The sequence below is a fragment of the Chrysochloris asiatica genome, unplaced genomic scaffold (assembly GCF_000296735.1).
Source record: "Chrysochloris asiatica unplaced genomic scaffold, ChrAsi1.0 scaffold00007, whole genome shotgun sequence".
NCBI lineage: Eukaryota > Metazoa > Chordata > Mammalia > Afrosoricida > Chrysochloridae > Chrysochloris > Chrysochloris asiatica.
In genome coordinates, this window is record NW_006408525.1 from 23257832 (window position 1) to 23328407 (window position 70576).

The window sequence follows — 70576 nt, forward strand, 5'->3', positions numbered from 1 at the left end:
GTCTCTCCCCCACCCCAAAAGCTGACAGGATCACAACAGCATCAAAGAGACTAGGGGGAGATGGGCTAAGGGAGTATATGAGATGAGGGGCCGGACTATGGCCCCCACACAGTAGACATTGCCATGCCCTCCATTTTCCTGCAGGTAGGGGTGTGGCACCATAGGTTAAGCGCTCGACCTCAAAATTAGTTTGAACCGCAAGGTAGGTGGTTCAAACTCACCAAGCCCTCCTCGGAAACCCTACCCAGGGGTCGCTATGAGTCGGAACTGACTCCATGGCACACAACAACTAGGTATCAGAGTTATGTTGTCTTCTCAGATCGGGAACCCAGGTTCTCCTCTGCCCCTCAGTCCAACTTCTCAAGGTGTCTACTAATTCTGGATGGAACCAAGGGACCCCTGCCCTAAACCAAGACTACTTCTCCCACCAGCTCTCCCCCACCTCCCTTTTGAGTTCTCTGGCTTCTTGGAAGGCTGCCCTGGAGACAAATAACCCTCCCCCGTCTCCACACTCCCAGCCTCCGCCCCCAGCGTTCCCTGTCCTTACCACAAAGCCCACCCAACCTCAGAGAACTTTAAGTCAGAACTGCGAGGGAGGCCGAGGCACGCACTCGCAATGTCTAGACAGACAAAAAACGGAGAAAAAGTCCTTGTTCCGGGCGCCCCAGACTCCCCCGCCGCCCCGCCTGCCACGGCCCTCGGGGCGCGCCCACTCACCGGCCCTGCTTGGTGATGATCATCTCCGTCTGGTGCTGGTTGAACTTGGACCACAACAGGTGGTTGTTGAGCGCCACTCGCAGCTTTCCGGATACCTCGAGGCCAGCGGGCACCGCGTAGTCGGCTCGCGGCCCGGGGTAGAGGCCGGCTCGCGGGTCCGGGGCTGCGTAACCGTCCCCGGGCTGGTAGCCTTCGGCCCCCGTGGGCGGCAGAAAGGGCTCGGCGGCGCCGGGGAAGCCGGCGGCCTGGGGCCTGGCCGGGTAGGCATAGGTCCCCAAGAAGCGTCCGGGCGGTGCGGGCACTAGAGCGCTCCCGGCATAGGGAGCCCCCAGACTGCTGCCCCCGCGCCGGTCGGCAGCGTCCTGCGCCGCCGGCTCCGGGTAGAAGTAGCGGCTCTGCAGGTCGGCTCCGAGCGCCCGGCCCTCGTCGCTGGCCGGCATGGGCTCGGTGCCTGTCAGCATGGCTCCGCAGCCCGGCTCCACGATGCCCATCCGAGGCGGGCCGGGCACCTCCCCACCGCCGTCGAGGGCGCGGCCCGGCCCTCTCCACGAGCGCAAGGGAGGGCAAGGGGGTCACTGCAGCTGGGGCGCGGGGGCGGGGCAGGGGCCCCAAGTAGGGGGCCCCACGGAGCCTGACTCGGACGCCTGGGTCCTTAGCCCGCGTTTGGCCGGCGCGCAGCAGCTCCCGGCTCCCTCTCCGGCGGGCCGCTGTCACTAGCGTCGCGGCGCCTTTGCTGTGGCTTATGAAGCTCTCTGGGCCCCACCACCCGGCCACCTCGGTCCCGCCCCATTCTCCCCGCCCCCCTCGTGGCTAATACTAGGTAAGTTCTCCTCGGCCGGTGAGGACCCGCAGCCTTCCTCCCCGGCCCCCAAACCCCCACCCCCATCCCATGGTAGGGGCGAGAGAGCTCCCGCATGCTCCGTAGTAAATGCTTCAGTCCCTGCAGCGCCAGCCCGTTTCTCTCCCCTGGACCCTCGGGCAATTTCAGGCATCCAGGAAGCTCAGCTCAAAGGCCCACTCCTAGGGGAAACCTTCAGTGGTGGCCCAGATGGGGCTAGGACACTGACTGACTCAGAGCCTGCTGCGACTCTGAACGTTCAACAGATATTCTAAGTGGCTTTGCGTGATGTTTGCCCTCTTGTTGTTGTTATTGTTGTTAAGTGTCATCGAGTCGGTTCCGACCCATAGCGACCCTGTACAGGGTTTCCGAGGGTGTAAATCTTTACGGGAGTAGAAAGCCTCATCTTTCTCCCGCGGAGCAGCTGGTAGTTTCGAACCGCTGACCTTAAGGTTCGCAGCCCGATTCGTAAGTCCCCGCGAACTGTGTCTCCGGTCTCTAGACCCTCAAGCCCCAGGGTCAACCTGGAACCTGGAACGTGTGTGCAGCATGTCTTGGATGACCTTGAGACCCTAGGTAGCAGGAAGCGATTCTTAAAGGAGATTGCACTAGCTATAACCTTTGCTTTGCAGGACCCTGGGCTGAGTCAGGCGCACAACAGCTACACCACCTGTCATGGCACGTGGCATGGGCACTGACTGGCAAGAGCATGGGGCTGCGAGGACTCAGACTTCAGTCCCAGGACTAGCTCTGTGTGCCACTCAGGTACATGTGAGCTGGTCAAGTCACTTCCCTTGTCTGAAAGTCAGTTTCATGTGACCCATCAATATACTACTTTTCAGGAATAAGGATCTGTTTTTCAGAAGGGCTACTAACTCACAGGAGACCCCGTCTACTATTTCCAGTTTATTATTATATCTGGATGGAAAAGATGCTTGAAGACTTGGAGCCAGCGACAGGAAGGAAACCCACCACAGGCTCTGAAGGGCCGCATGGGTGATGGGGCTTTGGGCACTTAACTTTTCTCTATTTTCCTTTTCTGTTAATTAACATAGTTATACTACTTTTATGATGAAAGAGACCTCTTTTTCTTCCCCCAAATGAAAAGAGTCTTTGGGAGTTTTCCTGTGTATAAAGACAAAGCATATTCATATAGAAAATATAAGCAGTACAGAAGACTAAGATAATAATAAAACTTTCTGTTTCTGTTTTTTACACACACACAACTGTAATTTAACACATGTGCTCTTTTGTAATGTGTGTGTGTTCATTTTACAAGGTGTCATGGAATTTTCTGCATGTCAATATATAGATAACAATTTACATGTTTAAGTGTGCTTGATACAGTTTTCATCAAGTTCAATGTTTCTCTCTCAGCTACCCATCCCAGTCCTCCTCTGGGGACTGGCCCCATCTCTATATCTCTGTCCCAGCCCAATGGGGCTTCACCCTTAGGGCCCCAGGGGGACTCTCTGCTCCCAACTAGAGCTGAACCGAGAGGCAGGTTGGCAGGTGAAGGCAAGGCTGGGGACCCCAGGAGGCGGGCATGACCCAGGGAGGGGAGTGGAGAGAGAATCAGAAGATCCCTTGAGGATGGAGACCAGATACATGAAAACATCAGAAAACGGGACTGGCCTCCTCCCCAACCCTTCACCCTCCATTTCCCAATGCCTTAAGGAAGAGGAAAACCTCTGCCTGCCGTTCTCAGAGGGACCGCAGCACTGTTTGAAAGACATGGTGATGCTGGGACCCCTGGCTACTTTTTGGGAAGCATGAGAGATTTCACTAAGACTCCCCTGAAAGAATGATCTGCCCGAAGACATGAGACTGTTAAAGCTAACACCTCTTTGGGGAAGACATTTTTACTAAATGCTTGGTTGGGCATGGCCAGCTGGGGGTCTTCTTCCTCTCTGCCTCTCCCCCTCTTAACTTCCACCCTAGTCTTCACATGAAGCATCCCATCCTCCTGCCATTGAGGAGGGTGGCCAGGTTCTGTCTCCAGGACAGAAAGAGTTATAAAGATCAGAGTCAGGTGGACGTGGGACATGTGTCTGGAGGAACGGCTGAGAGGGCATTCTCTCTATAATCCAGTGGAATGATGGGTTGTTAGAGGGTCTTACAGCCTGGCTTATCAACCCCAGATCCTTCACCCCCCCTTCCTCCAATTGCTTCCACCCAAAAAAGAAAGTGCTTGTGAAAAGCGGGGGCTGAGTGGCCCTGGTGTCAGTCCCGCCCCTCTGCCAGCTTGGGTGAGAAGAAGAACCCTAGCAGTCACACCTCCTCCTGTCGCCTCCCTCCCTCCCAGGGCCCCAGGGCTGGAGAGGTGGGAAAGGGGGCTGGAGGAGAAGGCCCCCTGGGATCCCCTCATTTCCCTAACACTATCCGCCCCGCCCCTGCCTGGCTCCCCTCTCATCCCATGAACACACTGAACTTCCAGAAGTCTGGCCTAGAAAACAAGCTAAAGAAACACAGACAGGGTGTCGGGATTGGGAGGGACATGGGCTCCAACAAATATCAAATATAAGAGACTGGCTGGATGGGAATCTGAATGAGGTACCAAATTCACATACCACATTCGGGGCAAAACCAGGGCTGGGATTCAGGAGTCTTGCCTCCTAGCCCACAAGAAGGAGTTGTTGACGAAACAATTTTAGGATTTGAGAGGGAACAATAATACTAAATGAGAAGTCACATTAGGAAAGCTTGGAAACCAGAAAATTGCCCATAATCCACCAGCCTCCTCACCGGCTTTCTTCCCTGTGTTCGTGCATGTATTCAAGGCTTCTTTTTATACCCTTTCCCATCAGGACTGAACGTAAGTGAGAGACTCCTCCCAGGTCACACAGTACGTATGTATGTATCAGGGAGTATTGAATTGTAGATTCCTGGAGCCCACCTCTAGAGAAACTGAGGCCTGGCAGGCCTGGGAAACTCTACTTTTAAGAACAATTACAGGGAAGGCACGGATAATGCACTCAACAATAAGGTCGGTTTGAACCAAAAGGTTGGCGGTTCAAACCCATCAGTCACTCCTTGGAAACCCTAGACAGGGTTGCTGTGAGTCAGAACGACTTCATAGCACTTAATAACAACAGGGAATCCATGCAGTCCCCTCTTAGGTCCCTCCCACTTTGCTCTCCCACCTCCAAGTCCCTTGAGTTTGCTTGGTGGAGTCTCCTAGGTTGTAAAAAGAGATTTTAATACCCAAGGAGGGTGGCTATGGGCACTGAAAAGATTTCAGGACTGGACACTCCACACCCCAGAAGCAAACAGTCACCTGGATCCTCTCCTTCAATTGTTTAATGGAGTCCTGGTGTGGCTCTGTTTGATAAGCACTGGACTGCTAGTGGCAAGGTTGGCAGTTCAAACCCACCAGTCCCTCTTTGGAAACCCTACACAGGGCCACTCTGAGTTAAGATAGACTGGATACAACAACAAACAACATAGGGACCCGGGAGGCTCCTGAACAGGCTCCAATTCCTTGGGGAAGGATTGCTGGGGTAGGGGTGGGGGCGCAGAACTGGTGAAGGGTATGCAGAGGGGCACCAGCACTCAAGAGTTTTGCCCTTCCTTCTCTCCCCTCCTCTGGGCACAGCCTTGGAGGTTTAAGAGGGGAGATAAGCAAAAGAGAGGGGGCGGTGTGTTGGGGGTGAGACCTGAAATGAAAGAGAGCCAAGTAAGGGGCCTGGGTTTCTGGAATTTAGAGATGGAGAAGGCCAGGGGCCACAAAGTTAGAGACCCAGAATATGACTCAGTTAAAAAGTCTTGCAGGGAAGAGGGGGTGTAAGAAAGGGAGAGAGAGATGGGCCAGAGAGAGACAGGAGAAAGGCCTGTGGGGTACTGGAGCCTGGAGCAGGTGGGTTTCCTTGGGGGTTGGGTTGAAACCCCACTTCACTCCTCACTGGCTGTGTGACCCAAGTATCTGAAGCACTCTCGGTTTCCTTCTTTGTAAATGAAGCTAATAGGCCTTCTGCCAGGACTAACTGAGTCTCAAGTGAGATGTAAGGGAGCTAAACCCTGAAGGGTCAGTCCTAGGCAGAAGCAAAGAAAAGTTGCAAGCTGAGCCAAAGTGCCCCTCTTTCCTCCAGTTCAAACTAGCTGCCATCTCCCCTATTTTCCTCTCTTAGTGGCTTATCCCTTGGTCCCCACAAAGTACCCCTATTATCCAACCTCCAGTTTCCACTCAAGGCCTTGGGCCCATCTCAGAAAGGGACAGAAATTACAGGCTTTCCCACATGATCCCCCTCATGATCCCAAAACCCTGAGGACTCCAAGCTCATGCCCCTAGCTTGGTGACACTGGGTGCCTGAGTTCTCAATAGAGCTCCTCAGCCCTCAGGTGTGGACTCACAAAGTACACAAACACATACCTAGGGAAATCCCCAGGGTCTAGTCCCTGTAGTCCCACCTCCTTCTCTTTCTTGTCTCTTGTCCAGGCTCCCTGAGCTCCTCAGGCACCTGACTCTGCCCACCCCCTCTGCACCTGCCCAACTCCAACTCCAGGCCCAGACTGCCAGTCCTTCAGAGAGCATGGCCGGAACCATCAGATTAGCAGCCAGGGATGGGGAAGGGGGGGGCAAGCACCTGTAGAGCCCCCTCCCTCCATGACAGCTGCAGGAGTTCTGGAGTTCTGAGTTCCCAGTGCCCAGTGCCACCACTGTGATCACAGTGTGGAGGGCTCATCCCAAGGTCAAGGGCTCTAGACTGGGTCACCCTTCCCCAGCCGTGAGGAGGCTAGGCAGCCCTAACCCTCTGGCTCCAGGCCATACCTGGGTCACTCTGCATTTCAGTATTTCTCTGGAATCATCTATTCTCTCTTGGTCTCTAACCACTCCCACCAGCCCCAGGTCTTCACACAAGACCCACACAATCCATACTCACACACACACACACACACACACACACACACGTGGCATCTCCCATCACTGTGTTCCCAGACTAGGGACATTAAGACAATGAGTACCCCAGTAACTCTGTAATAGTGGGAGCATGCCAGGGTGTGGATGGGTAAGCCTGAGCTCCAGGGAGGCCCTGAGGAGAGGTGCCCCCCCCTTCCTGGGGAATCTCAGCAGACAGGCCCTTAATCTCTGGCAGGAAGCTGGATCTGGTTACTGTGAAGGGGAGGGGAGGGGGGGAAATACCCAGGGCTTTGGGTAGAGGGAGCTGGGGAAGGAGGGAAGAAAGAAAAGGGCAGTAGGAAGAGGATGGTGCTGGAGGATACAGTCCAAGGGTTAACCCCTTCCAAACCAGGCTTTTATCTGTTACCAGTCCTCTCTGAGATGGGCACAATTTATTGGCACAACCAAGCTCTGCGATGTGTTGTCATAAAATGATACAACAGCCTCTGCCTATCCCCTTTTCCCTCCAACACCCTCTCTGGCTTTCTGTGAGTTGAGCATATCCCTGTTTCCCAGTCTCTTGTGACAGGGGGCACACTGGAGGACAAGTCTGATGGGGCAGCAGAGCTGCACAGCAGGTATGGTGATAGTAGGGTGTTGTGGAGTCGGTTCCGACCCATAGCGTCCCTGTATTGGGTTTCTAAGGCTGTAAATCTTTACAGGACCAGAAAGCCTCATCTTTCTCCCACCGAACTGTTGACCTTGGGGCTAGCAGCCCCTACCACTACGCTACCAGAGCTCCTTGCACTGCAGGCATAGAATGGGGGAAAACCAGAGCAGGTAGAAAGACCAGAATGACACGGAGCTCTGGGTTCTGATCTCTGTCACCAAGCTCTGATGGCTTTGGGCCAGACCCTTTCCCTCTCTGTGTCTCAGTTTTCTGCTCTATAAAATGAAACATTTGGCAGAGACCAGGGTGCTGGAAGACATCGCCAAACCCAGGACAGGAGACTGGCTGTCCCTTCCTGTCCATTCAATGAATGTCCTGAAGTCTCTTCCAGCACCAAAGTCCTTGGCAATTCAGCACCACTAGGGGCAGGACAGAGGAAAGAATGGTTAGATAGCTGGGAGAACTTCCTGCCAAGCAACAGGAGGGTGAGAGGCACTAGTATCATATCAAAGCGGTTTTCCAGCCCTTGGTTGGGGCTGAGAGGAGAGGGATACGGAGTGGGGGCTCAGCATCTGGGTAGTTAGCTTTCATTCTCAGGCCCTGAAGGGAGGGATTGGCTGGACTGAGAGACCAACACAAAGTGACAGGGTCAGTTTTGACACATTGTGGAGCTATGGGCCCAGGGGTTTGGTCTTTGGTTTGGTGGGGAAAATTCCCATTAAATGATAACAAAATAGGTCAGAAGGAAAAAGCCCACAGCTGGTACTGGGTCTGTGGTAAGAACCCCCAGGGGGGTGGGCAGGGCTACAGGCCAAAATGGGGTGAGGGGAAAAGAGGAGTGTTTGCAGTGAATGGGTGGGCTGGGAGTAGGCACAGGATGGCAGGTCCCTCAGCCAGCCTTTGCCTCCTTCAGTTCCAAATCATGGGATTCTACCTACTATCTGTTTGTTGTCCCACGTTCCTTCTCTAAGGTAGGAAGCCACAGCGTTCTTCTGCCAACCTCAACCCACCCCTAACATATAAACAAATTTTATTCCAGAATCCCCAAGACTTTTGGGCTTCCTTCGTCCTTCTCAAGGAGTCCTGGTCGTGTATCAGATTGTATATTGGGCTGCTAACCACAAGGTCAGCAGTTTGAGTCCACCAGACGCTACGCAGGAGAAAGATGAGGCTTTCTGCTCCCATAAAGATTTACAGCCTCGGAAACCCAGGGTCGCTATGAGTTGGAACCGACAGATGACACATCACCACAACCACTCTCCTTCTTCAGCTCCTTTCATGAAGTCAATCCGTGGCCTGAAAAAGGCACAGCTTAGAGACTGGATGTGATATAGGAGACCCTGAATCCGAGACCTCCAAGCACTTACTCAAAAAGGCAACTAACTGCCATCAAGTCAACTCCCACTTACGGTAACATCAGTGCGTCAGAGCAGAAGAGTGCTATGTTAAGCTTTTCAGTGGCTGATTTTTTAGAAGTAGATCAGCAGACCTGTTTTCCAAGATGCTTCTGAACAAACTCGAACCGCCAATCTTTTGGTTAACTGATGAGCACATGAACCATTTGTATCACCCAGGGACTCCAAACAAAGAGCTTAAGACTGTGACTGGGCTGTATCGAACTCTGAGGTTCCCATTCATATTTCCCCCATTTAGGTTGTTTAGAGCCACCTCTCACCCCATTCACTTAAGGAAAGTTCTTTCAACTGTCTTCTCACACTCCCTCATACTTCAGTCCAACCCCATTTCCTTTTCTGAGATCCCTGAAGCCCCAGAGAGATCACCACATGAATTTGGGAGTGGATGAGAGGCCTACGACCCACACGCCATTTCTCCGTTCCTCATAAATCCCAGGCCCAGGCAGAAATCAAGCAGACAACTAGTGTCCGAAGCAGAGGGACCAAGTAGTCATCAGGCTGAATGGGCACCTGGGTCCCAGCCACTGCAATGGGAGGGCACCCAAGGCCGTGTTGGTGAGAAAATGGACTGGCTAGGTCTGACCTTGAGTTTAACCCCACTTACCACTCCAGACACAGATCCGCTCTGACATGTCAACCTGAGTTTTCCCGGAGGGCCTTCTATCTGCTGCTCACCTTCTTAAGTTACCCAGGAAGTGTCACATAGCATCTTGCCAACCTCCATCCACAGGGTGGTCCCTGAACCTATATCCTCAGCCATAGGAGGCATGAAGCTGGTGTGGGCTGTCCATTGTTGCTCCCTCCCCAAGTCCTCTGTCATTTCTTTCTAATCACTGGCACCCAAATCTGACATTCTGTGGTGGGAAGTGGAGGAAGGCAGCTGTGGTCAGGCAAGACCAGTAGCTAGGCATTCAGATATTGGCCCCATTGTCCTTGTATTTCACAAACACACACACACTGACCTGGGGTCATCACCTGAGGCTCAAGGCCTTGCACCTAGGTCCCTGCTGCTCAGGACATCTTACCCAGCTCAGCTTTGTTTCATCCATCAGCTTTCAGTGAACTTGCAAACTGGGAAAACTGGAGTTCTTCCTGCTGCTTGGGGGTGAAAAAAAAGAGTGTGACACAAGAGAACACCTCTAAGGCAATTCATACCCTGATCTCACGAGACTTCAAGATAGTGTGAAACATTAGGCAGGGCGCATTGCCCCCATTTTACAAATGATGCAACTCAGACATCCCTTGACTCTGTGCTTGCACTGTGCCCATCCTATCATTCCACCTTTCTCATTTATGTGAAGAGAATTCTGTGATTATTCCCATTTGACAGCTGGGGAAAATGATGCTTAGAGGCGTGATGTGATTTCCCCAGGCTCTCAGTTATTTTTCTCTCTTATCTATCTCTTCATAATGCATCCAACCTAACAAGGAAAGTTACTCCCTTGGCTCAGTCATTCCCTTTCCTCCTTCCACAGAAGGCAAGACCCTAAGGCATCTCCCAGTCACCTGGTGAACCTTCTCCATATGAGGGACCTTCAAAAAGTTCGTAAAAAAATTACACTATTTTTAAACTCTATTTATCCATGACTTTTTAAAGCCCCCTAGTACTTTGTGAAGTCATCCACGGGATCCCAACGTTATCCCTCGAAGCCCAGGCCTAGTATTCTCACCTCTCCTGGTATCCTTTTCCATCTGATGACCCTGCATATTGAATTTCATTACACAACAAATCCCAGGATGGGTAGGAATCAGGACTGAAGAACTGGAAGGGACAAGGACCAGCTCAGACACACAGCCAATGTGGGGCTAGACCTGGGGCAGTGGAGCTTCCTCCACTGGGCCCAGGTAGAAAGAAACCAAGAGTCCCGGTCTCTGGGTATGGAAGGGGAGTTGGTAGAGGCATTCCTCACGTCTCTGAGCTATCTGCCCCTGGTAAGTGGGTCTGCTGCCTGACATCCGAGCTGTTAGGTGTTTCTGTCTGAGTGGGAAGGAGGCCTGGGCAGTTCTTAGACACAGGAAGAGAGTGTCACTGGGTATGCTGCCTCCAAACAGCGCTCACCTCACTCTCCCTGCCCACTCTGAAACACATCACACCTTCAGCTCTGCTCTCCTGCTAATAGGACCTGCCTTTCTTGCTAGGGACATCTCTTCTCGCTTTCTTTTCACCTTGGGACTAATGAGTCAGTGGACAGCAGAACAAGGTGAGGCTGCCATCTGCCCCACTGCCAAGAGTCATGGTGACCCCATGCATACTGGGATCAGACTGTTGTGATCCATAAGCTTTTCATTGTCTGATTTTTGGAAGTAGATCACAAGGCCTATCTTCTTAGTCTGGACCACTTCACTGAAGCCTGTTCAGCATCAGCAGCATACAAGCCTCCCCTGCAGGCATGGTGGCTGTGCCGGAGATGCACTGGCTGAGGATCAAACCCACGTCTCCCGCATGAAGGCAAGAATTCTGCCACTGCCTCCTAATGCTAACCTGCTATAATTTTGGGCCTTGTGTGCCCCTTTTGCTCTGAGGACAGCATATGGGATTTAAGAGCTCCCGTTCTGGACTGGCAGTAGGGAGAGACTTTCCTTCACCATTAATTTATAGGGGAGGTCAAGGAGCACCATCCTCTGGCTCTAGACTTTTCTCAAGATCCAAAGTCTACCACCCTCTTTGGACAAACCCAGGCAAGACTTCCAAAGAGATCATGTGAGGCAGAGTTCTTTCCTGTCTCAGGGCTGTACCCGTTCTTCCTAGAGTCTAGTCTTGATCCCTCACAGAGGGGTTGGAAGGAGGTAGAGATGAATAGTAGTTTCTTATAAACCTGGTGGCTTCTTGTTCCCCGATGACAATACTGAGGACGGGCCTTGTGGTTCTGGGTCTGAGTCAGGGCCCCCATCGCCCGGGCGTCCCCAGTGCCATCTCCCTCTGCCCCACCCCGGACTGGAAAATCAGGCTCACGCCTCTGCCGGAGTCAGTGCTTCCCCCTGCTTCCCCTCACGATCTCGCTTTCCTCTAAAGGGAGGTGTTTCCTCGAAGCTGGGAAAAGTCTAGGGGGCTGAGACCTCGCCAACTACTGGGAGGCGGAACTCGGTGGGCACGGGGCTGGGGTGAGGGTGAGGGCGGGGCGACCCTGCCTTCCTGCCCGTCCCCCTTCAGCCTGCTCCCCCGCCCTGCTCCTCTAGCCCATCGAGTGTGCTTGTGTGCGCGCGCGCAAAGGCATGTGGTCGGTCTGACAGGGTGGAAGCCCCTCACCACTGAGGGTGAGGGTGGGGTGGAGAACGAGGTCCCCTGTCTCTGGTGTGTCACACACGTTCCGTGTCCATGGGCTCTGCATCCCTTCCTTCCCACGTCACTTTCTGGTCCCCTGTGAAAAAGGTGAATAGATGCATTAAGCAGATTTTCTCCCTCTTTTGAAGGGTGAAGAAGGCCTCGCTCTTGAAGAGACAATTAAAGAGATTCAGAGTCTACCAGAAGGTGACCCTTTGGGATCTCAGAAATTGATCCCTCTTACAGAGAGCCGCACAGATCAGTCAGTCCTGCAGACCCTCAACCTGGAGAACCAGAGAGAGCTGAAACAGAAAGAGAGATAGAAAGACAGAGAAACTGAGACAGTGAGAGTCAGAAAGAGAGTGCAGGGCAGAACTGGGGGCGGTGGGGGGCATTGGGGCAGGAGGAAACCACAGGAATGGGGGAGGGGCTGAGAGTGAGGGGCTAGGGCATGGCCCCTCTTGTCCTTTTCTCTTTCTTCCCTAGTATCACATAGCCACAGAAAATCAGCCTTAAAGGAATCCAAGTTTTACTTCTCAAGTAAGGAAAATTAAGGCTAAAAGAGAGGAAGAGGCACTGAGCAGGATGTGGACCACCTTCCTGCCTCCCATATGCCATGCATTGCTAAACTGAGGGGGAATCCGGAGGACCAGACCCGGGAAGTGGCATGTGGAAGGGGGCTGGGGGCTTGTCCCGAAGCTGTATTTGCATGGTAAGCACACTTCTTCTTTTGAGATGTTACAGATCAATAAAAATAGCAAAACTTTCTAAAGGATGCCTTTACCCTACTTTTGAGATTGAGATGATGGGGGAACTACCCTTCCTTTGGTGCCACCATTAATGCACAGGAAAAAGGGAAATGAGCCAAGAATGTTTAAAATCCCAGAAGACAAAAGATAGCACCTCTCTTGCCTACCCCACATCCCATCCTAAACTCAGGGTCATCAAACCCTCATTTCCTGACTTGGGGAAGGATGGAAAGATGCACCCAAAGAAGTCAAATAAACTGACCAGGGGCTGGGATGAAGGTATTCCCATTTGCAGCCTGGCTTCTCCCATCTACACCAGCCTGCCTGGAAAGCTACCAGCAGGACTTGGCCCAGAGAGGGGAGGTAACTATCTCCAGATCACACAGCCACCTGAGAACGAACGGATAGGGGAATTCCAACATCAAGTTTTGTGTCTCAGGCTCAAGCACCAGCTGGGCAGCTGTAGCCCTGCCCGCTGGTCAGCAGCAGCTCTGCTCCCAAAAGAACTGAGGCTGGAAGAGGTAACAAAAGAAAACTCTTTTGGGGACACAAGTGTCCTCCTCCCCAGGCCCTCCCTACTCCAGGTTGTGGGGTGAGGAAGCCCATGAATTTTATGCACCTTGTTGTTGTTGCGAAGTGCCGTTGAGTCAGTTCCAACCCATAGCGACGCTGTATAGGGTTTCTGAGGAGCAGCTGGTGAGCTTGAACTGCCGGCCTTGCAGTTCAAATGGCTTTGCAGTCTGGCGCATTAACCCACAGTGCCACACCAGAACTCCTTGGTGGTCCTCAAAGACATGTTGGGACACAGAACCTGCTGGCTCTGCCATATGGAATCACAGACCCTAGCAAAAGCCTCCAAAGGAAACCACTTTTCCATCCCTACCTCTGACTCCTCTGAAAATTCAGGGGGCTAACAGGAGGGGCTTCCAAACCCCTTAGTCATCCTAGGAAGCCAAGGTGACAAGTAATGACTGGTTTTCACCAACCACAAGCCAATTTTTGTGGTTTCAGAGAGCAGCAGAAAGAGGCCCTGAAGTACAGGAGTGGGCAGCTCCTGGCCCCTGCCGCTGGCCCTGGGGCACTGACAGGGCAGGCTGGGGAGGGTCTCTCCTCTGCTCTGACATGATTCAGTCCAAGGCTCAGGAAAACCCAGAATTGCCCCACCTCACAGATTCACATAGACAAGGTTTGTAGCTACTAGGAACACCTATCTCCCAGTCCCCTTGATGTTCCAGTGGCAGCTTTACTGGTTAGGCAGCTGCTTCCTGGATCCAGGATGAGCTATTTGGTTTTGCTTTATTTTCCCCTTCTATCTTTCCTTCCTTTCTTCCTTCTATCGTTTCTTCCCTGGGATATTATGTGTATGAGGGACAAATCCAGGAGCCACAGTGAAGAGAACAGAAGCTTCTAGAAGTCTCCCAAGTGCATACATCCTGCAGGGTCCAACCCAAACCCACAGACATCCAGGCCCAACCCCCTGCCCCTTGGGCTGTGACACCATGCCTTCCCAATCCCCAAACCATATGTGTTCACCCCCTTCCTAAGCTATAAGGTTAGCTCTAAGCGAAGCTTCTAAGTAGAGTTTGTGAGAATCTCAGCACTATAGAATGTTCAAGTGCCAGATCTGTGAAGGAAATTAAAACTGCCTAGTCCAGTCCCTTCATGCTTGCAAATTGAAGAGCCAAAGTTCTGAGAAGTGACCAACGTTCCCAGAAGATGGCTAGAATGAGGGTCTTCATAATCAGAACATGTTCTATTTACTCCCATACTGCCTCTCTCCAAAGTTTTCCAAAAGAATAGAGTAGCCAGAGCTGGCCTGCCCTCAAGGAAGCAAGTCAGCAGCAGTTCTGACACCAAGGGTTTTCACGTTTGCCAGGTTACATCTCCTAGTTCTCCTCTTCTCCTGGAACCTGTCTGAATCAGCTACTAGTGGACCTCCTGCCAAATCTGATGACTTTGGCTCTGACAGAGAAAGTAGGGGGCAGGATGAGAGAGACCAGCCAATGCACCAGTCACAGCTCACAGAGTCTTAGGGAGGCGGGAAGAAGGAGTAGAATCTAGAGGAGCAGGAAGTGGGGATAAGTGAAATGCTAGGAAAGCGGCGGCTTCCCCACAGGGGATGAAGCTGTCCAGTTGTGCTTGTAAGGTTTACTATGTGATTTCCACCAAGGATGCTGGAGCTGTCTTGCACCGCCCACTGGTGAGAGTGGATCAGGTTTGGTTCTTCCCAAGTCCATACTTAGAGCCCTCATAAAACCAAACTAAACCAGTAGCCTTCTAGCAGACTCTGACACCTCGACCCCGACCCCACATGTTGCAGAGTAGAACTAGAGTTTTCATGATTCAGAAGCAGATCTCCAGGCCTTTCATCTGAGGTACCTCTGGTAAGTTTCAATCACAACCAACCTTTCAGGTAGTAGTTGGGCGCTTAACCATTTGTACCACATAGGGTCTCATCAGTACCCTCACAGTGATGACTTTAATGGGAGTGCTTCTAGTTAATTTTTCACCAACACACCACTGGGTAATGGGGTCAGTTTCAGGACCTAGAGCATATGTTTGTGTGTGTACGTGGAACTTCACACATGTGTTGGTGTGAAGTTGGGGCCTGCATGAGATGGGATTGTGTGCATAGCAGTGTGTCCTGCATCCTTGTGGCATCTAGAAGAAGCCTGTTATCTCTGTGTTCCTGGTTCTGTGAGACTCTGTGTGTGCACCATGTGTGTTGGGAGCAGCGTGTCTCTGCAGATGGATGTCACTTGGAACCTGAGAGTTAGGGACACGGGGAAGACTGTGTGTGTAACGGGGCTTCTGTTGGGACTTCTGGGGCTAAGTGTGACAGGGTAAGTCTGGAGGACAGCTCTGGTGGCAGTGTATCTGCTTGCCTGTCTGTGATGAGGAGACCCACATGTGTCCACTGTGGGGCCTGAGACCAGAGACACACAAATCTTGAGTTCTAAGGAAGCCCAGTCAGGGTATGGCTGAGACCCCCTCTGCCAAGTCCTATCTCAGTCCCTCCTCTGTCCTGAGGCATAATCATATATCAGTGAGGGTGGGGGTGAGATGCCAAGGCAGGTCAGGGACTCTGATCCTCACAATAGGTTCAGAGTGACTGGGCTCACCAGAAAGGCAAGCACCAGGGGGCACTGTCCCCTCCCTTGCCTCTCCCCTTTTTCCCTTCTTCTGGAAGAGCTATCTTCTTCCCACCACCTCCTAATTCTCCCCCTCACCCTCATCCACAGTTTGCTTTTGTAGTCCAGGGGAAAGGGACAGTTCAGCTCCTGCACCATCCACAAGGCCAGGGGCCCCAGGATGGGGAGGGACATGATCATCCTTCAATCAGTCTGCCCACCTACTCACCTCTGGACCCAAAGTCTAAGCTAGGGGTCCGGACCCTCTGGAGCCAAGAGCTATCACTGGAAGGATACAGGCTCCCTGAATGCCCCCGCCCTCTGCAGACTCTCTCCAGCTCCACTGTCCACTCCCCACCTCCCCCAGGCCTCTTTTTTTTTTTTTTTTAATTTAAGGTTTTTATTGTGGCTTAAGTGAAAGTTCACAGGGCATATCATCAGTTATTCATACAACAAATCACATACCTTGTTTCATTACATTGATTATAATCCCCTCCATGGTACCATCAGTTAACAGTATTTCTCTCTATTCACTTTAGCTTTTTAAAAAACAAACAAACAAACAAACAAAAAACCCCACTCAGGCTTATATAATAATTTACATCTCCAAAGGGCACATTCTGCAAGTCTGCTCCTGGCCACCAGCTCTTAGTCCTTCTCTTCTTTTTTTTTTTTTTAATGTTTTATTGTGAATTATATGATAGTTTACATGGGAGAACTTTAGTTTTACATTCATTCCATCGTATATCATCTCACTGCCATGGTTCCAATCCCCTCCATGCATCATCAACCACCCAAAGGGTATATCCCAGAAACCCGCCCCCTACACTTCCCCCTCCTCCCCCCAGTTTTCAGCCCACAGTCCCTTTCCCTCTCTGGGTCCAAAGTCCCCAGTCCTTCATCACTCCACATCATCATTACTGTCTCCATCTCAGGCATCTCTGTTTCTCTGGGCAGGGTCCCACTCTCGGCTCTTCTCTGTTGATGATCCCAGAGGCCTCCACTCCTATCCTGGAGAATTATTCACTCCCTTCCTTGTTATAAAACTTCTACCTTTGCATTTCCAACCCTCATAGTCAGTCCTGATAAGCATTATTGACTACAGTATCACGAGTTACCCATCTGTATCTCCTTTTATCAGCTCCGCCCAGACAGATTGAATAGTACCTACTGGAGCTTCTGCCTTCCCCCATGCTCCTTAGCACCAGGTTCCCTCTTGAAAGCTTGTAAGCCAGTCACTTCTTGCCTTTGTAGTCCCCCCTCCCCATTTGAGTATCCAATGTTCAAGCTGCCCTTCTCCGTCCACTCTGTGTGTGTGGATGTGTGTGAATGTTTCTTGCTGTGAGGATTTGTTCCCTCTTTTGAGTCGCTGCTCCATAGGTATAGGTCAAGTTCATCAGACTGTATCAGCTCACTCTTTTTTTTCTTCTTTTTCCCCTCTTCTTTCCTCTCCTGGTTGAGCTCTGATCATCCAGTCATCCAGTCCAGGTCACGTGTCCCCCAGGCCTCTTGCTCCAGTCTCCCTTCACCTGTCACCAGAGCTGCCGCCCCTCCTCCCCTGCCATAAAGGTAGGGCAGTGAGGCAGGGTTGAGATGAAAGGTAGGTTTTTTCACCTTTGGCCTCCTGACTCAAATCCCATATCCCATAATCCTTCTCTTGCTGTTGTTTGGGAATTGCTATTGTATGGACTTTCTCATCATGATATTTTAACTCTCACCAAACGACTGGGTGGTACTATGCAAATGATGTGTTTGTGGCCCACCAATGGGCTTAGATAGCTTGCCAAGAATGCAAATAAAGTATGTGTCACATTTGTGGGCATGGGATCATGCAAACTAGGTATATAGAACCCTATTCAGGGCATTGGCCAGTTTTGCCATTCTGCTAGGCCTAAAAGGAGCCATCCCAGAGGTGGACAAGGCATCTCACTACCACCAAGAAGTGACAGGAGGGGAGGAATCCCGGATCCCTGTGCTAAGAACCTCCTAGACTCAGGAGACAGAAAGAGAACAATGAGGCAGCTTCCCATCCCATGGATCACTTGCTGGCAGAGTGGTGTGCTTTCAGACAGAGCTAGGTTTACCAATCCAGATGCAGGGAGCTGAGTGCCTTTGAGCTGGGCCTTACTGGTGGGGTGGAGTGTCTCTGGTGTTTATCGTTGAAGCTGAAGAGCTTTGTAACACTTACCCTAATAGGACAAAGACTGAGAGACCAAGAGACCAAGGGCCAGAGAGAGGCCTGTCTGCAGGCACATCTGAGAAGAGGCTGTCTTGAACAAAGAACTTTATTCTGAGTTATTCCTGGCCCTAACTTGTCAAATATTACTTCCCTAATAACCCCCACAGTTGTCTCTGAGTTCTGTGTGGCCATTGCAATGAACTATTGTATGAAGCAGTAAAGTAGAGAGTGCAGTGGGAGGGACAGATGGTGTCAGAACTGGTAAAAAGTTTGAAGAATGGAGGTATGTCTGACTTCTGCTTCATAGGAATCAGCTCTGAGCTGCTGCTGCTGCTGCTGGTAACAATTCTCTCTCTTTCCAGTTCTGAGACTTCCATGGCACCATTTTTATAGTCTTGGAGTCCTCTGGCTTCTTGGTCACTTCCTCCAGCTGCTTTGTTGTGAACTGAGGACAAACACTGTTCAGATGCAAAGCTCAGGGACTGGGACTTGCAGTACCCCTCATGGCCCCCCTCAGGGGCTTGTCATATGGGGTAGGACACTGAGGAAGGAAACTCATCCAGGGCTGTGAGGCTGTCTGGAATAAGTGAGCAGAAAGGGTTTCCTAAAGCATAGGGGGCATATATGTTCTCTGGTCAGCCCAGCCCCACTAGCCTTGGAATAGACGGTCAACTTTGGAAAACACCCAGGGCCCAGGGCCCTCAGTTCATCCTTGGAAATGTGCCCCAGTGTCTTCCCAGAAGCAGGAACTTTTTCCTAAGATCTAGCCTTACATTCCTTGTACGGAGACTGTGCCCAGCACCTTACTGGCTAGAAGCCAGGCCTTCTTGCCACACCAGCCAGTGTCTCTCCTTTGAGTGAAGTTGAATGCTCAGGCAAAAAACCTGTCAAGTTCCAAAATCAAAAATGTAAGTCTCCACTCATCCCCAGTCCTTTCTCTATCTTCATCCTCCATTTGTCCCCTGCCCTCAGCCACCACAGAAACCCACAGGGCATTGGAGCCTTTATCCCCAAATGAGTCAGGGCCCTTCACATGTGTTAAGTTAGGTAGGGTGCAGGAATTTCCCCTTGATGTCAAGCAAGGGCTCCACTTGGTACAAACCTCTGTCCAGTTAACTTGAGCCAAAGGGGCAAGGTACCCTTCCCCATCCATCCAGAAGGGCCAGGCGTCCTGTGGGTGAGCTCAGCTGGGCTCTGCATCGGCAGGCATCTTTTATCACCAATTTTGCTCTCTAAGTTTAGTGCTGAAGGGGGTATCCATCCATGCAGCGTGCCTAAGCATGAAGTTGAGGGCAAGCACTGCTCAGAGCTGCTGGCCCATGCCTGGTGCCCACCTCACCCCACAGTTGTCATTCCAAGCAAATGATGGAAATAGAAACTTCTATCTAAGTCTGAGATTCCAGGGACCTCTCAAGGGGCACCAAGAGGCCAGCTCCCGATCTCCAGCTCTGTGTTTCTTACTCAAACACTCAAGAGATTTCTTTTCCCATTGGAGAGGGACGTGCAGGAAAAAGGTGTCTTCAGGCCAATAAAGATGGCTGGCCCGGGAGGGCAGAGGCAGTGGTGGCCCAACTGACCGTTATGGAAGCTGGCATACTCCCCCCACCTTACCCTCTGCACTGCATATATTCTCTCCCCCCAAAATAGCATCCCTGGAGGGGGCAGTGGGGAAAGTTCTCAGCTCATCATTCACTCCTTCCCACGGTGTGTTCACAGCTCTCTTGGCTGTCTCTCATGACCTGGTTTCCCTGCCAGGCCCTTCTCTCCCTCCACCCTCATCACCTTGCCCTTCCCAGCCAGGACTGCTGGCAGAGAAGGGGCCTCCCTTCCCACAGCCCATCATGTCTGCCATCTCCTGCCTGCAAGCTGGGACTGCTACACTATTCCTACTCTCTTTGTAACAGAAGTCAGTTCAGTACACATAAACAGATGAATGGGTGGGGGTCTGCATGGCAGTCACTTGATCAGGGGATAAAAATTAAAATGGAACAGTCCTTGTCCTTTGTCCAGGATCTCCCACCTGGGAACCAACTCCAAGTCCAGGTGCACTAGAGGCCTCTAGCAGGGAGACTCTCCCAGAACTGTGGGTCCCTCACTTTTTCCTCCCATCACACAGTCTTTAGGATTAAGATCTCACATGGACCCTGACTTGTCTAATACCATATCTAAAAATGAACCAAACACTCTCTTCTATTGTCTGGGTTATTTCCCAGGCAGAATGCTCCTTCGAGATGCTCCTAGACTGGCAGGGGCAGTTCAGACTGTGCCCTTGGGAAATACCCAATCTGATGGAAGGTGCTGGACACCGATTTAGAGAACTATATTGGCAGAGACAACTCCCAGTTAGCCAGAGCTGGAGCCCTCACAGCCTCTAGAAGGAGCTCCAGGGACTGGGTCCCCAGAGGAGGGGAACTCAGAAGAAAAGGGACACGGCTAGGTTTTTGGGGGCTCAGGGAAGTGAGAAATCTGGCTGGGGTGTCTGCCCACTGCCAAGAGGGATGAGCCCAGCAGTGGGCGCATTGCCCCTGCCTCAGACCAGCTATGACTTTCTGTCTAGTCCTGGTACCACACCATGGGAGGGTTGGAGACAGGGAAAAATTAGCCTCATAGGCCCCCTCAAGGGAACCACCCCCCTTGTTATTTCTGGTTCCATTTCTTGGTCAAGAAGGGTGTCAGTGGTAATGCAAATTAGGAGGTGTTGGAGGTGCTGGCCTACACCCATCCTGTCCCCCTCCCCGCATGGCCTCACTCACACAGCAGACTTAAGCATCTGTGAACCGTTCCTGATACCCCTGTCCTTGGCTGAAATGGCTTGGAGGGTGGGTTGGGCTGTGTGCTGAGGGGTTTCTGCTTCTACCTCTGCCACAAAGAACAGGGGACCCAGCAAGAAGACCTCCAGATGGCACCCAGGTCACCCCTTTTCCCCATCAGTCCAGCCAGGCCGCCCTGGATTGTCTGCATAGACAGTAAATGCCCCAAACCAGAGCTTTCTCTCAGGCTGCTAGAGTCTTCCTCTGAGCAGCATGCCTCACGGCCCTCTGCAGATGTTAGCTCTCAAAAGGCACTTGGGTGACCAGAGCCTACAGCCCTTAGTACCAAGAGTTTTTCTGGAGGAAGGGCAAGGCTAGGGGCAGGGTGCTTGAGGATTTCACAGGCACCTTCTTCCTCACATTCTCTGTCCTCTTCCCCCAGCACCTTGTCCTACCCCTTCCCACTTAGGAACGCTTTGTCCTTGCCATTCCCTTCTAGAGTCTGACCTCAATTCATCCTGAAGAAGCCAAACTTGTTCTGCTCTTGTCCTTGCAGAGGAAGAAATGAGACTGGGGGGGCTGATCTACTTCTTTCCCCTGTAAAGATGTCACCAAGTGAAACCCCCTCCCCACTCTGTTCCTCTTCATTAGCCCTAATCAGCTGGGTGAGGTGTTTCTCATTAACACAGCTGACTCACCCACACACCCTTCCCTCTGTTAGCAATTGGCGCCCTCCCCCACTCCCCCCTCAACACAGGCATGTATACACACAAGGAGGAGCTGTTGTTCTCCTCAGCTGATTGCCTGACAGTATGCACAGGGACCCAGGAAAGGGGAAGGGGTCTGTTTCCATGGCCTGGTAGCTCAGGCTAGGGAAACCCAGGGGGAGAGGGGCAGGGCTAAGGTGTCCTCTCGGATGGATGAGAACCCAGGAGCAGCTAAGCTAGTGATTGAAGGAGAGACTAAGGGCAGACAGACCAGAGCTGGCAAGACTGTTGGAGGTTGGCATGGAGAGAAACCTGGCTGGCCTCACTTCAGTGAAGTTGTGAGTCCCCCTTCTACGCTCCAGCCAGATCTTCTGGCTCTGGGACCACCCCCAAGTGCATCTTCTCCAGCCTTCACCTCACTTCTGTGAAAGATGTCCCTCCCGTCCCCATCCTTCCCGGAGAGTAGAGACATAGACCCTTTGCCCCCACACTCTCTCCACTGCTAGTACTCACTCTCCCAGGAGCAAGGGCAACACATGTACTATGTCTGATCACAGTCCTCCCAGCCTCCTCCAGCTCCCCACCACTATGTCCTCTCTTTTTGAGACAAGCACTGGCTGGGAGGTTCCTGGGCTGGAGACACACTAGCTTTCCATCCTGCACCCGAACCCTTTCTCAGGTCCCCAGAAATCAAGGAGACAAGCTGCCAGAGTCTGCACCCTCTGTTCCAGCATTCCCCCTCACCCTGGTGACAGGGACAGTGGACAGGCTGTGGGATATCTAGGTTCCCTTCCACTTTCAGACATGCTCATGGACCAGAGCAGTTACCTGGGTACCCTGTCTCTGTGCAGGTCCACTCCCAGGTCACTGCCCCTTAACGCAATGCTCAGGACTTTTCTTTGCCTTTTGTCTCTGGATCACCTCTACCTCATTCAAGTCCTTCTAGCAAGTGCTTCCAGAGGGCTAAGCAGGCCAAGACCAGGAAACCTGACGCTGCCTTCTTCCATGGGAGTTGACTGAGGTGAGACACTGAGTACCACGCCTCAGAGGTTCCAAAACCTTTCCAGTGACTTATGACACCATATCATGTAGGGATGGCCATCTCCACTTTTCCTGGCACATGGGACTTGACTGAAGGGTGACTCGGGGTTGGATGAGCTCCTAGAGAGCAGGTGTGGTTGTTAACCGTCAACGAGGAGCAGCAGGGGCTGGGAAGTCCCACCACAGAAGTCTGAGCCTTGGCAATGACTGGGGAGGGGATAGGGTCTAGAGCTCAACCTCGGGTCTTCAGTGATCAGTTCTTCCCTGTTTTTATGTGAATCCTTGGCAAAAGAAAAAGTCCACAAAGAAATGACAGGCACCCAGAGTTGATTAGTTCAGACTCTTCTTGAAGACAAAGAGCACAGCCTGGTTCAGGCAGGTGTCATGGGGTCATGACCTGGCTCTGACCTCTCAGGCTGTGGGACTTCACAGACAACTGCTGAGCCAGGAGCCCAACCATTCCCCTACATGTCGAGTTACAAGGGACATGGAAAACGGATGTTAGACCTCTTTGAGGCCTCCGCATGGGTCCTGGCATGCAGAAATCACTTCATGTATAACTGCTCCTGACATGAACCCTTAAAACTTTAGGGCTTCCACCTACCAGATCTGCTGAGAAAGAGCATTCAGGAGATCCCAACACCTGCTCAGGGCTGGGGGCCTTCATGAAGACATCCTCTGTTGCCCATACATGTTCCAAATATACTCCATGTCACATGCCACGTGTGGCATGCCCACATCTTCATGTAGGTGACTACACACCCCCTACTTCACCAATGCCACCCTTTCATGATTGGTTCCTTGAAACAGCTTCTAAGCTCCACCCCAGCTATCCAAGGGCAGAGACCGAGCGCAGATGGAACAGGTTAAGTTTTATTTGGACTGGCAACTTTTTCTCAGAGAGCACAGGGGCCCCTGCCTCCCCTCTCCAGTCCTCCTCCCCACTTCTTCTCCCTGGTGGGAGCGCTCAGGATACAATGACATGTGTCTCTGGAGTCCTTGGCCCCTGTACCACCTGACACATTCCTTCCCTCCCCTGCACTGAGGAGAGGAGGACTGTGAGAAGTGGTGGGGTCTGGAAGAGTTGGATCAGAACGGTACGTGCACGGATAGGCGCATCCACTGCCACACCCAGGGCTGAGACCTGGGAAGGGCTGCCAGTGGAGGGGGGTTGGATTCTTTGTGGGGTAGTAGGCTCTCACTAGAGGAAGCTCCCCACCTCAGCCCTGGGGACCTCCTGCTTACCCGTCCTTCTGAGGTAGATTTCACAGAGGGAATAAGGGTCGGTAGGGTGTGGAAAGGGGTTAGCTCTTTAGAAGTTGATCTCCACAGCACCCTGGGCCCATTCTCAGGTTCTGGCCTGGGAGGCAGGGCTGAGGATCCCAACCCTGCTAACAGATGCTGAGTCACACGTGGGCTCTAGGAAGGGTGAGGGGAGTATCTGCCTTGCCAACCTGTGCCTCAGTGTGTGCCCAGGGCTCCAGGAAGAGGGTGTGGGCCTGGACAGTTGGCCTGAGGGTTATAGTGCAGGGACCCCATGGCAATCTCTTTAGGCTGGATCTTCTACCCTTGTTCTCCAAGGCCCTCTCTCTCCTCTCCCACCCTCCTGCTCCCCGGGGTGGGCAGAGGGGGAGAGCAGACTGTCCTGTGAGAAATGGCAAGAAACAAGATGCCCCTTCTTCCCAGAGGGCCCATGTCATGACGCCAAGCTGACCACACGAAGGGGGAACTGGCCTCAGTGTGTAGGGCAGGTTTGGGACCCCCACAGGACAGGGTACAGCCTAAGAAAGATGGACATCTGGGGAGGCTCTGGGGAGCTCCTGGGGGCCTCTGGCATCCTTGCCCTCCCTCAGGCCCACACACCAGACACCTGCTTAGGTCCAACCCTGCTTGAGAACAGGAAGGCAAAGGAAGAGGCCCAGAAGGGTACATCCCTCCTAGTCCTAGCCCAGATCCCTTCCTCCTCAGCAGAAGCCCGGATGCTGGGGGAGCCTCTGCCGACCTCCCAGGAAAAGCCAGAGCTGAGTGGTGCCGGGGCCAGGGAAGACGGCACGCACGTTGACTCGGTAGCTAGTGGAGGTATCTGGGGGTTGCAAGGGGCAGCCCCCTACCCCACAGGATTCATGCAGCATTCAAAGTGAGTGAGTGAGTGGATGTAATGACAGAGTGGAGGAACAGCCCATGGTGGAGGAGGTGCCCTAAATCTTGCTGTTCTCCAGGTGAGAGTCAATATGTTTGATGAGGGCATCATCCGGGTAGCCGACAGGGAAACCCAGTTGGCAGAGTGGGCAGCTGCGGATGTCAGAGCCCACTGTCTCCATCAGCAGCTGTGGGGAGAAAGAGATTGTCATTTATTGTCCCCTGTCTCCACCCAGAGTCCCCACATCCTAACCTCCCTTTCTGGAGCCCCAGGGCAAGAAAAAGGGCTGTTGTTTGCAGAAGGAGTCTGGACAACCTTTCTCAGCAGCCCAGCTTCAACTCCCCTGATGGGAGCATAGGGTCAAGGTGGGTGTCTTCGAGAGTGTTACTACTCACCCTATCAGGACATCTGTGGTCATGAGGAAAGCCAGGACCTAGATATGCGCCCTCCCAAGTGACTAAAACACAGCTTCCAGATAACACAAAGCCATGGATAATCCCAAACAATGCACAACCCCAAAATAATGTTCTGTCTAGCTTTGGAATATATTTTGGCTCTTCCAGGTAGCAATAGGGTGGCTCCGACATTTATTGAACTCATTATTTCCATGAAATGATGGAGTCCTGAGATAGGAATGTCTCTAGAACAAAGAGAAGACAGCAGATGCTCTGAGGTTGATGGAGGGAACCAGACATACAGGCAGTTTCTTCATTATCGCCACCACCATCAACATCCATAGCCAGCTCTACTAAGAGCCAGGCACTATGAGAGGTTTTTAGGCTCACTGCCTCCTGCTTAAGAATCCCCTGGTGTGGCATCGCAAGGGAAGCACTTGACTGCTAACCAAAAGGTCAGCGGTTCAAGGGTAGCTGGGTCAGAACTGACTGAAAGGTACCGGACAACAACAATATGAGATATTATTGTGATTCTCCTTTTGCAGATGAGAACACTGAGAATCAGATTGGATAAGTCACTGGTCAAGGGTCCCACAGCTATTAAGTGTGAACTGTACAGCTGTCACTCAACCACGGCCTGGACAAAATTATTAACAGGAAATTCAACTCAGGCTAACGAGATCAGAGGAGAGATGAAGCAACCTCTGCTAGGCCCAGCAAGTCAAGGCACAAATAGGGGACCAGCCTCCCTGCTCTCTAGCTCAAGGGCTCTGGGTACCCTACTCACGTTGATGGATGGCCAGGACTGCGCGTGCTCCGCGTGGGCGTAGGCGGCCGGTGACTCGGGGATAGGGAAGCCCGCACAGAAAGAGGCGCAGCGGATCGTGCCCGCCTCCGGGCTGGGCGGGCTGGCGGGCATAGCCCACTCCTCCTCCTCCGACGGCTGCTTCTCAAAGCGCAGTCGGATGCCCTCGAAGGCGCGCCGTGGGCTGAGGGGCCGACCAGGGCCATAGAGCTCGCCATAGGCCCGGGGCTTGGGAAGCGTGGCAGCCTCAGCCTGCAGCCAAGGTGGGGAGGCGCCCGTGTAGCCCGCGCCCTCCGCCATCTCCGAGTAGCTGCGCCGGCCCTGGAAACCTGCCTTCACATGGTGGCTGGGCGGCTTGGAGTAGCCTCGTTCGGCCAGCGTCCTCTCCCCGGGTGGCGGGGGCCGCGGCTGCGGGGCTGGGCAGGCAGAGGGTACTGGGGAGCGGCGCTGTGGGCTGGGAGTCTGACAGGCTGGCGGCACCGGGGAGCGGCGCTGCGGGACGGGTGATGGGCAGGAGGGCGAGGCAGGCGACCTGCGCTGCTGGGGCGAGGGGCACAGGGGCACCGGGGAGCGGCGCTGGGGGACTGGGGATTGGCAAGGGGGTGCCGCTCGGGCAGGTGGGGATGGGGTGGGACACTGAGGGGCCGGGGAGTGGCGTTGTGACAGCGGTGAGTGCCTCTGGCCTAGAAGAAAAAACAGGATGGACTGGGGTGGGCAAAGGTGCAGAGAGATGCTCCCCACCCCACTCCCCTTCCAATGTGAGTGATAAAGGACCAAGCAGCAGGAAAGGAAGTCAAAAAGAACCCTGGGTGCTGGAAGGTTGCCATAGCTACCCTATCCCCCACCCCCACCCCCTCAATCCCAGTCCAGCTTGCAAGGAAGCTCTCCCAGCTATGCTCCAGCTCACCCGCACTCCGGGCCTGCTCCTGCAGCAGTGTCCTCAAGATCCTTCCCTGCAAAGAACTCAACTCGCGAAGCCGGCCCAGCTCCTCCGTCAACTCCGTGTAAGCCAGTGCCAAATTCACCCTGAGAGACATCCCAGTGCCTCAAATTTAGGGCTTGGCCCAGCCTGTCTGACCCTGAGGTCAGAGGGCAGGGAGTGGAAAAGAAGAAAAGGGTAGTGGGTGCTGCCTCTCATGTGGCCCACACCACCCCTCCTGGCCGAAATTTTGACTTTGAAATCCTGACTCAAACATCATCTCTTCAATGGAGTTTCCCTCTCCTCCACAGAGCCTTCCATTAGGCTAGGACAGTTGTTCCAGCCCATGGGTCAGGGATTCCAAGGGGTCCCTGAATCCATGAGTTCACCAAACATTGCCTGTGCATTGAATCTATCTCAACAGAGGTATTTGTAACTGTTTTCCTAATCTGTGGAGAAGTTTGCTTTTTTTTAAAAAAAAAAAAAAAACAACAAAACCAACTCAAGTTCATCAGCAAGCTTTACTAAATTTATAGTAACTTTTATCAGTGCGAATTTTCTCAAACAGCACCTACTAAAAGTATAAGCATCATCAGTGTGATGGGAGGAGGTCCATGAAGAGTCCTCACTTTGAAGAGGTTGGGAGCCACTGTTGCTCAGCTTATGAGGAGACTCATTATATAAAGGAAGACATAACTTCCTGGGTGGGCAGAGGCACTAATGGATAAACATGAACCAAAGTCGGCCTGATTCCACGTCCACAGCTCTTGCCTCCACCTCAGAGTTACTTCTGAGCTCTTTCAGCCTTATATCACTCAGGAGCTCCTTGCTGTATAACTTTAGGGCATGCCTTACACTGAGATGTCTGTCAGCAGCTATTGTCCGCACTGCACACTTTCAGGGAATGCCACTCAGACAGAGCTGCTGTGTGTTAGAACTTTACTAGAACTCCATTGTATTTGTATTCCCAGCACATGGTCAGTGCCCGATAACCACTGGACGTTCAGGAAGCAGATAATGAATTGAGCTTCTTTTTTTTTTCTTCCTGAGCACTTCCTTTTCTCTTCCTTTCTCAGCCCTGCCCCTCCCCTTCCTTCCACCCTGGCCTCACACAGGCTCTTGGGCCCTACTTCATCTTTGTCCTGGGCTTTCACAGAGCCTGGCATGTCCCGGAAGGCAAGGATTTTGGCTTCCTTGGATCTCTCCACCTCACCAACTTCAGAAGGGACTGCAGAACTTTGTGGGACCTGGGGTTACAGGAAAGTGGCAGGCAAAGGTTCAGCCACCCCCAGATGGATCTCCTCCTCAAGGACACCCTCTTGTCAAAGAGTTGTAAGGTCCTGAGCAGGCAGTGAGGTCAGGGAGTAGGGCTGGAGTTCTGTCCCCATTTCCATGTCATGGACATGTAAGAGATGATGTGGGTGGACGTGGAGGAGTGCGAGGTTAGTATGAGTTTAAGGCCTGAGAGTGAGTGTGTGTGTGTGTGTGTGTGTGTGTGTGTGTGTGTGTCTGACCCGGAGAAGAGGAGGGGAAGTCATAAGGTTAGAGCATCGGAGCACTAGGTAAACATGACTGAACTCCCAGTTCTTTGCTCAATGGCTGGGTCTCTCTTACTAACCCTGGAGCAGGGCTTGGTGTGGGGAGAGACAGCTGCTTCTCACAGATTATTCATTTGGATCAAAGAAAAATTATTGCAAATAGACCAGGACTCTGGGGGACAAGTCCACTTCTCAAAGAGGTAGCCCTCAGTACCCATCTAAAGGCTGACAGACAAAGGTGAGAGGAAGGATCCTTCTTGGCCTCCATGCCAAGGTTCCTTCCTTGTCCCTCAATCTCCACCTCTCAGCCCTTACATTCATTAAATGGGCCATCTCATGGCCCACCGAAAGAAATACCATTTCCCCCATCAGACTTGAAGGTGTGTCCTATGTTCACCTGGGGACTCCTCAACAGAATACCCCTATTTCCCCCTTCAGATGGAGGGCAACCTGGGGGCAGGAATGTCTCCTCCATCAGACTGTATCTTTTGTCCAGGCAGCCACAGTTTCACTCCCCATCTACCTTCATTACTGTACCTCAGGTGACAGATACAGGTCATAGCCTTCACACCCCACCTCGGAGACAGAGCACTCCCGTGTCACACTCAGTTCTCAGGCCCCTGTATCTCCCCTGCTTGCCTGCCTTCCTTGTCATGAGCTACTCCCATTTCCACGGCCCAGCTTCCAGCACCTTCCTCACAGTAATGCAGACATGGCAGCAGCAAACTAAAGGAAGAGGCCTATCCTGGCCCCATTGCATCCTGTCCCGGAATGCCCAACCCCCTCTCCTGGGGTAGGCAGGCAGGTACAGCCCCCCCACAGCCCAGGCAACCCTCACAAAGACCTCCCAGATCCTGGGCAAGGTGATGGGACATGACCTCCTCCTGATGCCTTTGGGACCTCCCCCTTAGGCCATCTGTCCCCACTTCAAGGTGCCTGGCCTGGGCTGTTGATTATGTTAACAACTTTAATGACTCACATTAAAAAACATTGCCAATTCAGTGGAAAAAAAAAATCTCAACTACACAACACAACCAAGAATTGCACACATGCACCAAAACATACACTCCATTTCCTGGCTTCCTGGCCCACACCTGAGCGCTATTTTCCACCATCAACACTGTTTGGGAAGGATGTTATTGTTGTTAAGTGCCCGTAGAGTCAGTTTCGACTCACAGCGACCCTGTATAGGGTTTCCAATAAGCAACTGGTGAATTTGAACCACCAACCTTGTGGTGCAAACCAACCTTGTGGTTCAGTGTTTTATCCTAAAACGCCACGCCAGGATGGGCCAAGAGAATGGCAGAGAGCTGTACAAGGTGCTTCTTTTTTCAACTGTGGGGAACAGTTCTGAGTTCAGAACCTGAGATGAACCCAAGGGGAAAAGACCCACAGCTAATCTCTGAGTGCTTGAATTGTACTTAATCTTCACAGCAACCCTATGACACTGATACTTTTATTAGCTCCACTTTACAGATGAGAAAACTCAGGCTTACTGAGGTTAAAGTAACTCAACCAAATTCATAAAGCCTAGTACTAGCTGAGCTGCTAGGAGAGGAACTTTGGCCTCTCAGACTCCAAAGACTAGGCTCCCAATCATTACACATACTGCCTTCCAAAATCACCTGGAATGGAAGAGGGGAGTGATGGAGAAACAGCAGAAGAGAAAAATGGTCAGGAGAAGGAGACTGGGAACCTCAGAAGTGGCCTGGGAACCCTGTCTTAGGAGAGGATAGGAAGGTGCTAGACATACGTGCAAGTGGGAGATCAAGGAGGCTAGGAGGCTGGCTCAAGGTCACGGAGTGGTGGTGGCAGAGCAGGGATACAAACACATGCTCTTGACACCTCAGGCTGCTGAGCTGGCACCTTCAGAAGAGCCAGAGTGCAAATGGAAGAACGGGCAGAAAGGAGAGCACCCTGGGCTGCAGATCTCTTCACCCTTCTTCAACTTAGCTTTTCATTCATTCGTTCCACGAATCATTCTGATATCTCAAGATCTCATCTGGCGCCTATTTTGAAGCAAGGACACTAGAACCTTCCCTGTTATTGATGAAGCAACTGAGATCAGAAAGGTTAGAGATCTAAGTGTCCTCCTCTGTAGAAGGTTTCTTTCTGCCCCCCCAATGCTGGTTTGTATGCCATGTTTTCCCTTGGAAAGCTCCCTGGGTGCCTCATGCTGCACTGGGGCCACAAAATGATGCGATGGGGCTTCGATTTAGGCTAGTGTTGGGTCATGATCAAAACTAGGCATGGGTTTGAGGTCAAGCTTAAAGCTGGAGTTGATGGTTCATTTGAAGTCAGGCTTGTGGACAAAGTTAGATTAGGGATACAGTCAGAATCTGGGATGGGATCTGTCAATCGGGGATCAGACTGGGATCAGGATTAGAGTTGGTCATCCTGATTCAGATAGAAATCTAGCATTCCCAACCCTTTCCTCCTTGCCAGGAGCTACCCCCCAGCCACCCTTTCAGGGAATCTAAGGACCAAACTTTCCACCACCCACAAGCACACCCACTGTCGGTCTTCCCACCCGACCCTCAGGGAGGGGACTATAGGCACCCGGCCGTGGAGCGGACTTGAGGTTGCGGGCCCACGGGAAGGAGGAAGTCACATTGCAACAACCCACCACTTCCTTTCAGGCGCCTTGCGCCCCTTTACCCTCTTCGACCAGCTATGACTTGCAGTCCCTAGAGCCTGGCTCTTCATGGCACCCTGCCATGCTCACAGCATAGCCAGATGTTCACTCTGTCTAGAAAGTCTCCCCAGATGTAGCTGAACTGAGTAGTTCACAGAAAGGCTGGAAACCAGAGTCCTTGTTCAGGAGGGTGACCATCCATCCCAATTTACCTTGGACCATCCTGCTTCATATTAGCTGCCTCAGCAAATTATTTCACTTTCAAAAAGGCCCCAGTTTGGCCATAAATCATATGGTCGCCCCTATATGGGGCCTCCTACCTAGAGGGGAACCGGAACTACAACAACGTCAGAGGTACCTGAAAGGTTGTCTCCATCCAGAAGGACCTATGTGAGTCAGAAAGGTCATAGCCTTGAAAACCCTCAGGGGCACAGTCCTACTCTGCAACACATGGGACCACCAGGAGTCAAAACCAACTCGAGAACAACTGTTTTGGTTTGGGAGAGCCTAGAGAAGAACATGAACCAGAAAAATGCGACAGAGAGACAGGTACTCGTCCCAGTCGTTCAGGACTTGTTTGGCACTTAGACGACTTAACTTTCCTGTATTTCTGTTTGCTCATCTGTAAGGAGGACAATACCTATATCCCGTTTTTTTGTGAGAACTGACTGAGCTTTTGTTTGGAAATGGCCTCGCACAGTGTCTGGCAAGGACAGAGAAGCAAGTGGAGTGTCTAGGAGACAGACAGAGAGAGAGAGGAGGTTTTGGAACGATTGTGCACCACCAGCTCAATGAATTTGGTTTAAGAATGAGGGGAGGATGCGCAGGGAGAGAACACAGAGAAAAGTATGGCTGGGAAAGGGGCAAAGGCTAGGGTTCAAATGCACACCATTCCCTCAGACCAAAATTAGTGGAAACAAATAGAGGTCCAGCTTCAAGATGCCTTCCCACCTCCTGGGAGCACCCTCAGGGCTACAAGGGCTCAGAGATTCATTCCTGTGAGCACAGGGTGCCCTGGCTGAAGAAGGTTTGAAATAAAGGAAGTAGGGAGGGTGAGAAGCAAGCGTGAAGGGGGAGGCCCTGGGCCCGCTGGTTCTGGGGCACGAGGCTAAGTTCAGGGCACACGGGGGTCTCCGACTTCCGTCCTGACCCACCCCACACTGCCCTTGACCTCCGTGCAGAGTTTCCATCGTTACTCGGAGTTCACACTTCCCCACCCCCCCACTAACCGCAGCCCACGCAGAGGCTTGTGGGCGGAGAGAGGGGGGTGGGCGGAAAAGGGCCCAAGCTGCAGTGCTGAACCCCCTATGTTGGAAAAAAAAGAAAGACTTAAGAGTTTTCCCCTCGTCACTGGGCCCCCTGCAGGGTGAACCCCTTCCCCCACTGAACCCTCATTCCCCTCACAGAGCTCCCACCACCTCAAAGAGCACCCTCTCCACAATGTCTCCTCCACCCTCAAGACTGGCCACACCCTCAGGACCACTGAGCCTTTGAGCTGAGTTCAGAGTGGAAGGGGCACGGGTTCTGTGCCTCCCACCATGGTCAGGACACTCTTGGCACTTCTTACCTCCCTGTTCATTCTAAGGAGAAGGGTGGTCCCCACCTCCCTCACCACTGCCCTTGGCACTTGAGTAGCCATAGCAGCTTGTCCTCTGGGGCAATATGACCCTTGGGCACTGGCCACCAGATGCTGGGGAATCTTACCCCGAGCTTAGACCTGGAGGTATTTTCAGAGGGACTTGGCTGACCAGAGCTCATACCCAGGGGCTGGGATAGTGGGGACAGGGAAACCTTGGGGTTGAGGCTGCCTTCTAGGCCTGGACAGAACCCACAGAAGAGAGTTAATAACAGCAGGATCCAAGTCCAGGCAAAGTACAGTACCAAGCCGAAGTCCTACAGTAAAGCTGGCTGCACAGGAGGAAGTGAGGTCCCTCAGTGCCCCTCATCCCACCCCCGAGCCCGGATGAGCAACTTTCCAGATGCAGAAGATTCTGGAACTCAGAGATCCTGGGGTCCCCATCTTCAGCCTTCATATCCCCTGAGTCCTCTTCATCCCGATTAATATCCAAGCCCCCAAGCCCAGTCCTGGGTATTGCATTCCTAGTGTCAGCTACCCACTAGCCTGGAGGGTCAGGCTGAAGTGGGAGGAAGAGGAAGGGCTGCTGGGGGAAAGGAGCAGAGAAGGTGACTGAGGCCTCTGGTGGGAGGACCGCGGAGGGAGCACTTGGGATGCCACTTATTACTAAAAAAAGCCTAGTTTATAAGAAAATAAAACTACCGGGGGAGTGAGGGTTTCCTCTGCAAGTTAACTCTTGCCAAGTTGGAACTTTGCAGAGATGCTTAGCCAGAAAGAGAGCATGGGCTGGCCAGGCAGGGCCCAGCCGATGGAGTATAAGACCCAGGAGGCCCTGAGACAGTCTGGACCATGCGAAGATTGGCTAAGGCCAGTCCCCAAGCAGAGCCCAGCTCCCTCTGGCCAAGGGGACTGGGGGAAATAGGTGCCATGGGATGGGCAGGGAAAAGGGCAGTTATGACAACACTAAGCAGCTCGATGGCATACCTCTTAAAGCATTCATTCACACTGGGATTGGCCACCTTCTCCCTGACCGTCCACTTCGATTCACACCCCCTTCCTCTCACATCTTACAGCAGCACCAGCCCATGAGGGAAACCTGGGGTCTGGAGTGAAGCCACCAGTATGCCAGGAAGGGCCCCAGGGATCTACCCCTGGTGTTCAGAATCCAGCCCTGCTTAAACTGTCTTCCCTGGGATTCAACCAACTCGGGGGTGGGAGGTGGGGGGATGGCTTTGATGCTAGACTTATAAGAAGGGGTTGGATTCAATGACCCATAAAAAGCCCTACAGTGTGACTTCTGGGGGAGCTAGGGTTCTAGAAAGTGCGTTGTATGTTCCTGGTCTAGGCACATAGGCTAGGGTAGGTTCAGAGCCCCAGTCACAAACTAGGGTGAACTCCTTCTGCAGAGGTTCCCCATACCCTCTCCTTCTTCTAGCAGCCTACCTGAGGGATCCCACCCAGTCCCACAAAATGGGTTTTCACCCCCCAGCTGGGTGACAGCCAGAGTGGAGAGGGAGGCGAAGGGTCTCCCCAGTTGGCCAGAAGCTGGAAGATTAAGATGAAGCCTGCTGGGGTCATGGCTAGATATCTGTGATGGAAGGTTAGTCCCATCCCTCTCTGGGCCTCAGTCGCCTCCTATGAAAGCAGGGAGTCTGTGCCACATGCTTCATCTTGGTGGGAGGACTTAGGCGGAAGGAGGTTTGAGCTTTATTTCTCAGAAAGTAGGAGAGGATGAGTTTAGGTGCAGATGTGACAGGCATGAGACGCCACTGCTGCAAAGCCGCTCACCCCCACCCCTTGCTGCCCAACACTCCCTCACAGGCCTTCAGCACTAGACACTCCACTGACATGGCCCCCTTCCTACTTCCTGCTGCCCCTCTCTGCCAGGGCTACTTGGTAGAGTATGTTCTCATTCCCTACCCCACTGGGTGTGGGGCTTCCTTCTCTGAGTCTGTTTCTCTCTCCTAAGATGGCAAAGCAGCTTTTAAAATCTACCACCTCCTCCGTCCTCACCAGGGAGGTAAGAGCTTACCCAAATGGCTGGGCCTGGCTACTGATACAAAAAGTTGGGCCTCAGAGAGGCCCCAAAGCTCACTAGAACATAGCAGCGAAGTAATGAAGTTAATCTCTCCTAACCCTTACCACCTCTAAAGAGACAGGCTTGGGTCCCTGAGGAAAGAAAAGGGAACCTCCCAGAAACTCACCTCCTTCCTATGGAGGATGTACAATCACAGAAGCAACTCAAACAGCATGCACCAGAGGGCAGGGAAGAGACGAAAGCAAACCAGAGGGGAACTGGGATGTGCTGCCCCCCAGGCGTGTAGAGATTAAGAGGGAGAAGACTTAGTAACACTTACTGATCATCCCCAACTCTTTTCACCCACGCCATGTCCCGCTCCGACTGGTTGGAGGCCAAATCCTAAAGGGTAAGATTTAGAAGTCAGACTCCAACCTCATCCTGGCCTGGACATGCTTGTTCTGCCATGCCCTTGCCAGAGTCAATCTGAATTCAGGGAGGAAGGCACAATGTGGCCCAGAATCAGAGGGGTGCATTAAATGACCTCTGAAGGCTGTTCCCAACAGCCCTCAGACCTCCATCATCTGGGGGGCCGGGTCTGCAGCTACCCTGACAGTTACCTGGGCCCGGGTCTCCTGTAGCTGCTTCAGCTCCCCCTGGAGCCTCTCACATTCTGCCTGGAGCTGCTCCTCCCGTAGCTGAGCCCCCCGAGCCTCTCCTTGGGCAGCTTCCAGAGCCTCTTCCAGACGCCGTCGCTCTAGCTCACTCACACTTGGCGAGGGACCAGGCCAACCTGCTGCCAGAGGGGGATAATGTGAGGCTGGATCCAGTTGTCCAGCTACTAGGCACCCCCACTGACTCCCAGATCAACACAAAATGAAACCACTGAGGATTGCAACTTGAGGGATCCAAGAGAGATAGGCAGTAAGTTAGATTCCCAAGAAGGAAAGATTCCATTTCCAGAGGGCTGTGAGGAAGGAGTGACTGAGCTGCTTTTTCTAATATTGCAAATGAAAACATAAAAAGACAACCTCTCGAAGGCTTCCCCTGACCAGACTCAAGTCTACAGCATCCTCAGAGGCCCCTCAGACTCATATAACCTATTACAGGCAAGGATCTGGGTGCTGACGCCCTCTGCTGGTGATCATAGGAATCACATTGGGGTAGCCAGGGATTGATAATGCAGCCAGCCATCAGTGGGAGAAACTGGGGTTAATAGTGAGAAAGGAAAGGGAAGTGTGGAGTATGGTGATTAAGGGAGAAACTAAAAATATTAGAATGCAGTATGGTGTATCAATAAGGAGCTCTGGTAGCATATCGGGCTGCGAACCGCAAGGTCAGCAGTTCGAAACTACCAGCCGCTCCGCAGGAGAAAGATGAGGCGTTCTGCTCCCGTAAAGATTTATAGCCTTGGAAACCCTGTTCAGGGTTGCTATGGGTTGGAACCGACTCAACGGCACTTAATAACAACATGGTGTATCAATAAGAGAAGCCGGAGATGTCCAGTGATGCTGGAATGGGGGGTTAGGTTTGGAGATTTTGGAAGATCTCACCGTGACTCAGGCCAGATCCCCCTCTCAGTGCCAGGTAGTGCAGGTCCAGGTCAGCGCAAGGCAGGACAGGGGCCTGTGGCGGAGGGCTCAGGCTGGGGAAGGCTGTGTCCCGGAGACCCTGTTGTTGCCGCAATTGCTGTTCCAAACCACAGATCTGCCGCAGGTGGGTCTCCACCAGGGCCCGCTGAAGGAAGACAAAGGTTAATGTTCTGCCTAAGTCCAGGCCACCCCTTTGAGCCCCTGAAGCCCAGAACTGCTCTATGTCTAGATGGTCATCACCACCAAAACTAGAGCAAAGACCTTTAGGTCACACATCCCAAGCCCTGTCCAAGTAGCCATTTGTGCAAGATCTCTCCTCCCAGCAACTGCAACACAGAAAAGGTTTCTGGTTGGTTGTTGCAGCTGGTGAGGTCTAGGGTACTGTCTTATCCTTGTCATTCATACACAAGGACACCCCACCCCCTCAGTGAGGAAAGGTCAGGAGCTTAATAACTTAGATATGACTTAACTGTTCACCGATCTCATCGATAAAATGAGGACAACAATATTACCACACCTACCTAACAGGGCCGTGAGAGAAGATGAGTCGATATACATAGAGAGAGAAGAAAGGGACCTGGCACATGCTGTGAAGAGTCATCGAGTCGGTTCCGACTCATAACCACCCTGTACAGGGCTTCTGAGGAGTGGCTGGTGAGTTAGCAATCCAGTGCTTATTCTACAATACCACACCAGGACTCCCCTGGCACATGGTGCTGGTGTGCTGTGGAGTTAGTTCCGACTCATAGCGACCCCATATAGGGTTTCTGAGACTTAATCTTTATGAGAGCAGAAAGCCTCCTCTTTCTCTCGCGGAACGGCTGGTAGTTTCGAACTGCTGACCTTAAGGTTAGCAGCCCGACTTGTAATCACTACGCTACCAGAGCTCCTTCCCTGGCACACAGTATGTGCCACATAAGTATTAACTATGTTAACTCCCTGTGACTGCTGAGATGGATCTTGGCATGTGTGAGCAGATGGACAGTTGCTAGAATCAGAAGACATGATCCCAATTCACTATGTTAACTACATTAGCATGCTATTAACATGGAGTCCTAGCATGGTGCTGTGGGATAAAGCACTGGACCTCAAGGTCGGTTGGAACTGCAAGGTCGCAGTTCAAACTGACCAGATGTTCCTTGGAAACCCTACACAGGGTTGCTATGAGTCGGAACCGACCCGACCCAACGGCACTTAACAACAATTAGCACGCTCAGCTGGTAACCAAAAGGTTAGAGGGTTCAAATCTATCAGAGTGCTTGATGAGTAAGTTCTAAAAAATCAGCCCTTGAAATCCCTGTGGGACACAGTTCTACTCTGACACACATGAGGTCCCCATGAGTTGGCATCAACTTGATGGCAACTAATTATTATCATTAAGGCAAAGAATTTTCACACGAATGTCTCATCTACTAACAACAGTTCTGCTGCCTCATGCTGGTGACTAGAATCCGTTCTGACTTAACAGCGACTCTGTATAGGGTTTCGTAGGCTTTACATTTTTACAGGAGCAGAAAAGCCTCATCTTTCTCCAGTGGAGTGGCTGGTGGATTCAAAATGCTGATATTGCGGTTAGCAGCCCAGCTAGTAATTCACTACACTACCAGGGATCCTAGGCCCCACAGATCAAGATGTTGGTATCTTCCCCCCAGTCTTCAGAGGAGGGAATGAAGTCAGGCTAAGTGACCTGACCAAGGTCACTGCTAGGAGTCAGCAGGGATCATAATGTCTCCTGATTCTAGCACCTACCCACCTGCTCACATATCAGGCCACACCTCAACTCATCATCCTACACATGTGAAGATTCACCTCAGCTGTCAGACACTCTGTTACCTCTATCTTCACCCAGACAGCCTCACAGACATAATCCTACCGGCACAGGCACAGAGTAACCCAGCGTAAGACCCAAACATACAGAGTCATGGTGTTCCACACACTCACAGCATGGATGACACACAGTCTTACTCACAAGACCAAATGAGTACTCACCGACATATAAGAACACATGCAAGGTGCATGCCACAAGCACATAAGAAGTTATACAAGATTACCAGTAGAGATGCTGACACAAACACACACACATACAACAAAGCACCCCGCTCCCTGGGCCTCACCATCTCCCCCAGCTCTGTCTCCAGATCGCTCTTCTCCACACAGAGTTTCTCGTAAGCCTGAATCATTTCCCCGAGCTGTTCTTCCTGCTCCTTGTTCTTCTGCAACTGGATAGGGCCCAGAAGGGATGGGGTGTACATCAGAGCCAGGCCCATCCCTGACTGTGCCTCCCCACTCCCAGCACCCCAGGGAGGGTGGATGGTCAAGAGTCGCTGCAGTTGCTTCTAGCAAGGACCATGGCCATCCAATCAAGGGGGCAGAAGGTCAAAGGTTGGGGAGAGGGGTATCTAAAGCAGATTGGAGCAAGAGAGATGAGGTTCGGAGGGTTCTCCCAAGAAGGGCTCACCTCATGCTGGAACTGGTTGAACCGCTGCTGCAGACTGACCTTCTCCACCTCTAGCAGGGAGCCATCCTTGATTTCATACAGGGAGAAGCCATGCTCCTCTCCAAACTCATTGATCAGCGGGTACTACAGGCAGAGGGGCAGAGCAATAGCTTCAGGAGCACTGGTTCCCTGCTCCTGCCCAGACCTCGGTGCCACCACAACCTTCTGCTCCCTCCCCTCCTCAGTGGGACCCTGTGCAAGCCAATTCCCATGGGCTGAAGGCATTTCCCATCAACCAGGTCTCTTTTGGATAGAAGGTCCAGCCCTTCCAAAGCAATTCCCTGGTGATGGACTCGGGGCTCACCAGAATTCCCATTCAAAGCAGTCATAGTTCTCATAGGAGACCCAAGGGTCTGTACCCTGGATTCCTGTCACCTCACCCACCAGATTCACAGCCAAACACCCCCCCTCCCATCTTCAGGTCCTGACCTTGATCTCATAGACTTTGAGGCGGCGTCGGAGTGTGGCATTCTCCCTCTCCAGGCCTCCCAGTCGCTCCTTGATGTCTCCGTAGGCCGTGATGAGGGCAAAGTGGGAGGCAGAGCACATGTCTCCCCCTAATGAGGGGTCTCCAGGGCCATCCAGCCACACCTCACTGGGTCCTAAGGCCTCCTGGGTCAGGATGCTGATGTCGTCCTCAAACATGGACTCCATGGCAAGGACCTGGACCACGGCCCACACTGGGCCTCCTGGGAGAGCAGGAGTAATGGTGGAAAGAGTCCTGTCATCCAGATCCAAAGGATCCTGCAGCCTGCTGAGAGACAGCCTGGAAGCTCAGGGCCCAAGGTTCCGTGGGGGAACTCTCACAGGCCCTTCCCAGCCTATTTAGCCCCATCTTCCCTGCTGCCTTTGGGGAAAGTGGCTGGGGCTATGTAAAGATTTGGAGCAGGAGGGGATGTTGGCCAGGCCTGCAGAAGAAAGGGGCTCGGGAAGAAGCCAGTAGAAGAAACCGGGAGGTTATACCAGCAAAGGGATCGGGACCTCAGCCTGCCCTTGGCTTACCCCTTACTGCCTTTTCTCAGCCTCAGGCCGTACTTCCCCCAAATACCTTTCGGCCCAGCACCTCATCCCAGGCCTCTGGCAGCCCCAGCTCCTCCCTAGTGCAGCTCGGAGGGTCAGCCCCCCACAGTCAGCACTTCCTCTGCTACGCCCCCGCCCAATACCCTGCTTCCTTCCCGTAGGATTCCAGAGTTCAGAAAAAGGAAGCGCCTCCCCCACCAACCAGGCTCTCCAAGCCACGACCTGGGACCTACAGGAAGTCCTTGGCTGAGTGTCAGAGAAACAAATGGGGGAAAGAGTGCTCTGGGAGGGGCGCTAGTGCAGAGCCAAGCTCGTCCCTGGGTGCCCGCATGCAGGGAAATGGGGAGCCCTAAGAGGGGGCAGGAATGACTCAGGGCTCCCTAAGAGTAGGCGAAGGGGTGCGTGTGTGTACTTCTCCTGGTCTGTTTATGAATGTGTGGCATGTGGGGGGAGGACGGAGTGTGTGTGCCTGTGAATGAGTGTAGGTGTGTCACAGTCACTGCCTCAATGAGCGGGTTTGCAAGGCTGAGGGGGCGTCAGGGGACAGAGTTGAGGAAGTGACCGCGAGGGTGTGTGTGTACGTGTGTTTGTGTGTGTGCATGTGCGCGCGGATGTGCACGCGTGCGTGAGCGTGTGAAGGGTGGGCACGTTCGGGCCGTGTGTCACGTGAGGCACTATGGGAATGTCCGAGGGGTGTGTGTGTGTGTGTGTGTGTGTGTGTGTGCGTGCGTGCGTGCGTGCGCGCGCCGGAGCGTGTTTGCGCGTAGGAGAGGGGGCTCAACCGTGAGGTGTGTAGAGTTGAGACGGTGGGATCCCGCACCTTCTAAAGCTGGGCTGCAGAACCTTGGGGTGAAAAGAGCCCAGGCCCAGGCCCAGGCCCCGGCCCCAGCACCTCAGCCTCCCACCCCCCTACCCAGACTCGTCTAAGTATTAGGGAAACGCGAGTGAGCGGGTCTGAGTAAGGAGAGTGTGTGCGCGGGTTGGTAGGGCTGGCCCCACCTTTAACCCTTCCCTGCCCACGCCCATCCCCTCCCCCCAACTTCGCTGCCAGCACTCACCACACACAGCACCCCAACCCCCCCCCCCAAAAAAACCCGACACCTCAGGCCCAGCCCCACTTGCGGGAGGCTTCGTCCCCAGGGCTGCCGAGACAAATGTTTCCTTTCGTCCGCATTCTTCCCTCCGCCCGGCGGCTCCGGGTGAAGAGTAAGAAAAAGCAGATGGGGAATGGTGCCTCAGTCGACCCCGGGCCCCTCCTGCGGCCCCTTTAAGAGCCGCCCTTTAAACCCCATCAGCTCAGCGGACGGAACCTGTCGCCCCTCCCTCTCAGGGGCTGAGACCACGCAGCCCCCTCCCCCCCGCCGACGGAGTCCGGGCCCCGGTCCCTCTGCTCCGGGCCGGGGAAGGGGCTCCGCGGGCGGTGCGGCCTGAGGAGCGGCGGAGGAGAGGGAAAGGGCGAAATGCGGCTGCCCGGCCGCCGCTGACCCCTTCCCCTCCCAGTCATCCTGGGCAAACTGCTGGCCAACCTCCCGCCCCCTCCTCCGGCCCACCCCGCGACCCCCGGGGGCCGGGCCCAGGGCGCCGCTCCCCTCCCCCCTCCCTGGCCCTAGCCGGGAACTCACAGCTGCTGCCGGTTCCTGCTTGTAATCGCAGCTTCCCCCCTCCGCCTGCTCCCTCCCCAGACGGGCACCGGTGCCCCCACCCCCCTGGCACCGCACTCTGCTCCTCGCCCTGTCGCCGCCGCCGGGTCTCTCCCCACCCCCCGCCTCTCCCCCAGCCCCCCCTCCCTCTCTCCCGCCCGCCCCGCTCCTCCTCCTCCGCCGCCTCCTCCTCCCCTGCTGCTCTCGGTTTCTCCAGCTGGGAAGGCGCCCGGGACCCCGCCGCTGCCACCACCACGTGGCGAGGGGCGACCGGCCCCCTCGGCTGCTGCCCGATCTGGCAGCGCGCCCGGCGCCCACCCGGCTCCCTGCAGAGCAGCGGGGCCCGCGCTGCGGTCCCCTCCCCGACGCTTCCAAGCGCAGGGTGGCGTGTGTTGGGGGGCGTTTGCGGACGGTGCAGGTGTTTTGGTTTGAGCTGATTATTTTATGAGTGGTGATGGACTGTTTATTTGGATTTTTTTGGTGTTTGCTCTTTTAAGAAGGAAAATGTCAGATCTACTCTTCATTGCTTTGATAGAGAGCATTGCTGCTGGTAATAGACTGAACCTAGGTTGCAGTTGGAGGGATTAGAGTTAGATCGGTAACTTCGGAAGCGAGTGTGGAGAAGATCAAAGGTTCATTTAGGGAGACCTCTTTTTTCTCCCATGTACAATTCTGTCCCACCAGTACCCCCACAGGACCAATGACTTAAAGAAACAGCAGATTGAATCCCCTTTCCACAAAAAATTATTTGTGTACCTACCAAACTATGCTGGGCAGGAGATGAAAGATTTATATTTTGGGATTTGTTTTTCCTTTATACTTTGCTACTATGTGACCTTGAACCTTTCTTAACCTTTCTGAGTTAAGTGGGAACGATTTCCTGCCCCCACCCCACCCCACCTCACCCCTACCTTCAAGTGAGAAATGAGGATCGGGACTGAAGGTGCTCTGTTGACCCCTCAGGAGATATTAATGGGTAGGGAACCATTTGGATTATTCCCTAATGGATTCAAACCCTGAGTGCTGCTAGGTCAAGATCAGGGTAACTAGCTAAAAAAGCATCTTTAGAGACAGAGAAACATCCTCCCTCTTTATCTGATCGGCTAACTCAGCATTTAACTGAAGCACCCCATCTCCAGGACACCTGAGTTTATCTTTCTGGTTCCTGGGGAGATTGATTCTAGGAAGGGAAGGAGGAAAGAAAAGGTTTCTTTCTGGGCATAACAGCAGCTGCCATCTTTCCCCACTGTGGGGAGAAATCTGGACCTAGGGGTAAGTTTGCCACCAGGGAGGTTTCCTTCCTTCTGCTGTGTTCCCGTTCCCTCTTGCCTGCTAGCACCTACTACCTTTTATAATCCTGAGCAGGAAGCCACGAGTTTATGAGCCATGTGGGATGACCTAACCACTAATTCTGAGGACTCGACAGGTGCAACCTTCCTCACTTGCTCCCCAAGTTCTCTTCTGAAGCAGGAGAGCAAGCAAAAGAGGAGGCTGCCATGCAGTGAATTAATACTTTTTCCCACCAAATGGGTGGCACTACACAAATTAGGTGCTTGTGGCCCACCAAGGGGATTGGCTAGCTTGCTAATAAGTTAAATAAGTGGCACCTTTGTGGAGGTGGAATCATGCAAATAAAGTGTAAGGAACCCTAATGAGGGAATTGGTCAGTTTTGCCTTCCTACTAGATGCTGTGGGATAAAGTACTGGGCTGCAAGGTTGGGTTTGAACAGCAGTTTAAACTCACCAGCTGCTCCTTGGAAACCTTATACAGGGTTGTTATGAGTCACTTAACAACAATAGCTAAGCTTAAAATAAACAGGGGACCTGGTGACCACCAAGAAAAGAGCCAAGAGTGGAGCATGTCCTTTGGATCCTGCAAACAAGGTTGCAAACCCTGTCAACCAAGAAGACAAAGTTGTAATGCCAGAAATACTGAAAAGCAGTGGCAGAGAAATGGCAGTAGTAGAAGGCAGCCTGATGAATTTCTTGGCCTACAGAGTGAGAAAGCTGAGCTCCTTAAATCAGGAGGCTTGCTGGCAGAATGGAAGGCATCTAGGCATTTATTGGTACTAAAGAGCTTTGCAACTCTTACAGAGAGACTGAGGGGCCATAGACTAAGAGGCTAAGGGCCAGAGAGCAGTCTGCCTGCAAGTATGACTGAGAAGAGGCAGTCCTGATTGAAGAACTGTATCCTGATCCTGAATTGTAACCTGTTACTTCCCTAATAATAAACCCCATAACTGTGAGCAATGCTTGTGAGTTCTGTGTGGCCACTGCAATGAATGATCAAACCTAGCAAAGAAGTAAAGAGTGCCATGAATTTATTAAAAAAACAAAAACAACAAAAGTTGGAGAGTAGTGGCATGCTTAATTTCTGCTTCATGGGAATCAGCCTTGGGCTATTGAGGTTGATTTTACTTTCCTTACCTTGTGAAGTTAGAAGAGATTGGACACTGCCCCCACACCATTTTTACAGAGGCTTAGCTACAAAATATGAGGTTGTCTGGGTCCTCAGAGTATGGACTGAACCTGTGAAGCTGACTGCAAACCTTCTCTCAAGAATGTGTCCTGAGTCCAGGTACCAAATGAGTTATCAGCTCCTGTGGCTGGATGATCATACCTACTTGAATTGAGTCACTGGGTAGGAGTGCAGCCAAACGATTGAATCCTGATTTTGGGTCGTCACTGCCACAACCCACTGCGATCAGGCCTGAGTTTGTTGCTGTTACCTTGGAGGCAGCTTAGACTCATGGCAACCGATTATGGTGGAATGTAACATTGCCCTTTTGTGTACTATTTTCACGATTGCTGGTAGGTTTGAGCTCATTGTTTTAGCTATTGTGTCAATTCATTTCATTGAAGGTTTCCCTCATTTACACTGACCCTCTGCTTTAGTAAACATGATGTCCATTTCTTCTGGCAATTGGACTTCCCAGATGATGTGGCCAAAGGAAACCAGCTTAGTCTAGCCATCCTGGCTTCTAAAGAGCATTTTGGTTGCGTTTCTCTTAAGTCTTCTTTGTTCACTCTCCTGGCAGTCCAGGATATATATATTCAGTATTCTTTGCCAATACAATTTGAATGGTTCAATTCTCCTGTATTCCTTTTTCATTGTCCAGTTTATATATATGTGTGTGTTGTTGTTGTTAAGTGCCATTGAGTCAGTTCCGACCCATAGCGACCCTGTGTAGTGTTTCCGAGGAGCAGCTGGTGAGCTTGAACTGCCAACCTTGCAAACGGCTTTGCAGTCTGGCGCATTAACCCACAGCGCGCCACACCAGGACTCCATATGTATATGAGTCAGTTGAAGATGCTATGGCTTGGATTAGGAATATGTTTGTCATCAAATGACATCTCTGCTTGGATTCCCCTAAAATGGACTTCCCACCCCACTACCCCCTAATCTGGATGTGATCTCATTGAATTCTCCATTTCTAGTTCTGTTGCTCAACCCAGACAGGCAGTTCTGAGAGTAGGACTGTATCTCTCCCATCTTCATATTCCCACGTGACCTATTTGATGCTTGGTCGTATGTTTATTCAGCAGATTTTGTGAACGCCCACTGTGTGCTGGATGATGGCGAGACAGTGATGAACAGGACAGACTCATCTCTTTTCCTGAGGCTTTTGCATTCTAGTGGGGGAGTTAGATCAGGCTAAAAAGATGGATATATGAGACAATTACACATTATAATGAAAGGTGAAAGAAAACAAGTGACAAAGATTTGATAAGAATGAGGGTGGTGGGATCAGCTTAAAACAGGGAAAGGAAAACAAAATCTTAAAGGGAAAGTAGCAGTCTTTATTGACTGGGTAAATTCATGAAGCAGTGTGGCTTTGAATTATTTTGCTAGCCTGGGCCCATCACCTAATCTGAGAAAACTGGAGATTAGTCTGAATTCCTTCTCAGAATCCATGCTATTTTCTGGGCTCATCATAGTGGACACTATTAAAATTACTAAGCACTGTGGAAGGGGAAACTAGTTAGGACTAAGGAGGAGAGAAGGCAGTGTGGACAGCTGGTCAAGCACAAGTTAGCATATCTAAGTGGTGTTCATGGTATGGTAACAGAGGAGCTGCCTCCGGTAGTCACTCAGAGGTGAGACAGCTGGAAAGCAGGCTCTAGTTATCCCTGTGTTTCCTCCTTGGAAACCATCAAGGAGGGACTGCCTCCTGACTCCCAGGACTCTTGCTCTACAGACTTTCCTATCCTGTTCTTGCCTGAAAAGAGTAGGAGGTGGCATTAGCAGCCGGTAAAGAGATTGAATCAAAATAAACCCCAGATGACTCAAATAAAATCAGGCAGGCAAGAAAATTGATTAGACACATGTGACAATGTAGGATCTGGGTGCCACCTTAGCCCTCAATTCCAAGACCTTAGGGAATTGGGGTTCACTAAGGAATTATCCTGACATTACAACTGCAGCTGAGACTCCATCACCTCAGAGGTGGAAAAATTCATTCCTGCACAGAGTTCCCAAATTCCTGTGGAACTAGTGCACATTGTTTAGTTGAATTAGCAGGGTTTTGGGTGGAAATATAGTATGTTTTGTGTTTTCTAACTCTTAACTGAAAACAGAAGTACTGTTTGTACTTCATTTCAGTTTCTCCTACCACAGTAGCTTCTATAGCCAGTTCATTTCTGCTAGCTCCCAGAATTTTTTTTTTTTTCAAACCAAAGGTCTCACATATGTATTAGCCAACCTTTTTATGCAGAAGCATAAAATCAAAGGACAAAATCAGAAGTTTTGTGAAACATTTTCAACTGATCAGATCTTAGCAAAATTTAACTTGCTATATGGCAGTGCTAGATCCTAGCTACATAACATGTGTGCCATCACATGTGTGACTCCTTAGAGACCCAGCTTGAGTCTTCTCCAGTGTCTTCTCTTGGGAATTGTATCTGATTTTATTACCAGTTTTCATTCAAATCCATCAGGGATTGGGACGATTCTGCTTTTGTTTCTTGGTCAGGAATCCCTTGATCTTGAAATTCTTATGAGAAGACACAGTGAAGATAAAAGGTAGCAGTGGTCACACGATGGCAAAGAAAGGAAGAGCCCAACAGAAAATTTAAATGACCATATTGAATTATTGAAAACTTTCTATTAGAATGTGAGCTCCATAGGGAAGGAGATTTCATTTACTTAATTCCCTGCTGTATACCCCAGTGCTTTCAACAAGGCCTGGCACATACATACTCAGCAAACAGTTATTAATGAACAGGGTGCTAGATACTGTTAACAGTTTCATTTGTATTATATTGCCTTGTTGTTGCTAAGTACCACTGAGTCGGTTCCAACTCATACTGACCCTGTATTAGGTTTCTGAGAAGCAGCTGGTGGTTTTGAACTGCCAACCTTGTGGTAAGCATTCCAGTGCTTATTCTACAGCACCACACCAAGACTCCCTATCTTGTCTTGTTGTTAAGTGCTGTTGAGTCAGTTTCGACCCATAGTGACCCTGTATAAGGTTTCCAAGGAGCAGCTGGTGAATTTGAACTGCCAACCTTGCAGTTCAAACGGCTTTGCAGTCTGGCACATTAACCCACAGCGCCACACCAGGACTCCGTATCTTGCCTTAGGATCCCTATTTTACAGATGAGGAAACTGAGGATCTGAAAATCTTAAAAACTTGCCCAAGGTCATATTCAAAAAGAGTACAAAATATTTTGAAGAGCTGTGCTTAGAAAATAGCAAGTTATTGCTCACACTATCGAGAGCTTATTCATAGTCATTTCTTCATTCTTTGTTTCTCAGGATGATAACAGGCTACTCTTCTGCACTAAACACTCAGAGCTCAGACCAACAGCCAAGCCTGAGATGTACTTTGCTTTCAGACAAAATACATTTCACAAAGACGCTAACTCAGCTCAGGAACTTATGACCAACAAGCACCTGGGAGAGAGAAGAGCTCCAGCTTCACAGGCTCATGCTTGACTGCTGTGCTGTAGGCTCAGCTAACCAAGCTTACTCAGCAGCCCTGGGCCTTTCTGGCCACCAGGCACCAACATTCACCTGCTGCCACAGCCCTGGTTGCAGAAAACTTCAGAGGGGAAAGAGAGCAAAAGCGTAGGAAGATGGTTCAAACTTCAGGTAAGAGGAAAGTTGACTTTGGGGGAATTGTTACCTGATCCCTGACTTAAGAATATGGCAGCTGTGAAAAGGTTAACAGTGGACCTTATTATAGAATTAACACAAAAATTTTACTAACAACTTCCAAAACTCTTAATTAGGGCTCTCCTTGATCGCTGCTGCTGAAGGGCCTGCACAACATGCAAAATAGATCAAAATGCTGTCAGATCCTTAAAAAAAAACAAAAAAAACCTCTCAGGTCCTCTGCCATCCTCATGACCAAACATAGACTGGACTGTTAGGATATATATGGGTTTCATGGACTGGTTTTTGGAAGTAGATCACCAGATCTTTCTTCTTAATCTTAGTCTGGAAACTCTGCTCAAGCCTCCTCTACTCATCCTTTAACCTGCATACAACTGTGGAGTCACTAGGGGAGCACAGGGATACAGACTGCATCAAGTTACACTGTCAGAAGGGGTAGCACCAAAATGATTATCAATTTTTTCCCATCATTTTAGCAGAAATTATTTTTTATAAAAACATCCCTATAACACTTGACAACACAGAACAACAAAAACATTTTTCCTAAGCCCAGCTTACCTGTAGCAATAGGCCTACCAGACTGGAACTGATTTCCTTTTTGAAAATGCACTCTGGTCAGAGCTGTCATTATCTGCATGCGCTACAAGCACCTGCTGCCATTTTTATTGCTGCCAGTGTTTATAGTTGATGATTTTGTTAGTTCTCCTGATTTTTAGATACAATATTGTGGTATTTGTGAATCTATATTAATAACATTTTTTGAGAATTATCTGAAAGTATTAATAACAGCACTTGCCAACTGCTCTTTTGAAACAAAACACGACAAAACTCAAGGAGATGCCATTGCAGTGCTAGCTATACAAGAACATAGTGGTGACTAGTACAGCCTACACGGTCAGCATGCTAGCTGGTGTCTTTGGGCAAGACTTTCGGCATGTATTTCAGTTTTCTCATCTATAAAATGGGTCTAAAATGGTACCTTTGCTATCGAGGCAATGATTACATTTATTAAGATCATGTAAAATGCTTATTGCAAGCCTGGCATCTAGCAAGTACACGTAATGAATATCACATAGTGACTATTGAGTGTTCTCATTCCTTCAATTAACCCAAGATTACGAGGTTAGACTAGAGTCATCCAGCAACTAAGGAGAGGAAGAACTAGATGCCCAACTCTCTTGAGGCCCTGCCATTCTGATTTCTGGATGCGTTGCGCTTCAAAGGCGAAGTTATACCACCGCAGAAATTCCCTCATTGGTGCTGACATGTCATTAGTCAAACAATTTCTACTTAAGGTCTACTGCATGTCAGATACTGCTCTGGACTGGGGGTACTGGGAACAAGACACCAGGGTCATTACATTAGCCAGTGCACATTACAGTGGGGGAAAATGGCAACAAATTAAACAAATGCTTTGTTTTCTATCACTGAGGGGCTGACATCATCTGTCCAGGGCAAGTGTGAAAAGCTTGAGCTTTGGTTATGACTGACCTGGGTTTGAATTCTGACTTACTCTATGAATCCATCTTCTGGCTCCCCTTCTACATCAGGAAAATGGAAGTGACTATTAATCTATGAAAGCTTCTCCTGGCTGTTGACTGTCACTTCAGGTAGGTCCAACTGGGACCCTGGATAACACCAGGTGAGATTGTCACCTTTCACTGTGTATTGGTAATTGCAGGGAGGCTAACAGGGAGATACCTGGAGATCTGCTAAAAAGAAAAGAAAAGAAAACCCAAGAAATCTTAAGAGCAGTTCCTTCCTACCCTTTGATAATGAACCATCATTTTTTTCCTGCCAAGTACACCAGTCCAGAGTTGATTGCTGTAGCTCTATAAACCCAGTCACCTCCAAATTTGGGTGAAGAAATAAAATATTACTTCTATTTATAATTATGTTTCATATAATTCCTCTTTAATTTCAATTTGTGTATTATACAATATATAGGTACAGTATTACAAGTATATAATTTATAAACACATGGGAGGGATGCATGATGAAATTCTTTACTGACAGGGTGAGCAATCAGAAAAGGTGAAAGGCCACAGGGAGGTAAAGATCAGCCCTCATTTTTACTTGCCCAACATAAACAAAGCAAAGTGCCTCTTTCCATAAAGTAGCCTCTAGGGAGGGCCACTATGCAATGAAGTGGTAGGACGAAGGATCCAGTGTTTTTAATCCCAACATAGTGTTCTTTCCTCTACAGGTTTCTTGCGGACAGGGGTGATACGAGAATAGAAATGAAATACATGCTGCAAATTAAATCAAAAAGCCAACCTCTGGATGGACCAGTTAAACAGACCAGCAACAGGAGTCTCCAGTACTTCAGAATCAGACCCTTTCAACAGGAAACCCCAGGGAGTGAGGGGATGGTACTCAATGTAGGTTTCTTATGTAACTCTCTCCTTTATTCTACTTAACACTCTGTAGGGTCCATTTCAGACTCGTGTCCTTCCTCTCCCCAACTCACACACACAACTATCAACACACTCCAGCTTCTTTCAAACCATTCATTTCACCTCCAAGGAGGCAACACCATCTGGAACCAAGAATGAAGCAGCAAATGTTGAAAATAAAAATAAAGCGGACTTTATTTAGAAGATAAAGGTGGTGGTATCAGTTTTGGTTAATAAAGTTGGGCTCAAGTGTTTTAACAGGTCTTTAATGCCATCAAAGACTGGCATGCCAAGGGCATTCTGAATGCCAATTACAGATTGAAGTTTCAGAAACCAAGATGCTTTCAAAAGCTGATGGAGTTTGGAATTCTCATAAAGTCAGACCAATCACACTTCAATAGTGAAAAGTGAATATTGTTGTAAAAGTGAAAACACTACACTGAGCAGCCCCCCTCCCTTTTCCACAAGTCCCTAAGGCAAAATTACAGTTGCCTCTGACAGCCACAAACTCAACATTTCAATAGAGGGGAGTTGAGGGGAACTGGGAGAATGGAAAGCAAAATTAATGTAATTGATATAGGCAGCTGCCACTTGAGGCAAACCAAAGCCTAGTCCCATGCCCATTTTCTTCACATTTGCACTGACATCTTCCGAGACAGACGGTAACTACATTCGTGAAGGAATGTGCCAAGCGAGCCTAGGGTGGGGAAGGCCCAGACACTGAGTGGACAGAATGCACCTGTGTCCAGTTGCCCTAGGCAGTACACGTGATTAAGAACAAGTACCTAAACCGGAAACCCACTAGCCAGAGGTAACTAGAAGAGAGGATCAAATGCATAACCAGTGCAGCAGAACTGTGAGGCACCAAGACCACAATCTACCAGCCCATTCTCCTCTCCACCACTGAATGGATCTGGGAGAAGTAACAGCACTTGTCAACTGCTTCCCTGGAACAAAACATGACAAAACACACGGAAGGTTTTGTTTTCATTACGGTTCTCAGTGTACTTTATTCTCCTGCTGTCTAGCTAAGCAGCCCACACAGGACAGAAATGGGTAGCACTGAGGAATGATCAGATCTTTTATTCTCCCCAATATCCCTGCCCCTCATTAAGCCCCATCCCATCCCTATCTAATATCAAGGAACAGCTAAAATTAAAACAAGGCATTAAAAGGCCAGGCCTCCTTAATGGGGCTTAGGAGCTGGTGCAAGCTCTTTGTTCACAATGGAGCGTCTCTCCTTCAAACACCTGGATTATTTTTTTGTACACTGGTTCATAGATCGGCACTTGACTTTGAACCTGGCACCAAAAGGCACAATATCTGATACCCTGTACAAGAGCTATTAGAGATGCTGCTGTGAGGATGGGCAAAACCAAGCCAATTCCACTTCTGAATGGAAAGCCTGGAAAGGGACTGGAAGGTGGTGAAGGGAGACAAAGAAAAACATAAACCCATTCTTTTGCTAGGATGGAAATGAAAATCTTGTTTTTTAATATTTCAAATACCAGGAAGCAAAAAAACCCACTTCCTTAGTTTTTTTTAAAGCAACATATTCAAAATGCCAGCAAAAATTCCTAACTGCAAAACCAAAAGGGGATCCAAACTCACTGACATCCCTTATTGCTGAAAGATTCTAAAACCAAAATTTAGGATGCCCTGTTTCCCATGTAAAAGGGAAAATAAGTCTGATTTATGGTAATCACAGCACATCACACCTTTAAAAAAATATATTAAAGTGTGTGAGCAGGGGAATGTTTGACACCATTTTATTAATCTTAAGTGGAAAAATATAACCGTTTTCAAGTGCCATTTTCATCATGAAGTTCTACTTAGCATATATATATATGTATGTATGTATATCTATATATCTTTTTGTTTTGTTGATTAGTTGGTTTTGAAGTGCAGCAAGAGACCAATACCTCATTGTAGTCAATCAAATAAAAAAGAACAGAAGGCCAAGCAGTTTCCAAATGGTTATTTTATCAGATTGAACATTAAATTTATCTTTGTTCGCAATCCAAAAGTTACCTGAAGTTTGCTCATGTATGTATGTGTGTGCGTGTGTGTGCGTGTGTACTTTTTTGTGTATTTTCCAAAACTCTTTGGCACAATTTTCAGGGGGCGTTCAGACTGCCACAATACAAGTTAAGGAGAGAGCTTTCCTTTTCTGCTGCCAATTCTGAGCATTTCTAACTTTTGGGTTGTGACTTTGTTGTTTCTGAAGTCTGTATTCTTTATTTGTAACAACTGTATCTTTTTTTTCTATATCCTCTAACTCCAGAGTTTTCTTTTTCTCCCCCCCCCCCACCCCACTTCTACATTCACAGTTGAACCTTATTATTAGGAAAGGCGCCTTGATGAAAATATAGGATGGGAGTTCTGACCATTCACCAGTGTTTTCCCTAAAAGATAATAATAATTAAAAGCCAACAAAAACCCCTAAAGAGCGTCTTTCCTTTTTTTTTTTTTTAACATCTCTTGTGCTGCATCAGTAGACAGAACTTCGGTTAGTTTTATGAAATGCAACATCTAACCTTTTTTCTTTTTTTTTTTTTTTTTTGGGAAAAAGAAACTGCAATGACTTGAAGTTGAGAATGTGGATACCATACCGCCTCACTCACACACACTCATTCTCAGACTGAAAAGAATCCCTCACTCTCCTTTTAGCCAGCACGTGCACAGTACTGTGTGGCAAAGGTACACTGAAGGTGGGCTTGAGACCCAGGCTCCATCTTTATCAGTAGCAAAGGCCAGGCTGCCTTTTACAACAAAGCACCACAGCTGAACCCAGTCCCTCCTCTCCCAATCCAGTCATTCCACTCAGCACTGGCCACATGATAGAAAAGCTAGTTCTAGCCTCTCCTGGGAAGAGAGAGCTTTCTTCCTTTTTTGTTTAAGCAAGTAAATCCATCATTTTTCTCTTTTCCAAGATGGCCGATGTGATGGTAGTCTACGAAGTCAGTGCTTACTTAGCTCACTAACAGCGCTGCTGTTGGTAGCTGCGGCGACTGCTGTGGCAGGATTTCAATGTGGTGTGTTTTCAAGCCTCACTCACTCATCCTCTCATTCCCAAACATTCAGCATCCGTGCACACTCCTCACTTCCGGGTTTTTCAAAAGATTGGAGATTTCCAGTGGGGGTCTCAGGTTATCATCCCAATGGTAACAGATCTAAAAACAGATGGGGAAAAAGTCAATCTGTGAGATCACAATTACCACCGAGCAGAGCCCAACACCCTTCAGGTTCCTACAATTAAACATGGACTTGACGGCACTTAACATATCAAGGTCTAAAAATAATTTGACTATCAACTATTCAAGAACAGTCTTGTCTCCTCTTCTATATGCCATCTACCTGCCATTGTTAATATCTACATTATAGGAGAACAGAAAGGAAATTATACAAGATAAAATTCAAAGCAGCCAGTTTTGCTAAGATCTGTGGAGTAAGATGACAGAGTGGGCATGAAGGGAAAAACAACCAAACTATACTGCAAAGTAGGGAGTCAGGCAACTTAGCTTATTTTCTACCGAGTCAAGTAACTTCCAAAAGCATTGCAATAAAGAAACAGTATGAGAAAGAGAAAAGGAGTGGAAAGTGAAAAGGCAGAAAAGAGAACTATGGGGAATGTCATTCATTATCAGTGATATTATTAGGATTCAGCATGATCTGAGGATCTCAATAAGGAGCTCTGGTATCATAGTGGTTACGAATCGGGCTGCTAATCTTATGGTCAGCAGTTCAAAACCACCAGTGGTTCTGCCAGAGAAAATTAAGGCGTTCGGCTCCAGTAAAGATCTACAGCCTCAGAAACCCTATGCGGGATGGCTATGAGTTGGAACTGACTTCCACAGCACGTAACCACCACCACGCTTCATCACCATGAAGATTAAATATTGGGCTCAAGGAAAAAATTGAGGTTGTTTGACTCTTCCATGGCTAAAGAACCAATATGGGGTATTCAAGCAAACCACCAGAGAAGCCTAAAGAAAACACACCTCTTCCACAAGAAAGAAGCAAGAAGCAGTAAATACAAGCTCTTACCAAGCTTGGTTCTTAAGTTTCCTCAGTTCTTTTGTTGCCCATGTAGCAAGGGTTTTTGCTTTGTTAGTCTTTGATCTCCGTCCTTCAGTTAACAGTTCATGGATCATGGGCCTAGCTTCTACTAATTTCAGTACATCTTTCCCAAATGCTGTACATAAATCCCTGTGCAATACAAACACAGAAAATAAGGTCCTGGCCCCAAACCAGTATCATCTGTTTAGTTTTCCAAATCAGTGCTAACCAACTATGGGTTTCTTAGTATTTACCTCATATTATAAGCTGAAAGCTCTAGAGGTAGATATACAAGTCTTAAAATGCCTTCTTTCAACTAACATGAGGCGGTCTACAAAGGTAGTTAATAACTTACCCAAGGTTGCACAGCTATTTCATGATAAAATCTATACTAGAACCCAGGTCTTTGAGCTCCTCAAAACCAATGTTCTTTCTTTCTTCTAATGATGCCTCAGAAACCCTCAATAGAGGATAAACAGAGGCAATTTGTTGACCAACATCAGAATATGATATGAAGATAGATCAGATACTTCTTCTATACCTCTGAGAATTTATTTCCTGAAGAGTTTAAAGGAAATTATAGAGATCTGGAAGGTCTGAAACAAGGCTAAAGCTAAGATCTATAGTGTATCACAAAATAAGACATGTTAGCTCTATATACATCATAACACTGGTCTTCAGTGCTATAGAGGTGGGTTACTGCCATTCAGGATCCTCTCAGAATTATCTACTACGTATTTTCTCATTTTCCATGAGACAGTTTACTCAGTTCTTGGAAGTAGGATATAACCTACCCTATCAGTCCAGCAGCACAAGCTACTACTCCATCTGTATGATCCTCATCTCCAGCAATGTGGTCAATGAAAGACAGAATAAATTCTACTCTGGGCTGGACCAGCATCACATCAGCTATAAAAGAAAAAAAGAAAGTTTCACAAAGTTGTCCCACATTTCGCAAAACTATATCCCTCTTCAAAACTCCTACTCAGAAACCCTATACAGGATCATTATGAGTCAGAACTGACTTGACACTTAACAACAATAACAAAACAAGTAATATGGACTTCTGATTCTGAGTCCTCTAATCCAGTCCCACTGGAGCTCAACAAGCGCTACTCCTAGCTGGCTGCAAACAGCAACTAGTATTTCTGCCCTAACCTTTTCCAACAGCCTAATCAGGTCTTACTCCTCTACAAAGCTCCAGATATGTGGGACAAAGAGGAAAGAACAGTAAATAGTTCCATACCCCCAGACATAGCTACTCTCTTCATTAGGGCATTGGCTCCTCCTTCCTCCTTCTTTAAGCCACGGGTGCTAATTTATAAATGAGGTATAGAATGAAAAGTCACAGCCCATTTGGCCAATGGACTACTAAATAAATTGGGTTGTATACTCAACGGTGTACGTTCTCTTGATCACCCTTCAATCCCTGGACGATTCCAGTATATGCTTCCAAACAGCCTTCCCTTAGCTCATTCAGATAATCCACCATGTCATAGTCTGACTGTAAGAGACAAAAAATAAAATCGCATTCACATTTGACTGTATGCTTGTCAAAAATCCTAATTAAAGTTGGACTTACAGATCAACATACCTTGTCCACCTGGGCTTGGGAGGCCTGCTGAAGAGTATTTAATACTACCTCAAGGTATTTTTTAAACTCTCCACCAATAGCAAGGGCAATGTCACCAAACACTGACAGAATCTGTGGCTTCACAGACCTATGGACATTCTCATTCTGACAAGGAAAACAAGAAAATTAATAGTACAAATTTATTGAGTCATCCATAAACACACAAAAATATTTATTTATAACATATTAATATTATTTACAACTTGTAATCATTCCATGTAAGCCTCATTTTAATTCTTAGAATATACTAGCACCAGTACTGTTATTCCCACAAAAAAAAAAAAGACTAAAGCTTGAATCCAATGACTTGCTTCATAGAATACAAGTTAAGTAGCAAACCTGGCAGTCTACACAAAAATTCATGGTATTTACCTCTGGATAGAACCGTTACATATTTACTTTTTCCTCTCTCTGTGTTTTTTTATATTACTTTAATTAGCTTTGCAACCTTACTTTAGCATCAGCCTGTGAAAGTTACTAATTCTTTTCTTGGTATGTCCACAGCCAATGTTTTGGGAACTTGCTCCCCTGACATAGATCTTAAGGTTTAACCGTCTTTCAACTGATCATGCTTTGAAAACTGCTTAACTAGATGTGCAGACACTCACCCCCAAATTTTCCAGTAGCAGCTGCATCACCTCATCACAAAAAGGTAAGATGTTGGACTGCAGGGCACGGCATAAGTCTCCCACTAAGCCCACAGCTGCCAAACAAACCTGCAAAGAATCAAGGGACTAATCTTCCAAAGAGAAGGCATTATTTTTACCTAGCTGCTGGTCTTATCACTTAATGCTATTAGTCAAAGAAGAGAACATCCAATATGGCAGGAAGAGAACTGGAAATAATCAAGGAATCACCAAGAAAGCCCAATATTCACCATGTACAGTAGAGGCAGGTAGTTAAAGAAAAAGATGCCTGGCTCTTTAGGGTACCAGCAACACAGTTCTACAGGACTACTGCCTAGGCAACCAGCCATCTTGTGCTCCTGTATCTGGAGCATCCAACATCCTGCTGTTCACAGATGACTTCCAGTTTAGTTAGTTGCTCAGGGCAACAAATAAAGCAGCTAATAATTGGGAAGAACTCCCTTGCTACAGAAACCTGATTTGTCTATGGTACAGTGACTAACAGGTATGAATAAGAATATAACTGTATTATTTCAAGAGCATATCCTACCTGATACTCAGCATAATTTTTCAGTCCAATGCCCAGGAAGGGTTTAAAAGCCTCCATGTATTTTAGGAATTCACCACCCAACACTGTAATAAAACAAACTATTAGCTAATGACAGCATCACAACTATCATGTAGGTGAGCAGATATCCTAACTCTCCCCAAAGGTATTCACTCTACTCAACAGATCCCATCATCAAGGTATTAAAACTGTCTAAGATTAAGTCAACTCTGTAACTGCTGAAGGACCTAATTCTTACATCCTAGAAATAATGCTAACTCTCTACAGAACAGGGTTTCGTTCTGGCCAATGCAACTTAGTACACTCCTCAAGGAATATCAAGGTTAATTTGAATTGGATGAGCCAGGAACACTACCATCTCTTGTCCACCCAAACCCCTCATCTGATCGTAACATCCTCTCTGGAGGACCTTGAAAACAAGGTCCCTAGACAATCACATCAAAGATTTTTCCAAACCATTGCCAGGAAATGCAGTGTGGACTTCATATTCAAACCAGCTATTCTGGAAGATAAAATGACTTCAGTGACAGACCAGTTGGACATATGCTCTGTATTCTGAAAGAGTTGGTCCTCAGGTAATGGTCTTTAGTAATACACCTTACAGGCCACCCCTTAAGAAGCAGTTTCAGATTACTTAAGTGCCCCTTAATGGGCTTTCAAAAAGCCTTCAGTCAGATATGCCTGAATTCCCCAAAGCAATTTCACATAGTCAGACATGTAATAATCAGAAAATGATTTATTTCCTTGAACTTTTTCTATTTTCATTCCACCCCACGTAGCCCACCATGTGTCAACCTGATTCCTAAGAACTGCAACCTGAACTCGGAGGAGCCAAAGTAAAAATCAAGAAAATAAAAAAGAGAGAAAGCTTTGCTTCTTCCATCCAAATCCCAATGAAGCAAGCAGACTTCAGAGAGAAGAGGCAGATGAGCATTACAGTGGTAATAGTTTTCACACCAAAACACACTGCCTATCTTAAATTCCAAACTGGCTCCCTACTTACTTCTAGCAGAGTGGCCAAGGCAGTTATACAAACTACCCCTAAATCCAATCCAATTCTGAACAGACTCATGGCCCAGTAAATTAAAGAATATGCTTTTGGTGGTCAAAAATTCTTCAAGGCATTTAAAACTGCTACAATCTAAAGGTATTCTCTGATTCAGGTCCACTGACCTTCCACCAATGTGCTAACTGCCATCAAGGCATCCTCTTGCACTACTCCAGACCCAGCTGTGCTCTGGAACATCCGTAACAAGGAAGCCATGACCACATCAGAGATCTGCAAAGCATCTTGATGCTGCACTTTCCGGAGAACATTCTGTGAAATAAACAGTTCAGGATCTGTAGGTTCCAAACCCTTCAATCAGAACACTATACCATTCTCTTCAAGTCTCTTAATTGTCTTATTTTGGAAAGGACTAAAATACTCAAGAACTCTGAGAGTGTAAATCATCTGCATCTTAAAGTCTCTTAAATATATCTTCTATTCCCCAAGTGAGAACGAGATGATCCTCCCTGGTGCAGAGCCATCTCCTCCGCAATTCACTATGTCTGACCAATAAATCCATTAGTAGTATCCATACTCCATTCTTATGGAATGACAGTTGAATTATTTCTATTTTAAAGAAGGCCATGTTATACTGAGTTCTTAGTCATAAAACAAAAAATAAAATTATCTTATTTAAAGATATTGGTCAAGAAATAATCTTGGTAAAAGTTAAGCCCAACTGCTTTCAACTCAATTCATATTTCCCAAATTTCCCTCCTCATCCTTTCATTTGTTTCAAATGCTGTTACTGGATCATTTCTGTATTTTGTCTGATGGAAAAGGAATAATCTATTAATATTTATGCTTTTAAAAGTACTACTGCCCATTTAAAAACAAACAAACAAAAAAAGATTGCTATCAAGTTGGGAAGGGAACTCACAAGAAAGATCTACTCAGGATCAGTGAATACACAAAAATTTAGCGCCTACAGGCTTCAGACAATAAGGTCTAAGATTTTCCTGTTCTCAAGTTTAAACAGGAATAGCTCAACTATTTCATGAATGAGAAGTGCAATCTTATTTTATTTTTATAAGTCTAAGAAAGTCTACTGTAAGCACTTAAAAAATAGTGGCTGTAGACAGATTCTGACTTATGGTGACCCCATGTATCCAAGAGAAGAACTGTGCTCCAAATGGTTGTCAATAGCAGATTTTTCAGAAGTACATGACCAGGCCTTTCTTTTAAGGCATCTCTGGGTAGGCTTGCACCACTAACCTTTGGGCTAGCAACCAACCACATTAACTGTTTGCAACACCCAGGGGAGTAGGCACAGCTAAACAATCAATGAATATAAATTATGTAAATTACAATAAGGCTTTCAAAAGGCAAATATTCTTTTCAAAAGATGAAGGTAGAAATCAAAGCTGTATTATTATCAGAATGAACCATAGCTGGGAATCAAACTGACTGGAGTTTAGGCTTGAACAATCTAATGAAAATGAAAGATTTAAAATGGATAATAATCCTAGAAAACCAAGAAATAAATTGGGTCTTTCTGGTGCCATAAGAAATTATTCTCCCAGTCACAGACCCAAACCTTTTGAAAACCACTTCAAGAGATCTGTGTGTACATGTCCTGGCGTGGCACTGTGGGTTAATGTGCCAGACTGCAAAGCCCTCTGAACTGCAAGGTTGGCGGTTCAAGCTCACCAGCTGCTCCTCAGAAACCCTATACAGGGTCGCTATGGGTTGGAACTGACTCGACGGCACTTCACAACAACAACATGTGTACATGAACTGGTTATTCTGAGCTATGGACTATCTCTTTCCCAGAGATACTAAGTGTTAAGGCTCCAGCTTAGAGTCTTGGTGTGGAGCTGTTGGATATGCACTGAACAGCTACCACAAGGCCTGAGGTTCAGTCTCACCAGTTGCTTCTTGAAAACCCTACACAGGGACACGATGAGTTGGAACCGAGACTCAAGCACTTAACAAAGCTCCACTATACCTGAAGAGTTGCGCAGAGTAAAGACTGAAGGTCATTGAACTGGATCCTATCAGATGTGCTCTGAATATGTGACTGTAAAAGAAGAAAAGAAAATCAACCATAGTGCTCTACGTGAAGCTTTCTAAAAGGGTTTTACATATATATAAACCTCCATTTCTGCTAAGTTTGCTGGGACTACTAAATTAATTTTATTGATACAGCATACAAAAGTAAACAAAAAGCAAATGGTGTGTATGGTATTATGTATAAATGGAAGAGCAACACAATGTCAAGTTGCCATGTTTTGTAGAAGCCTTGTCATCTAATAAAATACATACTTCAGCTTCAAAGAGAGACCACCTTGAAACCAGAGCTCTACATCAGAAGTCTTACCACCAATAGCCAAGAATGGCATAAGCCTCACCTCCATCTGAAGCACTTGCTGCAGTCGCTCCATGATGACCAAAGTTGTTTTCTGAACTGCAGGGTAGCAGTCCTTGGCACTGTTTTTCACAATTTCCATCAGAGATTCATAGGCAGCACTCCTCAGGTTGTTCTGATGTCCATCAGGCCTAGAAGCAGCCAACAGAAAAACACCTTAGAGCCTCAACTGAGGAGAAAGGCTAGAAGTTCTTAATGTGTCACTGAGAATAACCCAGAAACATGTGGCTATAAGATCTGGTTTGGAATGTGACAAGAATCAATAACTGTTCTCATTATGTTCTTCAGACCAGGTTAAAATTCAGAAAAGCCCTTTTGGAAATGCACTAAAATTACAAGGGGAAAAAAAAGACACCACAATTTGCTTCATTCATCTGTAGGAAATGTCTTTGCATACACTCCTGAATAGAGCTGTGGAGATGAACTTTAATTAAGCATGGAAGATCCTGGTGGTTTACTTTGCTCATGGCTTTTTATGTTTCACTCACATAAAATCAGAATATGATTTTGGTCAATAAAGATTATCCCCACCGCATAGTCCCTGCACTGGACTACAAGGCTAGTTTGAACCACAAGGTTGGCAGTTCAAGCTCACCAGCCGCTTCTTGGGAACCTTATACAGAGTCGCTATGGATCAGAACCAACTCGATGGCACTTAACAACAACAACATAGTCCTTTGCAGTTTAAAAGCTCCATTTGTTAACTATGTGATACCAAGTTCCTCATGCAACAATGTAAAATGGCGGTTACTAAACTGGTGTGACAATGAAACTTATAATTTTGTTGTTGGTTAGTGCTATTGAGTCAGTTACGATCCATAGCAACTCTGCATAGGTTTTCCGAGGAGCAGCTGGTGAGCTTGAACCACTGACCTTGCGATTCAAGTTGACTTTGCAGTCAAGTGCATTAACCCACAGTACCACACAAGGACTCCAAACTCATTATGAGCATTAGCATTTTTCTTACACCATAACTAAATACTGACACTGACTGTCAACATCATAAAATCAACTACTCTCTACAAGGTAACTATAAAGCAGTGATGACCAGAGACGATTTTCAGACTTAAACTGCAAACAGACTAATCCTGTATTTCATTCTATTTTTGATTAGGCTAAATATTCCCCCCACAGAAGGCAATAGGAGCTAGATGCAACTCCACCATCCAATTCTGTGAAATACCAGTTACCTATCTGTGGTCTCCAGCAGCTTCTGAACTATGAGTTCAAATGAAGAGGACAAACAATAGGTAGCTGGTTCTTCCTGATCATCAGCTACATCTGCAGCTTCATAAGCAGCTTCAGCCAGACTGGAGAAAGCCTTAAAGTCAGGAAGACTTAACATTAGTCAAGACAAGTATCCCATTCCACAGTCAACTCATGGTTTCATAAGGTATCTTAGACAGTGTTCCTTTCCAATTAACCTAAAGATAAATCGTTGCTAGTTGAATCCCCAACTTACCACCTACCCTTGTCTCCCTCTTGCCCTTCTCAGCAATGGCTATTTTTGTAGCCAGCAACTGTCTACCTTAATCCAAATATCTTGCCCCCAAGCAACTCAAGAAAATGAAATCCAAAGAGCTCCCCAACTAAGTTAGCTTGTAAGTGGTTCGGGAACCAGTCACCATGAGTCAAAAGCTCCCACTGGCTCATGGCCACATTTCAATGGAAGAAATTACAAATAAACCAATCGGAAAAAGCCTTTCAGGAAGGTGTACCCATTTCTCTCCCACATCCCCTACTACTTTCTTGCCAACAACTTAGTTAGGCTCCTTGTCTCACCAGGAAGAACATTCCTTACCCAGCACACATTTGAAGCCACTCTAGGTTCAGCACTAAGGCCCTCAATCAGACACTGCATCAGGGGAGCCAAGTAGACATCATTGATGGCAGCTTCAGGAAGCAGTTCACAAATTCTGCCCACAGTCCATGCAGTTGTATCTCGAACAACAACACTGGGGTCTTTCATTAATTCTATTAGGGTAGGCATTGCCTGGAAATAGAAACCAGAGTTATTAGCAAAGCAAAATGAAGGTTAAAATTCATGCTGCTTATTACCTCAAAAGAGTAAATTCTGATGGGTGGGTTTTAATGTAATGCATTATCAAGATACCGTCAGAGTTTTAAAAAGATGTCGTTTAAAAATAGCAAACTATAATAGTAAGCGAAGTGAAAAAGTCCTCATCAAATCCCTGGTCTGTAAAGAGTTCGGTGTGAATGCTTTCAATAGTTTATACTCAATGAATCAGACAGAATTCCTAGGATACAGCTTTGGTGGCATCTGGAGCTTCATATGCTCTGAACTCTATCATAATGGACTCTTCTGTCAGGCATAATAGAAAAACAAATACAACATTCTCATAGGGGATTTTTACTACATAAATGTTATATTCAAAGAGTGGAATAGTGTTATCATTAAAAAATAGAAAGAAAGAAAAAAAAAGCTTATATTGCTAAGGAAGAAAAAACAAAAACTGTTAGGACTATTTGCACACAGTATCTCCATTCTGTTGCATACAGCAAAAAGCTGAAAGAATAAATACCAAGAGTTAAAAGGGTTATCCCTGAGTAATGAGATTAAGTGACTATTTTTTTTGGCCTTTTCTGCCTGCATTTTTCAAGTTCCTAGGTCTAATGACTTATAACTATCCAGAAATAACCTTTGTGAATGATTATTTACAAACGATTTTTAAAAGGCACACTGTTAAGCAAAAAGTTAAGTAAGCAATAGCCAGCCCGACTTTCCATTCTGAAAACTCCCTTGACTTCACCTGTATAACTAGTGGTTTGAGCTGACTGGGCTCTGGTCCCTCCAAGATACAGCCGAAAGCCATCACTGCCGCATCCCGGTACCGCCAATCAGGGTTCTTAATGTGTTCTTTAATAAAGGGGAGGACATGCGGGACGATGTCATCTTCACAGCAGGTGGCCAGAAGCATGAGACACACTCCTGCTGCTTTGCAGGGGTTCCAGTCATCATCATCATCATTTTCGTCCTGGTGCAAAAATGTGGTACTAATTAAGTTTTTGTTCAACAACCTATTTCACCTCAGAAAGTTGTCCTCTGACTACTCCCAAATGTCTTTAGTACGCTGTTTTGGAGAAATGAAAAAATTTACAAAGAAAAAAAAAGATTCCACTCAGACTTCCCTTAAATTATAATTCAAGTGTATCATCAACCTTTAAGGTCATTCAACCTTAGAATGTCTGCCTGGGCTGTTTCAAAAAACCGAAAAAACATATTAAAGTGAAGACGGTAAAGTCAAACATAAATATAGCAACTGAAAACATGATGGAAGAGACAGACATTTCAGCGATCGCTCAATCCATTTCAAATACATCCCTAGTTATTTTGAGATGGCTATATTGAAAGAGCCATGTACAAATTAATACTCCTGCGTACAAAGACATTTCAGTGCTCAAAGTCATCAACAGTGTTTCCTCAGAGGACTGGCTCTTTGGAAATATTTCCATCATACCACAAAAGGTGTGAGGTAGCAAAAAGATCCTTTTCATTGTTAAGCAAAACCAAAAACACCAAACCAAGAAAAACTGTTATATAAGATGAAGAAAACAACTGCAACCAAAATAACTTGTATCCAACCATAATATTTCAAATGTATAAATATATACACATATATACATATATACACATATATATATGTTATGAACATATAAAAATAGGATAAATATTTGTTTCCCTAACCTTTCTTCACTGAACTTTATACTACGTGCGTGTTTGAAACACAATGCACTGAGGAAATCAGAGCAGTGCGTGTGGCTCATTCCTAATCAAGATATATCTGGAATGTTCAGATTCAATTTTCCTTCACAAAGAAATCAAGAGTCTAAGCTGTCCCTGAGCCATCTATAACAGAATACCAAATAGTTTTCTTGATGTGGTATCAAGTGTTTTCACTAAAACTGTTCAGCCCTTGTAAAGTTTTATAGCCTTCCTAGCTATAAACTCACCTGTTTAGTTAGTGTCTGAGTGAGGATTGGAACCAGGTACTGCAGTGCTCCCTTAGCATAAAACTTGCTGGTGTGCTCAGGGGGCCGTCCTTGTTCTGCTGCCTAAAGAAAAACACAGCAAACTGGACAACAGCAAATATACAACAGAAGATATGCTATGAAAATAAAGACATACCACTGGAGCTGGCAAGGGGATCCACAGCAGACATGAAAAAACAACATTCACTGTGATCTTTGGAGGTGCTCATTTTTGGTCTACTTTCATAAGACTATTTTACATCTAAATCTACCTTATGGACCAAGGCAATTTTAAGAATTACATTATTTTCTCACAAGATTTGAAATACATACTAGCAAGCTGTCATCTAAATAATCACTGGTTCAAGAGAAACACCAAATTTACTTGTGTTTCTGAAGTGCATAAAGACTTGAAAACAAAACTTGGGTCCAAAGACTTCAAGTACAGAACCAATCCCTTTCCTCTTTATCTGATTCTTTCAGGAGAGTTAATAAATAAAATAGCAGTTGTTGTTGTTGTTTAATTGCCCTCGAGTCGGTTCTGGCCCATAGTGACCCATAGGGCTTCCAAGAAACAGCTGGTGAGCTTGAATCGCCGAGCTTGCAGTTCAAACTGCTTTGCAATCTGGCTTATTAATCCACAGTGCCACACTATACACCCTAAATTTGCACTGTATCTTCACACAGGAAATAATTCTGCATCTGGTGTCACCGCCTTAAACTGATAGCCTGCTGCCCCCTAGTGTTCACACGAATAAAATCAGTATTTACAAGAAGCCATCCTCCTGGTGTGACGTTGTAGAAGAACTGGACTGCTAACTGCAAGGTCCATGGTTCAAAACCATCAGCCGCTCCTCAGAAACCCTATACTGGGTAAGCAATCAGTCAGAACCAACTTGATGGCGCTTAACAACAACAACAAGACAGACTCAAACCATGGTAAAGCTGGACAATAAGGACGATCAGAGAAAAAAAAGTATTAAATACACTTGAATTATGGTATTGGTAAAGAATACTGAAGTACCATGGGCTGCCTGAAAAAAACAATAAATCTGTCTTGGAAGTAGTACAGCCAGAATGCTCCTTAGAAGCAGAGATGGCAAGATGTCTCATGCATTTTTTTTTAAAAATAAAGACCCTCAATGACACAGAGTGACACAGTGGCTGTATCAGTAGCCTCAAACAACAATTATGAGGATGGGGCAGGCAGTGTTTTGTTCTGTTATACACAGAATCAGAACCAATTCTACGACATCTATAACAGCTGATCAGCAAAAACATATGGGATGCTTTATTATTTATTAATCAAAATTCCCTAAGAGGGGTTTTGGCTGGCAGAAATGTCTGTAAATGGAGACATTCTCAAAGCCCCGTCAGAATGAAAGCTTTCCCAACAACAGAAACATTCACAAAGGAGATGAGTCCCATCCCTGAGCCCACTAAGCATTAAGGCTCTCCCCAATACCCGTCCTTTTCTCCCAGGCTCACCTCTGAAGCCTCAATGGCCAAATCCATTTCCTCATCACAGACATTGGACCAGAATTCAATTCCTTGTAGTGCCACCTCATCAATGTCACTTTTCATTGCTTCAATTGTGATCTTAAAGAGAAAAGATATGACACCCCAGGCCCAAATAAATACTCGTTCAAGTTAGAGGCCCTCTTTAACCATAGATATCCAACTTCCAAATTGCAGACTTATGAAAGCTAGGTCTGAAATGAAAGGCAGAAATAGGAAACAGAATTTTAAAAAACATTATTTAATAGCACAAGTTTTCTTGGCATGTCACTGATGAGCTTAAAAGTAACATTCAGACACAAGGGAATTTCCTCTATTTCCTAATATCCAGTCCAAAAAAAATTAATAAAAAATCACAGAATCAACAAAACAGCAATTAAGAATGATAGATTTTGCAATTAACTACATACTCAAGTCATATAAAATATAAATACTTACAGCAAAAAGAGCAGGACCCATATATGTCTCCATGTATTGATAATACAAGGACATTATCTTCACCAGATTCTGTAAAGCAGCCACTCGTACCTTTTATAAATAATTAATTCAAAAGTTAACTGAAAGTTAATAACAAAAATGGATGGTTACCTAAAGTCAACTGAGGCACACATAGGTTATATGTTATTTCCCTAGAAATTATCTTCAACTTTTTCTCTCTCCTCCTTTTCTATGTAATTATCCCCCTTCCCCTTTGTTTTGCTTTCAAGTGCCCAGAGTCAATGGCACAGCTTAAGATGTTACTCTCATCTCACAGGCTTAAAGGGCAAGGTTTAGTCTACAACACCACCAAAGTCTTTTCAATTGCTACAACTTATTGCAATTAAGTAGCAAAATTCATCAGAAAACATTTCTCCTCCAAATCTTTTTTAAGAGGAACAAAACTTTGCATTATGGCTACTTTGCAGCAAGTATTGATTTTTATTCTTCTTGAATATGTGGGAGGAAAACTTAATATTAAATTAATATCCTTTTTCTGAAGACAACTGATTCCTACTATTTCTAACTACTTCTTAGAGCTGGCATTTCCTAGAAAAGATTAGGATTTTTCATATGACTTGGTACTTACCCTTGTATCTGGACACTGCGTGGCTTCACAAACCACCTGCATAATAAAGTGCCTCTCAGACTGCAGGAAGAATAAATACATACAGAGAATTAGGGGAGTATCAACTATCCATATGAAGACTGCTACACTCTCGACACAGAGAATCTCTCTCGCCCTTGGGTCCCACACAACCCTACCTGGAACAAACCACCAAGTTGCTTTTCCTAAAAACAACAATGGCATTAAAAAAGGATTTACTCCCAACAATCTACTATATGAGGAGTGCTGGTGTGGCGCTGTGGGTTAATGCGCCAGACTGCAAAGCCGTTTGTTTGAACTGAAAGGTCGGCGGTTCAAGCTCACCAGCTTCTCCTCAGAAATCCTATACAGGGTCGCTATGGGTCAGAATCAACTCAACAGCACTTAACAACAATCTGCTGTGTGACCTGCCCTCTAAAGAGGTCCCTAATCTTTTAATCTCCAAAATGACCTCCATCAACAAGACTTCAGGAGGAAAGAGACAGGAAAATGTAGGCCAAAAGGTTTAATAAAATTGTTCAAACAACAAAATACCCAACGTGTACAGGGTATCTAAAATGTAAAAGAATGCAAAAACCTGGCTGTATTTCAGAAACGAATTCTGTTCAATGAGAGACGCCAAACCATATCAAATGTGGTGAGTACAGGAAAGCCCAGAATCTCATGCTTTTAGCAAAACTTTTATTAAGAGCACCTTCCTAAAGAGATATAAAACAGGCTAAATTCTGTATTTTTTAAATCCAAAGCACAACCATACTCTGAAGTACAAAAGGAAAATTCCTAAGCTTTTTAAATCACTTTATGCCCAAGAGCCTGAGGAGAAATGGCAAGCACCTACTTTCATGGCCATGTCTCCAGTAATACAAATCCCCTATTAGAATGGAATTGAATGTTTTTAAATAGGACAATACTTTCTTTTAATTTCAAATAAAAGGAAAAAAATAATCCACATCAATCCTTTGTTTCCTACTCTCTGAACTTTTTTGTCAAAAGAAACATACCTCTTTGTCAAAGTTTGCTTTGGTGAACTCCAATGAGTTTAGGAGTGCATTTGTAGCTGCCAGCTTCACATTATTACTAGGCTCTTCTTTTCTCATTCCCTGGATTATGGCAGTCAGAATTTCATTGGATTTATCCTGTAGCTGCTCTGGGTCCTGGAATAAGCAGAAAAGTATGGTGATATAATTTATCATCAGACCTTTGAAAGATGTAATCTTGAGGGAGTAATCTAACTTCTTCCGATTTTCTGACACATTTCCACTTAGGGACAGATGCATTCCTCAGCTTATTCTGCTTCACAAATAGAGCATTGTTAACAAACTGACAGTCTGTGGCCACTCTGCGTTGAGCAAGTTTATTAGCATCATTTTTCCAACAGATGAACTCACTTTGTGTGTGTGTCACATTTTGGTCATTCTCACAATAATTCAAACTTTTTAAAGCCACTGCACACTTAATAAACTACAGCATAACATAAACATAACTTATATGCACTGGGAAACCAAAAAATTTGGCATGACTTCCTTTATTGTGATAATCCCTTATTGCAGTGCTTAAGAGTAAAGATGTCAGTTTGAGGACTAAGATGCACCTGATCCAAGCCATGGCATTTTCAATAAACTCATATGCATATGAAAGCTGGGCATAAATATCACAAAAAGACAAATATTGCATGAGACCACTGTTGTAAAAAGTTAAGGTTTTCTGGATAAAAGAAACATTCTATGACAGTTACCAGGAGTGGGAGGAAAGGGAGAATTACTCACTGACTACAGGGTAGACACATGTTAACTTGGGTAATAGGAAAAGCAAAATACAAAGGGAGTGTGGCAGAGGAAAAAAGACAGTGAAGACACAGGAAGGAATGAGTTAAAGTGAATAAAAGGTAAATATTGTAAACTGTTCTATTCTGGAACACATAATCGTGTTCCTGAGGAACCTGTACTTAGACCAAGAGGCAGTCATTTGAACAGAACAAGGGAACAACGAATGGTTTAAAATCAGGAAAGGTGTGCGTGAGGGTTGTATTCTTTCACCATACTTATTCAATTCGTATGCTGAGCAAATAATTCGAGAAGCTGGATTACATGAAGAACATGGCACCAGATTGGAGACTCATTAATAATCTGTGCTATGCAGATGATACAACCTTGCTTGCTGAAGGTGAAGATCAAAGACCACTGCCTTCAGTATGGTTGTACCTCAGCGTAAAAAAAAACAAAACCCCTCACCACTGGACCAATAAATAACATCAAGATTAAAGCGTTAAAGAGCAAATATGTCAAAGTTGGACAATGAAGAAAGAAGACCATAGAAGGAATGATGCATTTGAGTTATGGTGTTGGAAGAGAATATTAAAATTACCATGGAATGCTGGAAGGACAAATTAAAAAAATCTGTATTAGAAGAAGCACAGCCAAAAAGTCAGGATGGCCAGACTTCATCTCTTATACGTCAAAACATAGTATCAGGAGGGACCAGTCCCTGGAGAAGAACACCATGCTTAGTAAAGTGGAGGGTCAGTGAAAAAGAGGAAGACCCTTAGCTAGATGGACTGGCACAGTAGCAGCAGCAATGGGCTCACTGCAACCTGTGAGGTTGATACAGGACCAGGCAATGTTTCATTCTGTTGTGCAAGAAGTCGCAATGAATTGGTTCCAACTCAATGGCACCAAATGATAAAAAGCAATCCTAATACTAAGTACGTCATGAGAGGGAACCAGAGGTATAGGAGTTCGGTACACATCAGACAGATACTTACTATATCTTGGCAAATGTAACCAATAGCTTCCAATGTCGACTCTTTCATGTGCTCCGTGCTGTTGGGGTTTGTGACATTGGTCACCAGCTGAGGAATGAGTTCTGGCCACTGGTTCACTGGGATCTCTGCACAAGCAATACCAGCCACACACTGAGAGGCAGAACTAGGCCGGTAGGTTTCTGTGCCCAAAGTCTGCAAAACCTGACCAAAAAAAAAAAAAAACGACAAAGACAAAATATATACATTTCTACCACTGTTTGAATATATTTTGCCTACTACCCCACATAGGAAGTAGCTCTGATAGCATAGTGGTTATGAGTTGGGCTGCTAGGTTCAAGGTCAGCAGTTCAAAACTACCAGCTATTCTGTGGGAGAAAGATACGGCTTTATAGCCTCAGAAACAAGATGCAGGATTGCTGAGTCGGAATCAACTCCATGGCACATAACCAACCACCCACTAAGGTCCTGGTGTGGCGCTGTAGGATAAGCACTGGAATGATAACCACAAGGTCAGTGGTTCAAACCCACCAAGCCGCTCCTCGAAAACACTAAACCAACACATCAACTTCACTTAAATTCTTAGCAAATGAGATTTTTTAAAGTAAAAAAGGCATATGCAGTATATAGTCAGTCATAGAAAAGAGCCAGCCTCAGCATGACCACCATCCACACTGCCTTAAAAAGAAAATCAACCATTCTTGCTTCCAAATAAAATTCTCAAAGCCTCTCACTTCAACCCAAGGCAGGAAATTAACAGTATAGGGAGGTAGTATTAAAAGGCAGTGGGAGGTTGGTGGCAAAATTCAACTTCCAGTCTTTCTTGGTGATTTTAAGGGAAGGATGGCCAAAGTCTTAAGCCGCGTTTTGTGGCCAGAAATCAGGGACTCTATAGAATGAAGCCAACCATAGAGGTTGAGTTGGGGTGCTACTCTCAGGGCCAGCAGTTTGAAACTACCACCGGTTCCACAGGAGAAACATGAGATTTTAAACTCCCGTAAATTTTACAGCCTTAGAAACCCAATACAGGGTCACTGTAAGTAGGAACTGATTTTACAGCACATAACCACCACCACCATGTGGCCTTCAGGTGGGTCTAATACATAAAAAGGCTTCGATCAAGTAACAACATCACTAAATGCAGAAACAAAGTTACTGATGTTACCAACACCCAAGAATTATTCCTTAATTTAAAATCTTAAAGGATTAGTTCTGTTTGCCCAAGTACCCAATAACTGTTCTCCCTTCTATCAACAGATAATCTGAACTAGTTAGATATGCTAATTAAAAGTAGAATGTCTTGTTATTAAACGTGTCTAATTTGAAATGGCAACTCTACA

The 70576-nt window shown here is 47.8% G+C and overlaps 3 protein-coding genes across 3 annotated transcripts in view; all 3 read right to left on the reverse strand.

Moving 5' to 3' along the window:
• TBX21 (T-box 21) overlaps positions 1-1248 on the reverse strand; it is a 13775-nt gene extending 12527 nt beyond the window's left edge. The window contains exon 1 of the mRNA XM_006832523.1: positions 718-1248. Within this exon, the coding sequence (XP_006832586.1) occupies positions 718-1208 (491 nt within the window). The 5' untranslated portion in view covers positions 1209-1248. The remainder of the gene's footprint in view (positions 1-717) is intronic.
• Positions 1249-24494: 23246 nt separating this feature from the next.
• Positions 24495-39107, reverse strand: TBKBP1 (TBK1 binding protein 1). Its single transcript, XM_006832524.1, has 9 exons — positions 38840-39107; positions 38372-38494; positions 38028-38132; positions 35875-36058; positions 34942-35117; positions 34662-34723; positions 26544-26662; positions 25619-26319; positions 24495-24623 (listed from the first exon to the last, which is right to left on the reverse strand). The coding sequence occupies exons 1-9, from the start codon at positions 39062-39064 to the stop codon at positions 24495-24497; spliced, it is 1824 nt and encodes a 607-aa protein (XP_006832587.1). The 5' UTR covers positions 39065-39107.
• Positions 39108-52486: 13379 nt separating this feature from the next.
• KPNB1 (karyopherin (importin) beta 1) overlaps positions 52487-70576 on the reverse strand; it is a 23508-nt gene continuing 5418 nt past the window's right edge. The window contains exons 4-22 of the mRNA XM_006832525.1: positions 69240-69440; positions 67480-67632; positions 66461-66520; positions 65833-65922; positions 65365-65475; positions 63859-63960; positions 62658-62882; positions 61688-61879; positions 61077-61207; positions 59870-60017; positions 59467-59538; positions 57644-57788; positions 56453-56535; positions 55885-55992; positions 55238-55381; positions 55042-55147; positions 54438-54552; positions 53632-53793; positions 52487-52757 (exon numbers count right to left, since the gene is read on the reverse strand). Of these exons, the coding sequence (XP_006832588.1) occupies position 52757; positions 53632-53793; positions 54438-54552; positions 55042-55147; positions 55238-55381; positions 55885-55992; positions 56453-56535; positions 57644-57788; positions 59467-59538; positions 59870-60017; positions 61077-61207; positions 61688-61879; positions 62658-62882; positions 63859-63960; positions 65365-65475; positions 65833-65922; positions 66461-66520; positions 67480-67632; positions 69240-69440 (2349 nt within the window). The 3' untranslated portion in view covers positions 52487-52756. The remainder of the gene's footprint in view (positions 52758-53631; positions 53794-54437; positions 54553-55041; positions 55148-55237; positions 55382-55884; positions 55993-56452; positions 56536-57643; positions 57789-59466; positions 59539-59869; positions 60018-61076; positions 61208-61687; positions 61880-62657; positions 62883-63858; positions 63961-65364; positions 65476-65832; positions 65923-66460; positions 66521-67479; positions 67633-69239; positions 69441-70576) is intronic.

Coding starts and splice junctions, on each gene's coding strand:
- TBKBP1 (XM_006832524.1), bottom strand. CDS start 39,064: ATGGAGTCCATGTTTGAGGACGACATCAGCATCCTGACCCAGGAGGCC. Junction 34,724..34,941: donor TACAGGAGACCCGGGCCCAG/GTAACTGTCAGG, acceptor CTTACCCTTTAG/GATTTGGCCTCCAACCAGTC. Junction 24,624..25,618: donor AGTCCTGGCCATCCATCAAC/GTGAGTAGGGTA, acceptor TTCTCCCCACAG/CTGCTGATGGAGACAGTGGG.